At 43.2% G+C, this 72,089-nt stretch overlaps 3 protein-coding genes across 4 annotated transcripts in view; all 3 read left to right on the top strand.

Moving 5' to 3' along the window:
• LOC140065576 (uncharacterized) overlaps nucleotides 1-5,315 on the top strand; it is a 13,299-nt gene extending 7,984 nt beyond the window's left edge. The window contains exons 2-4 of the mRNA XM_072113172.1: nucleotides 3,702-4,045; nucleotides 4,230-4,254; nucleotides 4,563-5,315. Coding sequence (XP_071969273.1) covers nucleotides 3,702-4,045; nucleotides 4,230-4,254; nucleotides 4,563-4,962 — 769 coding nt within the window. The 3' untranslated portion in view covers nucleotides 4,963-5,315. The remainder of the gene's footprint in view (nucleotides 1-3,701; nucleotides 4,046-4,229; nucleotides 4,255-4,562) is intronic.
• Nucleotides 5,316-10,765: 5,450 nt separating this feature from the next.
• Nucleotides 10,766-13,239, top strand: LOC140065575 (uncharacterized). Of its 2 annotated transcripts, none has more exons than XM_072113171.1 (4): nucleotides 10,766-11,089; nucleotides 11,202-11,453; nucleotides 11,921-11,989; nucleotides 12,776-13,239. In XM_072113171.1, exons 1-4 carry the CDS (start codon nucleotides 10,773-10,775, stop codon nucleotides 12,825-12,827), a joined length of 690 nt encoding a protein of 229 aa, XP_071969272.1. In that variant the 5' UTR covers nucleotides 10,766-10,772; the 3' UTR covers nucleotides 12,828-13,239. The 2 variants fall into 2 exon arrangements, with proteins under 2 accessions (XP_071969272.1, XP_071969271.1); XM_072113170.1 differs by having other exon boundaries at nucleotides 11,915-11,989.
• A 12,785-nt stretch (nucleotides 13,240-26,024) lies between these two features.
• LOC140065874 (uncharacterized) lies at nucleotides 26,025-40,359 on the top strand. Its single transcript, XM_072113434.1, has 6 exons — nucleotides 26,025-26,150; nucleotides 30,015-30,085; nucleotides 33,141-36,256; nucleotides 38,684-38,728; nucleotides 39,139-39,402; nucleotides 40,205-40,359. Exons 2-6 carry the CDS (start codon nucleotides 30,021-30,023, stop codon nucleotides 40,357-40,359), a joined length of 3,645 nt encoding a protein of 1,214 aa, XP_071969535.1. The 5' UTR covers nucleotides 26,025-26,150; nucleotides 30,015-30,020.
• The last annotated feature ends 31,730 nt before the right edge of the window (nucleotides 40,360-72,089 follow it).

The raw sequence follows: 72,089 nt of genomic DNA, 5'->3' as shown, positions 1-72,089 counted from the left end.
TAGAGGCCTCCTCTGTGCCCTTAATCCAGTACCTTTAACCCCTAATGTTCTGCGCTGTACCTGCATTGGGCAGCAAACCCCCACTGCTAGAAACGCTTTTAGCCCTTCTGATGCCGTTCTCAACGCATTTTGGTTCCTATTGTAGCTCCTCCGAACGTTATCAGGTGGGTGACGATTGTCTGACATGCAGATTTCTGCAGATTCGTTACTGTGCAAAAATGTCATATACTGCAATATATGCAGTATATAGTAGGAACAATCCGACTTTCTAGGGTTAATGTACCCTAGAGCAGTGATGGCTAACCTATGGCACTGGTGCCAGAGGTGGCACTCAGAGCACTTTCTGTGGGCACCCAGGCCATCACCAGAGATGACTCCAGGTATCTTCTTGCTGTGCACAGAGCTATTTTAAAGTGACAGCTCTACCTGGGACTATTTTCTTCTTTATTGGTGTCCTCAGGTGCTGGTATCAATGAAAACTGTGACCGAGAAGGAAGTATAAATCACATTGCGATAAATAAGCGTGTCTATGTTGTAGTTTGGGCACTCGGTCTTTAAAAGGTTTGCCATCACTGCACTAGAGGGTCTAAAGAATAGTAAAAAAGTTTCAAAAATAAAAAAAACAAAAACCTAAAAGTTCAAATCAGCCCCTTTCCCTATAAATGATATAAAACGTAATAAACAGTAAAAGTCACAGACACAATGGGGGTCATTAATAATGGCCCGATTCGCGTTTTTACGGCGTGTTACCCGAATATTTCCGATTTGCGCAGATTTTTCCTGAATTGCCCCGGGTTTTTGGCGCACGCAATCAGATTGTGGCGCATCGGCGCCGGCGTGCACGCGACGGAAAGCGGGGGGCGTGGCCGAACGAAAACCCGACGGATTCTGAGAAATTGCTGCATTTAAATAAAAAAGTGTCGCTGGACACACGCTTACCTGCACCCAGCAACGGATCGTGAACTCCGGCGGACCTCGGCGGACTTGCCTTAGTGAGTCGCCGGAAGACCCGAATCCACCGCAGAGAACGCGCCGCTGGATTGCGAATGGACCGGGTAAGTGTCGCCGTGTCCCAAAATGCCCGATCTATCAAACTATAAAAACGGTTATTGCCAGAGGTGACCTTCATAACGGAAAATAGCGCCCAAATGTCTAAAAAGCGACTTTTACACCATTTTACATGACATTAAAAGTGATCAAAATGTCGCACCTCAAAATAGTAGCAATGAAAACGTCATCTGATTTCGCAAAACATGACCCCTCCCCCAGCTCCATACACCAAAGCATGAAAAAGTTACGAGCGTCAGAAGATGGCAAAATTTTATTTTTTTGTACACAATCATTTTTAAAAATGTATTAAATCGCAAAAAAACCTGTATAAATTTGGTATCACCGCGATCATACCGAACCAAAAAATAAAGCAGAGGTGTTATTTGGAGCGCACAAAGAAAGTTGTAAAAACTGAGCCCAAAATAACGTGACACAAGCCGTTTTTTTTTTTTTTTTATTTTTTCCACATTTGGATTTTTTTACCAGCTTCTCAGTACACGGCATGGAATAATATGTAATGCAGCAGAGAAGTAAAATTTGTTATGCACAAAATAAGCCCTCACACAGCTCTGTACACAGAAAAACGAAAAAGTTATGGATTTTTGAAGGTGGAGAACAAGAAATGAGCGAAAAAAAACCCTGTGTCCTTAAGGGGTTAAGAGGACAAGCTATCACCTGCATTTTTCCTGGACTCTGAAACTGAGTCTGGAGAGTAAGTTATACGCTGCTACAGAAGGACAAAGTTATTGGGCAGATTTACTTACCCGGTCCATTCGCGATCCAGCGGCGCGTTCTGTGTGGAGGATTCAGGTCTTCCGACAATTCACTAAGGTAGTTCCCCCGACGTCCACCAGGTGTCGCTACTGCGATGAAGTTCCTCGGGGTGCACTGAACTTCACCAAGCTGGGCCGGGTGCAGTTAAGCACGTGTCCAGCGACACTTTTTAAAAAAAAAATGCAGTGGTTTTTCCGATTCCGTTGGGTTTTCATACGGCCACGCCCCCCTTTCCCCCGATTTCCGCCGATGCGCCACAATCCGATCGTGTGTGCCAAAAACTTGGGGCAATTCAGGAAAAATTGGCGCAAAATGGAAAAATTCGGGTAACCCGCCGTAAAAACGTGATTCGGGCCCTCAGTAAATGACCCTCACTGTGCCCATTGCTACCTGCCCTCCCTGGTAGTTGTGCGCTGATACGCAGTCAACAGGTCAGTGCGGACGGCGCCAGGCCCCTTATCTTGCCTCTGCTCCCCCTCCACAGTCCTACTGCTGCCTGACCCACCAACCCTAGCGGAGGTCCTCTGATACGTATCCCTCAGGTCAGGGGGTCCTTCCACACCAGCTTTCCTTTTTTGGACATTGCTGCTTATACACCCTTAATGGCAGCCCAAGTATGATGGAGAACTGACTGAGACCCCTAGGGGACCTTGTTAGCATATATACGGAAACCGATTAAGAGACATTGCTACAAAAAAGCTCCAAGCTATTTGTGCGCAGTTTTCGGGATTTGCGCCGCTGGGACAGGTATTTAACAAGGGATTGTGTCGCACGTGATCAGATTGTGGCTCCCAGGTGTTAGCTTACATCATCGTCCGCGGGGGTCCAGTGGGTCCACTACCCCCGAATCCTGACAAGCTGGTTGGGAAAAATGTATTTATATTACAGGATTGAAGCTAAATTCAGAGCACAACACTTCTTCTTCCCTCTGCATAACTACTGTAGAAGTCTACTAAAGCAGTGACTCAGAGCTGGGGAAAGGGCTGAAAATGTCAGTGCACCAGAGAGCTCCGAATCCACCAATAATCCTGAAACATAAATATTTTTTTTCACAATCTTGCTGCTAATAATAACACACACAAAGGTATGATTACACACAGGGTGCCAGCACCCGGCATACTCAGACAAGTGCCAGGCCCCAAAGCTGCTGGGCAGGCCCACTGGGTGCTGGTACCATAAGCAGCGCTCTATGCACTGCAGGACATTCTTTCCTTCACTGTGCAGAAGACCAGAGGACAGGAGAGCGGGAGCCCTGCCTGGACCTGAGGACTAAGGTGAGTATTACAATTTTTTACTTTCAATTTGGCCACATTTAATCCATTGGGGGATGAGGGGGACCTGCAAAGGGACCCACTAATGCTCTGTCGCACAATTGCCCCTGAAACTTGGAGCCGGCCCTGATTACACAGGGCTACATTCTCACCTTTATGAGTTCACTTGGACCATAGGTAGCTAGGGTGGCTGGTGGGAGAAGGGAAGGGGAGTGAGCACTCTTCATCCCTTCCATCTCCATAGGAAGCTGAGTGGTTGCGCTGCATATATATTGGGCAAGGTCCAAAATGGGACCTGCTCTATGTTTTGCGCTGTCTGGTTTGGTCACAGTGCAGTAAGACCATAACCTTGTGCCATAGACCTCTATGAGGTTATGGACGTGTAAATGTATCCTAAAGCTGGTGAAAGCTTTATCGTATGTAAAGAGTTGCAGGTGATGGAAGGATAGATAGGTCTTCCTTGGATAAGTCATTTTATTCTTTTTTATCCTATAAATTCTTCTTCTCGTTGAAGATCTTGTTGCTGAAGTCCTTATTGTTCATGCAGCAGGCTGTTATGAAGGTTGGCTTGAAGGACTACAAACCTCTTCACCCCTTTTGTTTTAGTGTCCAGAGCACTGCTGCAACCCCCGAAGGTGGAAGGAAACGAAAGAAGAATGGTGAAAAAGTTATGGAGGAGCAAAAAATACCGATCCCTCCCCAAAACGACTCACTAAAGAGAGGAACCCAGACGGATGACCTGCCTTTATCAGAGATGAGGACCGACTTAAATAAGCATTTCAAGCACATCTTCCTGAAAATGTGGGGCTTTCTGTGTGATCTCTTTAAACGCTTGCTCGGAGTTCCTGGTATCACAAAGTTGCTTGTCCAACTGGTCTTCTCCGTCTGCCTCTTTGTCTTCTTCTCAGTTACTATAATCCTCATTGGTACAAGAAACGTTTTTCTACTTGGTAAGTATTTTGACCATCATCCCTTTTCTTGGGTTGTAATATCTATCAATAGGATGATTTGGTATTTTTGGGGACACCCAGGAGACCACACAACCTATAACCAAAATTGGAATGTATAAAGTCAAAAAATGTATAAAATCATAAAAATGTGTTACTTCTTACGGAACTTTATGTTCTGTTTCAGTGAGAATCTCCACCAGACGACAGAAGTGAGTAAAGTTTTCATCAATACAAATTTATTATAATGTTCTTAACCGATTTTCACTTGGTGATCCCTGTGATGTCCCAACACGGGGAGAGATTTATATCACCAATTGTCGAGAGACTCCTCTAGCAAGTATGGAGTAGCCTCATTGTGAGCTTCTACATCTACGTTCTCTTCATCTTCACACTGCCCACATTGCCTCCAGCTTTTTCCGAATTTTTCTATGGGGCTCCATGATTGATGAAGAACATCCTTGTGGGTAATTAATCAAAAAGGAAGTTTCCATATAATTATCTCACCTCTTGTCCCCAGGAACCTTGGTATCAATGACCAGGAGACGGTGAAGGAGTCAACTCAAACTGATGTCCAGGTTTCTTTAGAGATGTTGGGAAATTTTAATAAGCATTTCGAGCAAATCTGTCGGAATATTTGGAAGATTCTTCGTGATCTTTTTATACATTTGCTAAGTGTCTGTAAGAAGCTGGTCATGCTGATGTTCTACTTCTGCCTCCTCGGGTTATGTTTGATCAATCAAATCCTAGTCGTATTAGGATGTGTCTCTCGTTATGGTGAGTGTTTCAAGAGTTTTCTCATCATTGTTGTCATCTTTGATCTAGGTCCAACCGTTATATACATTTGTGAGGCCCACGACTGTACAACCACACAAAAATATTACCTGATGCCCATTCACAAATACCTAAAATTTAGGTAGTAACTTCTGATGACTGATTCTGCCTTGATCTTGGGACCTCTTAACTATGTGAGTCAGGAATTTATCTCCTCCAGTTGTAGACCTTGGGCAGCAGCTAGCTGAGGTTTGCCGGATTATTGGTGATTGAGGCCACAGAGCAAGACTGAAAAGGTAGGACCTAAAAGTAAGGAAGGAGGGATAACGGTTGGCTAGACAACACATCTAGGTGTCAATTCAGCCACCCAATGCATCTACTGCAAATAAAGATTAACTGGGGAGTTTGGAAAAGCCACACAAAATATTATACATAGGATGATTGAGATGCTGTATGCTGACCACCGGTGTATGCTATACAATGCCCTGGTGTCCACCTATCTAGGAGGCCCACCGGTAAATTAATCTGCCCCGGTAGGCCAGACTGAACGTGAATGGCTGCATGTGTTTCACACAAAGCATCAGTTCCGATTCGGTCACTATGGCATACACTGGCTTGGACCCAAGAGTATGGGCTATCACTTAGCACTATCGATAGTGGTCATTGTCTATAAAGACTGGTGTTATATAAATGGAGTAGATAGATACAACAAATTTATGAAGTGAGATAATAGGGTAAGTCAGTCAACCAGGACAATAGATGAAACACAGCCTTGCTTGTTTTTTTCATAAATTATGATAAAATCCATTGCGCCACCAAAGGCCACTCCCATCATAGCTGGTATGAGGTTTCAATAGCCTATGCTATGCTGATTTTAAAAATACCTTTGTCAGCATTCTGAAACATTTCAGTACTTTAGTTAATTTTACATTACCTGGCTCCCTGCCAGCAGTATGTGGTGAGTCCTGGGGGAGGGGCATGCCTGTGTAGGGCTTCTCATGCATTCTTCCTCTACTCCAGACTATCCAACTCCAGTAAGCTAGATGAGTGTGGAGGAGACTGACACAGGCACACACAGGCTGCAGCTGCTTCTTCCACAGGACACTCCCCACGCTGTTGGCAGGGAACCAGATAATGTAAAATAAACTTATAGAGAGCACTGAAATTATTCAAAAGTCTGACAAAGGCATTTTTAAAATCAGCAAATCATAGACTATTGCAACCTGTTAGGAGCAGAAAATAACAAATCTGTTTGACTGGAACAGCAGTGCAGGTACATTTTCAAACACAGTTTTATGGCAAAGAACTGGGAATCAGAAATTCCCACATTAGTTTATTGGACCCCTATATATTGTGACCTAATAACATATGTTTTTTTTAATTGTGCTTATTGCATATTTGTTATCCAGACACCTATTGGCTCTTCATTCACTTTTTGGGTGGTTATACTTAAAAATGTTAATGCTAAGTTAAAAGTTGCATGACCCCAAAAATCTTTTACACTTTGTATAGAAATATGACTGCTGTATGAGTCTTCTTCTTAATATAATCTTAAAGAGAAAGTTATATTTTTTTTATTAATAATGATAAAAGATATTTTAAAATAGAAACATAAACAAACTTAAAAGTCATGTAAAAAATACATTTTTTAATTTATTCATATTAATTTTCCTATGTTTTTCATTTTCAGTAAAAAACATCAACCAACAAGAGACGTAAGTAAAGGTCTTAATAATACAATTTTGTTACCATAAAACCGGCCCATCGTTTTAGCTTTAGTTTCCTCAATGCATCATTATTTCCTCCACCTATTTAACACAAATTTCTCTTGTTCTCCTAGTAATCAGTATCATGCGCCCACAGTATACAATATAGTCACAGGCCCTCCACAGTAGCTTATATAGTCACAGTGCCCACACAGTAGCTTATATAGTCACAGTGCCCACACAGTAGCTTATATAGTCACAGTGCCCACACAGTAGCTTATATAGTCACAGTGCCCACACAGTAGCTTATATAGTCACAGTGTCCACACAGTAGCTTATATAGTCACAGTGCCCACACAGTAGCTTATATAGTCACAATGCCCACACAGTAGCTTATATAGTCACAGTGCCCACACAGTAGCTTATATAGTCACAGTGCCCACACAGTAGCTTATATAGTCACAATGCCTGCACAGTAGCTTATATAGTCACAGTGCCCGCACAGTAGCTTATATAGTCACAGTGCCCGCACAGTAGCTTATATAGTCACAGTGCCCGCACAGTAGCTTATATAGTCACAGTGCCCGCACAGTAGCTTATATAGTAACAGGCTCCCCACAGTAGCTTTTATAGTCACAGGCCCCCCACAGTAGCTACTATAGTCACAGGCCCCCCACAGTAGCTACTATAGTCACAGGCCCCCCACAGTAACTTATATAGTCACAGGCCTTCCACAGTAGCTACTATAGTCACAGGCTCCCCACAGCAACTTATATAGTCACATGCCCTCCACAGTAGCTTATATAGTCATTGGCCCCCACAGTAACTTATATAGTCACAGGCCCTCCACAGTAGCTAATATAGTCATTGGCACCCCACAGCAACTTATATAGTTACAGGCCCTCCACAGTAGCTAATATAGTCATTGGCCCCCCACAGCAACTTATATAGTCACAGGCCCTCCACAGTAGCTAATATAGTCATTGGCCCCCACAGTAACTTATATAGTCACAGGCCCTCCACAGTAGCTAATATAGTCATTGGCACCCCACAGCAACTTATATAGTCACAGGCCCTCGACAGTAGCTAATATAGTCATTGCCCCGTCCACAGTAACTTATATAGTCACAGGCCCTCCACAGTAGCTTATATAGTCACAGGGGCCCCACAGTGGTCAAAATTGTCACATGAACCCCACAGAAGCCAATATAGTAATAGTGCTCACACAGAAGCCACAGAGGCTTTCTTCAGATTTTTGCCCGCTTCTTCTGAATCTTTTTATGGTGGCCCATGGTTGATGTAGATAATCGTTTATGACTAGTTATCTACTGCTGTAGATAAGGAGAAATCTGTTGTATTAATCTTCACCTCTTCTCTCCAGGGACACTGCTATCAGTATTGAGGAAACTAATCAGTTTAGAGAAGTATCTACACACGGAAAGAATGAAAATGAGAGTGCTGGGCGAGCTGTGGAGAAGCCATCCTCCCCGTCTTCTCCAATGAATGGATCCACAATGGAAGGACCCCAAGCAGATGATCAGCATCTATCAGAGATTTTGAGAAACTTTATGAAGAATTGCAAGAACATTAGGCTGAAAATATGGGACCTTCTTCCTAATAGTTTTAACCTTTTGCTTGATGTTATTCAGCTTGTGTTAAACTCAGTAAAACTAGTCACAGACTTATTAGAATGGATCATTTCTTATGGTGAGTATTTGTCCCTGTGTTAGAGTCTGGAGCATTGTAGACATTTATGGCCTGTGTCTCCTTCTGTCCATAGAGACCCTCACAATTGTCTCAAGTACCATCATGTTGGGTGTCCCAATAGTCCTCATTGTTGTCATCTATGGTTTCATCGGTTTCCCCATAAGAAGGGCTGCTATTAAGGATTTAGGAAACAGACAGGAACATTTTGACAACTCCCTCTATCCAAGCTCACACCTTAAAGGGAACCTGTCACCAGGAGACCTATTTTAGCACTCCCCCAGTCCCCACAGAGCATATGGGGCACATACACTGCCAAAGAGTTTTTGTATAAAAAGTAGGTTTTACAGAAAAATGTTATATTAAAAAAATTCTTTATTTATATAGCGCCTACAGGGGCTCACAATCTAATCAACCTACCAGTATGTTTTGGAGTGTGGGAGGAAACCGGTGGACCCGGAGGAAACCCACACAAACACGGAGAGAACATACAAACTCTTTGCAGGTGTTGACCTGGGTGAGACTTGAACCCAGGATTCCAGTGCTGCAAGGCAGAAGTGCTACTCACTCAGCCACCGTGCCACCCATAGTTATATAGTAACTTTCAATGCCATATGCTGTGCGACTAGGCACTTTTCCCCTGGGAGTGGCTAAAGAGGAACAGGGGGCGTTGCTAAGCCGGTTGATTGTCATTTTCATATATTTGAAGGGACACATGGAGAAGCTGTTTCCCAAGGGTGGGGGGGGGACTGCTCCTCTATAGCCACTCCCAGGGGACGAGTGCCTAGTCACACAGCACATGGCATTCAAAGTTACTATATAACATATATCTTTTTCTGTAAATTCTATTTTTTAAACAAAAACTCTTTGGCAGTGTATGTACTATGATCTTTAGGGACTGGGGGGAGTACTAAAAATGTCTCTCCTGGTGACAGGTTCCCTTTAATGTTTACTATCATGCACAATATTCCATATATATCATTCTGGTATACATTAGAAATGTAGTCATTACTTACAGTCACACAAAGATAGACGTGACAGCTACAGTAGCAACTTATTGGTGACGATGGTGTCCTTCAGATCCAGAACTTCATGATGACTTCTCCCAGCCATGAGTTATCACCTAAAGAATCTCCAACATTCACTTGTAGAATTGATTTAGCAAAGTCTGTTGAAAAGTTACTAACCATCTAAGTAAATGCAACTCCGTGTTTTCTTTCAGTACGGCACGTTACAGGCAAAAAGCAAAGCGAAGAAAATATCAAATTTACAAAGTAAGTTCTTGCTAATGCACTGTTGTTACAGCACTTTAAAACAAAGTTTCGAAGCGTGTGCTTTGTAGCTGTTGCTGCATATATTCATCCCATGGACATACTTTACATCAAGAATATAGTAACTATTCAGGGGATTAGGCCAACAGCCATGGCCCTGAAGGTGACCATGGGTGTAACTACAGGGGTAGTAGCCATAACAGCTGCTATGGGACCCGCAATGTCATGGGGCCCAGAATTTAGATTATTGGGTGTGTATATACTGCATGTGTTAGTATAAAGTGTCTGTATTTGCTGTATGTGTGTGTGTATGTGATGTGTACAAGCTCTATATGTGTGTGCATATGTGTTGCATGGATGTATATGGTTTTGTATGTATGTATATACATGCTGTATGTATGTGTATATATGCTGTATGTATGTATGTATGTATGTATGTGTGGTGTGTATATTCTGTATGTAAATATAAATAAATATATGAATGTGTGTATACATGAGTGTATAAATGTGTGTGTGATTGTAACTCACATGTGTTAGCATATAAATATGTGTACTTTTTAAGGGGGAGGGGGGCCCCATACCAAAGTTTGCTATGGGGCCCAGTTTCTCCTCTTTACGCCTTTGAAGATGACATTGGAGTTTTTGCAGATTTTTGCACAAGGTTTGATTACTATTTGTGACATCACACTAAAATTCCAAAGGAAATTAAAGACTGTGCTTTGTACACAATGGGGCAGATTTACTTACCCGGTCCATTTGCGATCCAGCGGCGCGTTCTCTGCGGTGGATTCGGGTCTTCCGGCGATTCAACTAAGGTAGTTCTCCCGATGTCCACCAGGTGTCGCTTCTGCGCTGAAGTCCGCTGAGGTCCGCCGGAGTTCACGATCCATTGCTGGGTGAAGGTAAGCGCGTGTCCAGCGACACTTTTTTAAAAAAAAATGTGGCGGTTTTTCCGAATCCGTCGGGTTTTCGTTCGGCCGCACCCCTTGATTTACGTCACGTGCATGCCGGCGCCAATGCGCCACAATCCGATCGCATGCGCCAAAATCCCGGGGCAATTCAGGAAAAATCTGCGCAAATCGGAAAATATTCAGGTAACACGTCGGGAAAATGCGAATCGTGCCCTTAATAAATGACCCCAAATATGTCAACATCTACATTGCATAGATAATGTCCTTCTATGGCTTTTTTCATGATATTCCCACTGTTCTTTTCTGAATATATACTAATATATATTAGTAATTTGATCCATCTTTTTATAGAGCAGAATTCAGCATGTCTCCATGTTACCCAGAAAACTCTTCAAGCCAAGATGAAGTGGAGCCTCAGGAGTCAGATGAACAAGAGAATTCATTGCCTAGAGTAGATCCAGGTGGAAAGAGAGAACATCAGAAGAAGAAAGAGAAGGTCAGAAGGAAAAGGAGAACATCCAGAGAAAGTCTTTCCCTCCCACATCAAGTGTCCTCATCGCTCAAAGTGGATCTGCAAGGGAAAGGAGAACTGGCAGAGATGTCCAAATGGACATCTGGACCTGAAGTCCCCCGCCATGGTCCACAGTCATCATCATCTGAACAATCTGTGGCTATCGAAGGGTATAAGACTTCTTTTAATTCTCTTCCTTCTTCATTCTATTCTCAACTTATCCTTCTTCTTTGTAAGCTTCTGATTTTACTTTACTATATTAATGTGACCTTTTGTTTAAAGAAGACGAAGCAGCGATTCTCCAACTAACACAGAAGACTCTTCGAGCAAAGATGAACTGCAGCCAGAAGATTGTGACCCACCAGCGACTCCATCACCCACAGTGGATCAGGGGTGGGGAGAAGAAGAAGAACCACCAGTGCCATCCACATCAAGCCCATCAAGAATTTCTGATACTCACCAAAGGACATCTAATCCTAGAGTCTCCCCTCCTGACCCACAGCCAACACCTCTACAGTCGACTGAGACCAATAGGTATAAACCATCAATAAACTGGACTCAAATTCCAATTTACCGAACAATTTTTTCCTACTCTATATTTTTCCTACTCTAATCTGGCTTCTTCCTTTGCTTTTTTCCTTCCTCATTTCTTGATATTCCTTGCTTTTTGTAGCCTGACCGAAGGATTGCCGTCCCCTACTTTGTAGCACTTTTTCCCGCACCTGCCTAAGATTTTTTCACAGGAATAAATAAAAGGCAAACTAAAAGTCTCAGGCTCCCGACAGAGTGAATGAAAAACAAAGATGTTTTTTTGTGGCAGAATTTTTGAAGAGTGAATACATTGTAACAAGTCACTTTGTGCTAAAGTTTTAACAATTTACAATGATAATTCTCTGTAAAAATGGTGGATATAGAGCTTCTTGTGGCCCCTAGCTTAAATGTATGTTTTTTAAGCTTTTTAGTGTGATCATACAAAAATTGGTTATTTTTCTTAGTTCCAGGACACATCTTCATGAGGTCAAGGTATTCTTTGCAGACAACAAGAATGATAAAGAATCTTTGAAATACATGTAAGTGTCAAGTAAGAATGTTGTGACATCATCTATTGTCAGTAGTGATGTAATGGTGGGTCAGTGTTATCTATATAGAGGTCATTGTACAGGGAGAGGAGGAGATAAGTTGTGACATCATCTATTGTCAGTAGTGATGTAATGATGGGTCAGTGATATCTATATAGAGGTCATTGTACAGGGAGGGGGAGGAGATAAGCTGTGACATCATCTATTGTCAGTAGTGATGTAATGATGGGTCAGTGTCATCTATATAGAGGTCATTGTACAGGGAGGGGGAGGAGATAAGCTGTGACATCATCTATTGTCAGTAGTGATATAATGATGGGTCAGTGTTATCTATATAGAGGTCATTGTACAGGAAGGGGGAGGGGATAAACTGTGACATCATCTATTGTCAGTAGTGATGTAATGATGGGTCAGTGTTATGTATATAGAGGTCATTGTACTAGGAGGGGGAGGAGATAAGCTTTGACATCATCTATTGTCAGTAGTGATGTAATGATGGGTCAGTGTTATCTATATAGAGGTCATTGTACAGGGAGGGGGAGGGGATAAGCTGTGACATCATCTGATGTCAGTAATGAGATATGTGATGTATGAGTGTTCTGGTGTAGGCATCTAAATCGGGAAAGAATTGGCAATGATTGGATAACCTTTACCCATACACATGTTTGGCACCTCAAAGTAACAACCTTTCCTTGATGCCATACATGGACAGTGTAGTATGCTATAACTTGCTGTATTATATTTAGATCATTGAAAAAAAAAATCCTTTCTTCCTAGGGCTGCTGGAGGCAAGTCAGAAGACCTTCAGTCTGTCATTACTCAAGTATAGAAGAAGGACTCCTCCAAACAGCATTCATGTCTTCATCTCTTCATCATCTATCTAGAGTATATTAGATATTTTTTGTTTCCTGATTTAGGAATTACAAACAATATTTTAGATTGCTATGCTAAACTATACTATATAATAGTAGCTTATAGGCTTTAGGCTTTATGTAGTGCTATTTTTAGGACTCAAGTAAATATTTAGTCTGAACCAGGATGAGAAAGTTTATGAATGCACCAGATGATCATAGTGGCTAATGCCGGATGATGTGTGGTGCACCGTCTAATACAGATGGTAACAGCGTCCAGTTGACCCCCAGCAACTCTACAATATCAGCCCATCTCAATGTCATTTCTATTAAAAGAGGATTCAGGGGCTTTTTTTTTCAAATGCAGTTGACATGGAAGAATTTATTTTTAGGGACTAATGTAGTCCTTCTAGTATCCTCTTTTTCTACCGACCATTTTCCTTTTATCGTTTTTGATGGAATTCAACTTAAATCGACAAAGTTGATGGCTCTCATAGATGTGTGTAGACAGGGTGGTAAGAATGGGTAATGCCAATATGGACATAGAATTAAGATAAGCTTTTGGGATTGCCCAAGACTATGGACCCATTTGGTGCTGTAGTAACTTGGTGGGGATCCTTGGGCAGACCAATCAAGATTGCACACCATGAAATCTTAAGATGACATGACTGGTGCCTATAATCAAGTCCACATTCATAGCACCTTGATACCAAAAGAACAGAAGTGCTGATGGGGCGGCAGTGGATGCTGCCCTTCTGACCCTCCAGGCTATATCTGTCCAGATGCCTGAAAAGAGGGTGGAGTGGACCTGTCAATGTTCTGAACTTGCAGGAACAAACTCTCCAGACTGAAAAGTCAGAATGGAGATACTGTAGAAACAAGTCGGCTCGTTTTATGCAGTCGTTTGTAGTATTGCTGCCAATAACCTTGTATCCAGTGATGACTTACTTCATTGACTCATTGACCGACTTATAACTCAGTTCAGCTAATATGCACTATACTTTCTTCTGATTGGTTTGCCACAAGGTTCGTGAAGAGCCACATTATGTAAAACTGTGTAGTTGCTTCTCCTTTGTTCATTTGGCCATCTACCCATTTTGGAGACTGTAGATTCACTTAATATAGTTGTCAGAGGTTGGGGAACACAATCATCACTTGATTTTTCTCTCTGGTTCCGAGATGACTTGAGGAAATTTTGAATTTCAAAATTCAGAAGACTATGGGGCACATGCCTCATAGTTTTTCGGGTGCCACTTTTTCACGTTTCCTGAAGTTGGCAATGTATCTTAGGTTTTTCCCCTTTGTGATACATGTGATGAGTTGCCTGTTTAGTCTCACTTTTGCGCCTTTTTGTGGTGTGCAACTTTTTAGTGCCAAATAGTAGCTCCCAAAAGTAAGTCTGGGTCTAGCATGTTCTGTTTTGGGACTCATTAGGTCCAAGAATGGGACAATTTCAGATCCTAAAAGTCTCACAAGTTGAACAAACATCTAGGCTACGAAGATAAATTGGGCCACTGCATTACATCCTTGAGGCAGATAACTTTGGTACACTGTGTGATTCTGCAACTAAAAAGTCTCAAACTGTGAAAAGTCTCACACAAAGTTGCACTAAAAAGAAGGAAAAAAAGCAATAGGAGTGATAAATGTTCCCCTATAGATGAGAAAGGCAAACCATGGATTAGATGCCGGTCTACAGAGTTGTACTTATTTGGGAACAGCCCTCGGTTCTTACCCTCGTTTCTGCCTCTGGAGCCAATTACATTGATCACTCCAAATTCAGTTAAAGGGGTTTTCCACTTTTAGGAAATATTTGATATGGTTTGTGTAAGGAAAAGTTATACAGTGTTTCCAATATACTTTCTGTATCAATTCCTCGCCGTTTTCTAGATCTCTGCTTGCTGTCCTGCTATAGGAAGCTTCTTATTTTACTTCCAACAGATAGAAATCTGTCAATGCTGATTTGATGTAATACACGTGCACCTGTGTGACATCACATGACCACAGACAGATTTCTATCCACTGGAAGTAAAAATAGAAGCTTTTATAGCAGGACAGCAAGCAGAGATCTAGAAAACCGTGAGGAATTGATACAGAAAGTATATTGGAAACTTGTAGGACTTTTCATTACAAAAACCATATCAAATATTTGCTGAAAGAAGACAATCCCTTTAAGTGTGAAGTCTAACTGGACCCATACAAGACATTGTAAAAAGTAGTTCAATAATGTTACATCCCCCAGTCCTGTGTTTTATCCCTAATTGAGGTCCTAATGGAAAGACTGGGAAATAAATGCATTTATCATCATGGAAAATGACTGATCTCATTTTATGCCTCCTCAGTCCACACTCTAATTACTAGAAAAGTGGATCTGTTTGGTAGCCACAAAAAAGTGGATCTGCTCTGTTTTTTGGGGCCCCAGGTAAAGTTCTTTCTGGAGGACCTCCTATACTTTTAGGATATTGTAGTATAGTCTGCTGGTTTTCTTTATCTCTTTTGTGTAAACCTTCTGGCAGATATCTCAGCCTCCTCCCCGGGTCATGGTGCAGGGGAATATTTCCAGACGTTGTTTAGATCCTGCAGATAATGTTTTTATGAACTTTCACCTCTGTCTTTAGGAAGCCAAGTAATACAGTTACTGTACGGGAATCAGTCCATTACTAAATAAAATGTATATGAAGCAAAATCTCTTTGGGTTTATTTCAGTAAAGGCAGAAGTTCTCCACTGAGGTTCTGACCAGCCACAGGTGGATATCCCGGTGCGCCCTAACTCATGACAGACTACACTCACTATACGTCATGCATAGCAGCTAAAAATAACACATCTGTTACAGGTGCTCCTGTGACCCATGTACCGGGTAGCAGGAGCACCCGCGCACCTTCTTGTTCCCCAGCTCGACTGTGGCAGGTGGACTTACCTGACCGTGATCCAGTGATGTCTCCTGCAGTCCAGCACGGCCTCCTAGGATGTGCATGCGCCGGTTCCTGCAATTTAAAGAGTCAGCATGGTGCCAATTGATGCTGGTCCCCCCTTGTTCTATTTATAGCCGACCTCTTCCAGCAAACCCCGCCGGATCTTTGTGCTCTATGCCTGTGTGATTCCCATGGTCCCCGACTCTGATCCCGTGCTGCCCGTCCTGACCTCCTGTCCAACAACGACCAAATTTCTGATCAATGATTCTGTACTTTGCCTTGGCCACCACCGCGAGCAAAGTCGCGCCTGTGGAGCGACCTGGTCGTATCCTGGTGCAGAAAGACCAACCCGACGGGCTCTGATGAAAACCGGTTGCCACTTAGATTACACTCCGGTTTACGCCATCGCTTGCAGAGTGCGGGAGACAAGCCGAGGACCTGGAGGAAACCCACGCAAACACGGAGAGAACATAAAACTCTTTGCAGGTGTTAACCTAAATGTGACTTGAACCTAGGACCCCAGCGCTGCAAGGCTGTAGTGCTAACCACTGAACCACCGTAATGTAGTGCAATTAACAGAAGAATTGATGGCACTCTGCGATGGAAGCATCAAAAAGGCTTCTATAAATGCACGTGTAACAAGATGAAGAGACTTTAACTATAAAACTTCTTTATCTAGTACACACCATAGGACAGAAGAGGAGCAGCTCACACACAACAGAATGTTTGACGCTTATTGGAGTGGGATCACAGAAAGAATGAGACCACTGCCAGCAGCATTCAAGTTGTAAAATAATTATAATGAGCCATGAGGGCTCTGTGGGCGTTACCAGAGCCTTTCTGTGTTGTATACTCACAGGCTATTACACTTACCCCCTCCCACTTTGTGAGACTATATTAAGCATAAGGAAGGGGGAAGTGCTATGGGAACAGAGGGGGGAATCTAACAGTGTAAAAGTCTGTGTGCAGCATGGAGGGGCTCTGGTAACACATCCTCAGAGACCTTCTGGCTAAGCATAATTATGCAAGTTGATTTTAGAAGGAAGGAGGCCATGGATGATTAATATTAGAAGATACCATAGTCACGGTGCCTGGATCTATGAGTAATGTCCCTGCTTTATCATGATGGATTTTGATGAGAATATTTAATATTGTTTACAGAGCTGTAGTTGCAAGGGTGAACCTGTCAGCAGATTACTGACAGGGCTCCGAAGACTATAACTGACCAAAATAAGGACTAGGAATAAGGACATTATGGAAAGAAATGTGTCAGCCATGTTTTAGTAATCTGTGAATAAATAAAATAGTAGTAATCAGGGTGCACTTGCTGTGACTCCTTAAAAGATCATCTACCTCCAGGATGAAGTATTGTAAGCCAAGCACACTGGCATATGGGTGTGTGCCCCCTCTGAGAGGATCTGCTCTTCTTTTTAAGAGTAAAATGCTTTAAAAACTTTGCAAATACTGCAAATTCTATTAAAAGGGAACCTGTCATCAGCAACTAATCTAATAAAACACTGCTAGTATATTGTCAGGTTGCGTGGAAGTTCTAGTTTTTGTTTCTTTCATGGCTCAGGTTGGTGGCATCATCCAGAAAATCAACTTTGAAGTGAGATGTAAATTCGTTTTATAAAGTCAAGGAGGCGGAAAGTTTAACACTGAAGTCAAGGTGGGAGCTCTGAACGCCTCCTCCTCTGTGATTGACATCATTCATCGGACTTCAGAAGATCTGGTTAGTGATGTCTCTGGATGCAGGACCATCAATTACATTGAAGGGGCTTTCTGAGGAAGAGAGAGCTTGACTTCAGTGTTATAATCTCCGCCTCCGTGACTTTATAAAACCAATTTACATCTCACTTCATAGATGATTTTCTGGATGATGCAACCACACTGGGTCGTGAAAGAAACATGAACTGAAATGTAATCAGCTGCTTGGCAACATCCTGGTAGTGGTTTATTTCTGCTGAAAGGGTCCCCTTTAAAATCTATGGAGCCCCTTAGGCTTATTTGCATAAATTTAATTTTTTTTTTTGTAAAAACAAGGGCTAAAAGAAGAGCAGAGCCTGCCAGAAGGGACACCTTCCAGTACGTCAGTGCTTGGTGTACAATCCTTCTTCCTGGTGGTGGATGCCCTTTAAGGCCGATGCATGTTTTGGGAGTAAAGGCTAAGTTGAAGGTTGAGTAAAATGGAACCTACATCTTGATTAAAGTACTGCTTTACAGTAAGAATTGAGTCTCTTCAGTTCCCCCACAGGGAAAATGGAGTGTTATGATACATTTGTCAACTTTTAAAGTGATGGGGGAGGAAAAAATAGTTTGGGACCCCTACTTTGGGGTGAAGGATTAACTTCAAAAACTCCTCCGGCATTTATGATTCTCAGCAAAGGTAAGTCTTTATTGGAGCGTTAAAATCCACATACACAACACACATAAATAGGACTGACGCGTTTCGAGCTATCCGCTCTTAATCATAGTCATGAGGATTTTTTGAAGCTACTTCTGCGTTGCGCTGCTCCGGTGAGCTCGCTGTGCACACGTTCTCTGGATCACAAGGTGATTTGAGATGGTTACTGAGTGTATACTCTACTAGGGGTTAAGGGGCGGAGGATGGGGCAGGGTTTTGGGTGCTAACAGAAGGTGTAGTTGAGGTGCTGGGAGCATAGCTAAAACCCTAATAAATGCCTCTATAAATGTAGACCCTCGGCCTAGGACTTAGTGACCCATGGCCCAGTATTTGGGGAGCACTCTATTGAATGTTTGTGTTCTAGAAAAGGGGAAAATAACCGCCCAATTCATTTTATCAGGATGTGGTCTCCAAATTGTCACATATACGACCTGTGAGTCATTCTGTAACAATACTATATGAACTGGAAAGAAAAAAGAGGAATGTGCCGTATGACAATACAAGAGTAAACCTTTATTCAATACAAAACAAAGCAAATCTCCTGGCATAGGGATGATAGAAGACATAAAAACATTTAAAAATGTACCAAGTACATATCAAACCATATAGTGGGTACTGCCAGGTAAGGCAGTCCAACAAACCATTTCCTCCACCGACAAAAAGGAGGTATAAGAACCACCCTTGATGGTATATAGGTCAGATAATATCTAAGTAGGCACACAATACAAGCTCTAATATAGATAATACAGTAGTAGAAATATCACAATGGTCTTAAAAGCAATGTGCTATCCCTATTGTATCTAGAGGTAAGTCAAGAAGAGCGTATATGTGAAGTCTCCATACATTACAAGTCAGTAAGACAGGTCAGGAGGCTGTGTGGGACAAAGTCCCATGCTGTCCACAGTCAGGGACAAATGGAGGAAGTCTCCATTTGGGGACGGAACGCGTGGGGGGCCCTCCCTTTCCAATCCACCGACCGAACCACCCTGACTGTGGACAGCATGGGACTTTGTCCCACACAGCCTCCTGACCTGTCTTACTGACTTGTAATGTATGGACACTTCACATATACGCTCTTCTTGACTTACCTCTAGATACAATAGGGATAGCACATTGCTTTTAAGACCATTGTGATATTTTTACTACTGTATTATCTATATTAGAGCTTGTATTGTGTGCCTACTAAGATATTATCTGACCTATATACCATCAAGGGTGGTTCTTATACCTCCTTTTTGTCGGTGGAGGAAATAGTTTGTTGGACTGCCTTACCTGGCAGTACCCACTATATGGTTTGATATGTACTTGGTACATTTTTCAATGTTTTTATGTCTTCTATCATCCCTATGCTGGGAGATTTGCTTTGTTTTGTATTGAATAAAGGTTTACTCTTGTATTGTCATACGGCACATTCCTCTTTTTTCTTTCCAGTTCATATATTGCTATATATGTGCCGATAGACATTGTATAAAGTTTAGGTTGTGCTAGGTCCCCTACATATTTTCATGCTCTGTAACAATACTAATCACTGAGCTAAGAAGAAGACAATAATGAAAGAACAATTTCTATTTTCTAACCTTAATCACAATCTCAATCCTGGAAGTAAACAGGAAGGGCTGGACAATTTCTGCCCCGAGGCGAGTTACCGCTTCAGAGATTATAGGTGTGTGCAAAAAGTATTTTTATCTTCTCTGTTATCTTAACAGGGACTTATATGGGAGTCGTCTGAACGTTGTACACATCTTCATGCGCTTCAACAATATGATGGCTACAGGCATGAGAGCTAAGAGTAGGTCTGCAGTCATTACAATGGGGCACATTTACTAAGGGTCTGCGGACCGCGATTCTGTCAGGTTTCCCGAATATTGGGGCAGATTTACTTACCCGGTCCATTCGCGATCCAGCGGCGTGTTCTCTGCGGTGGATTCGGGTCTGGCCGGGATTCATTAAGGCAGTTCCTCCGACGTCCACCAGGTGGCACTGCTGCGCTGAAGTTCCCCGGAACGCACTATTACACACCGAGGCGGGCTGAGTGAAGGTAAGTGCAAGCTCCGCGACACATTTTTTAAAAAAATGCCGGATTTTTTTCCGAATCCGTCGGGTTTTCGTTCGGCCACGCCCTCCGATTTCCATGCCACCACCGATACGCCACAATCCGATCGCATGCGCCAAAATCCCGGGGCAATTCAGGGGAAATTGACGCAAATCGGAAATATTCGGGTAACACGTCGGGAAAACGCAAATCGGGCCCTTAGTAAATGACCCCCATTTTCTTTTTGCGCTGAATTGCCTTGGGTTTTTGGCGAACGGGATCGGATTGTGGCGCATCGGCGCCAGCTTGAATGTGACAGAAATCGGGTCGTGCCATTGGACAACCCGACTGATTCGGACAAACTGCAGAATTTAAAAACGAAATTGTGTTGCAATCGTGGCAAACCCGAATCCTCGTTGGACAACGCACAGCGGGGATTGCGACGGGACAGGTTAGAGCCTGGACTCTGGGGGATTCTCTGGGACTGAAGGACTGAAATATATTTTTTTAGACAAGTTTGTTGCTTACAGTTTTTTCTAAAGTTTCCTTAAATAAGGATGAAGTGTAAAAAGAATTTCAATTTCAATTTCTGAAGTGGCCAAGCCTCCAGTCTCCAGACCTGAACCCAATCAAAAATCTTTGGATGGAGTAGAAACTAAATTTTGCCCAGCGACAACCCCAAAACCTGAATGATCATGAGAAGATCTCTATGGAAGAATGGGACACTTCTAACTGTATTGTCATGAACCGTAGTTGAAAGTTCACCACTAAGGACTGTACAGTCTGAAATTTAACTCTTGGGTTTCATTTGCCATTTCTCGGAGCATTGCACAATATGATGACTTTGCTGGAACTTTCACTCCTGGGAAGGTCATACAACTACCCTGAATGTTTTCAACTTGGGATCAATTTTTTTCACTGCTCAAATTGATAAGAAGCAATAACTGTAATAGCAAACCCCTCAGGGACCAATCGATTGACCATCAGCAAGTGTGATCAGGCTGAGCCCCACCTACAGATGTTAGCATTGCATTTATTCCAGATTAGCAAACTGCCTGAACTTCTGCTTCTATAGAGATGGTCACACTTGCTGATGATCAATTAATCAAAGACATTTGATTAGAAGCACCTGGCCGCTAATTATCCAATGGAAGTATACTTAATAGGTCTCGCTGAAAAAGAAAATGTACAACTGTTCTGCATTTGGAAAATAAACAGAGAAAAGGATCAGGACTGAGTTCAAACTTATATCTATGATATCCCAGAGATGAAGGAGATTTGGTTCCCTACACCTCCCCCCCCCCCCCATTATACATTAGTTTCCCATTTTCTTATACTACACCATATTGCAACAATATGTTTACCTATCACAGGACTCTGGTCTGTAAAGAGATTGTTGCCTCCTGAACCCTCAAGAGTTTTAAATTATCCAACATTTAGTGTATAAAAATAGTAAAATAATAAAATTAGTTACATTGAAATTTGAACATCACTAAACCTCAAAGGTTGCGGCACATTGGGGCAGATTTACTTACCCGGTCCATTCGCGATCCAGCGGCGCGTTCTCTGCGGTGGATTCGGGTCCGGCCGGGATTTACTAAGGCAGTTCCTCCGACATCCACCAGGTGGCGCTGCTGCGCTGAATAGCATCAGAACGCACTGAAATACACCGGCCTATTCCTGGTGAAGGTAAGTGCAAGCTCCGGGACACTTTGTTTTTTAAATGCGGCGGTTTTTCCGAATCCGTCGGGTTTTCGTTCGGCCACGCCCCCCGATTTCCGTCGCGTGCATGCCAGCGCCGATGCGCCACAATCCAATCGCGTGCGCCAAAATCCCGGGGCCATTCAGGGGAAATCGGCGCAAATCGGAAATATTCGGGTAACACGTCGGGAAACCCTTAGTAAATGACCCCCATTATGTAGTATTGTTGTACGCTCTTAGTTAATCCAGTGGGTTTTAAGGATGTGACACAGTTGCACATATTATTTTCTTAGTACTTTGCTTCATGCTGTTGCAACAGAAATTTGGTGCAGCGCAGTAATAAATTTGTCACACACCCCACCGCACCCATTTAGTTTTAGGTGCACAGTGTCGGACAAAACGCAGCAAGGACACAAAAGTGGAACGCAAACGTAACAAAATAGATGTGCATGCTCCAAAAACATTTTTTTTTCATGCAAACTTGGTGCAGACACAATAATACAGTGTGGCAGATTTACTTACCCGGCCCATTCGCGATCCAGTGGCGCGTTCTCTGCGGTGGATTTGGGTCTTCCGGCGATTCACTAAAGTAGTTCCTCCAACGTCCACCAGGTGGCGCTGCTGCGCTGAAGTTCCCCGAGGCCCGCCGGAATGCCCTGAAGTTCACCGGCCTATTCCTGGTGAAGGTAAGCGCGAGTCCCGCAACACTATTTTTTTTTAAAATGCGGCGGTTTTTCCGAATCCGTCGGGTTTTCGTTCGGCCACGACCCCCAATTTCTGTTGCGCGCATGCCGGCGCCGATGGGCCACAATCCGATCTCGTGCACCAAAATCCCGGGGCAATACAGGGAAAATCGGCGCAAATCGGAAATATTCGGGTAACACGTCGGGAAAATGCGAATCGGGTGCCGATTTGAATCTGAATGTACAAGCTACTTACCTACTCTGTTATGTACTGACAGATAGATGGACAGAGACACCGGCAGATGCAGAGACGTGCAAGTTACCTTTTCCTCTACGCCTAGTGGTTTTTTCAGGATTACTACGCTGCAAGCAATATACACTCATCTAGACAAATTAATTATCTAATTATTTGGAAAAATGCCATCCTCGCTCCTCCCTGAAGAAATTCTGCCTTCAAAGTAATTTCTCTGTCCTAGTAGCTCACATATATACTGTAATACTACCCCCGCATACTCACATATATACTGTAATACTACCCCCCCCCCCCCCGCATACTCACATATATACTGTATCACTGTCATAAATTCCATGTCATAAAGTAATTTCACACAAAAATATCTCCCAGCTACGTCTTGTGACTAACACTTATAATTACATCAAGAAAGAACTCCAGGTGTCAGCTTTCATTTTGTGCAAACACACACTGAGACAATAAAGATTTGTTAGCAGTGATGACGAATCATGTTGAGCCTCGAGGTGCAGAACAAATCATAATAACAATCATTCATGTTTGCGATCAAAAACACCGCCCTGCAGTGCACACGTCGTCCTCCTGCTCAGGGGAAAGATGGAAATCTGGTGGAGTTCAGCTTCTGGGGGGAGAGCAGAGGGGCTTCCAGTTTTTACTACTTGATTGCAAGGACAGGAGCAAGAAAAAATATTGAAGTACTTACCTTTCTCTGGCTCCTGCTTCCATGTCCTAAAGTCTCAGTGTACCCATGACTGCTTGGGTCAGTGGACCATTAGGTCAGTGGACCTGTGACTGCTTAGGTAAGTGGACCTGTGACTACTTAGGTCAGTGGACCTGTGACTACTTAGGTCAGTGGAACCATTTTTTCCTGCAGGACACTGATTGGCCACAGGATTCATGTGACTGTGGACATTTTCTGTCCAATCAGACAAGTTAACATTAAACTCATCGGAAGGTCCAATAAATGTCACTAGTGAATTTTATTTGCTTATTGTTATGTGAATTTTTGGTAAAGGAGGGAGATTTTTTTCCAGTAGTTTTTAAGGCCCACCAGGGCGTCTGGCGCCAAGATGGTGGGGGTGACATTGAAGTTCTGTGGTCAAGTTCAACCGCAATATTTAGAGTGTTAACCAACACCAATCACGGATGGTGTCTGCTGTATAAACCAGAAGATAGACGCCCTGTAACAGCCGTGTTACAGGGTTAGCTACCTCATACCTACCTGTGCATTAAAAGGTTAACCTTCTGGCAACTGCACATACTACACGGAACTGCCAAGAAGTTAAGGCTTCATGGAAAAGGCTTACATGTGGTATCCTCTCAATTCAGGGTAAATGTCTGCTGTATTATACATCAGGCATCTGCTATTAACTGCCATAGCAATGGTGGCCGTAAAGACGGCAATGAACCTCTCAGGTGCTGTGGTCAATGCTGACTGTGGCACCTAAAGCGCAGAGACCCATGGGCTCCACCAAATTGCCACCCTGAAGTCATTGTAGGTCGCAGATCAGCTGCCATGACAGCCTGGAGCGCCCGAGAGGCTCCTATGGCTGTCACTTGGCATTTCCTATTGCAGTTTGCCAGAAGCAGGCTGTAATAGAGCACCATTATATTCACAATATACTGGAATACAAAAGTATTGCAGCGTGTTGCATGAGCGAACTGCCCACCTAAGGTTTAAACATCATTTAAACCTGAAAATTTTTTAAATATCAAAAATTAAAGAAAAAGTGATCATTTTATTCAACCCCTTTTCCCTAGAACCCATCTTTTATATAAAGCTGGATGTATGTATGTGTGTGTGTATGTAAGTATGTATGTCCGCTAAAGGAATCTGCACCGTCGCGTTTACAATCACCAAATTTTGCACAGTCGCTCTCTGTGACTCAGGGAACCTCATTTTACCCCGCACTTTCCAAAACTCACTTACTACCCATCATATACAGGAGCCATTGTCTGCTGCTGCTGTGGCAGTTGGAAGCTGAGCTGTGATTGGCTGCTGCTCTGCCACAGGTCATTAATATGAGCTCTGAGCTGCAATTGGCTACAACAGTCAATGGGGGTCATTTACTAAGGGCCCGATTCGCGTTTTCCCGACGTGTTACCCGAATATTTCCGATTTGCGCCGCTTGTACATGAATTGCCCCGGGTTTTTGGCGCACGCGATCGGATTGTGGCGCATCGGGGCCGGCATGCGCGCGACAGAAATCGGGGGGCGTGGCCGAACGAAAGCCCGACGTATTCAGAAAAACCGCCGCATTTAAAAACCGAAAATGTGTCGCTTGGGGAGCGCTCACCTTCACCTTCTATGGGATGGTGCATTCCGGGGCGTTAAGATTATTTTCGGCGCTGCAGCGCCACCTGGTGGACGGCGGAGGAACTACCATCTTAAATCCCAGCCGGACCCGAATCCTGTGCAGAGAACGCGCCGCTGGATCGCGAATGGGCCGGGTAAGTAAATGTGCCCCAATGAGTATAAGATGCTTTTGAGACTGAGATAGGGGGAGATTATCAGAAATTTCGGAGGTTAAACTGTTCCAGTTGCCCATGGAAACTAATCAGAAATCAGCTGTAATTTTATAAACAGCTGTGCAAAAATGAAACTTAATCTCTGAGACTGCCGACCACACAGACAGTCACTGAAAGAGACTGCCGGCCACACAGACAGACAGTCACTGAAAGAGACTGCCAGCTACAGACAGACAGTCACTGTAAGAGATTGCCGGCCACACAGACAGTCACTGAAAGAGACTGCCGGCCACACAGACAGTCACTGAAAGAGACTTCCAGCGACAGACCATCACTGAAAGAGACTGCCGGCAACAGACAGTCACTGAAAGAGACTGCCAGCAACAGACAGACAGTCACTGAAAGAGACTGCCAGTGACAGACCGTCACTGAATGAGACTGCCGGCCACACAGATAGTCACTAATAGAGACTGCCAGCCACACATACAGTCATTGAAAGACACTGCCGGCCATACAGACGGTCAGAGACAGTCTATAGATACATATAAAATATTTTTTGTTAACCCATTCTATTTTGTTGTAGCGTGAGCTATTGGAGCTTTGTTATGTGCGCTGAAGTGCCCTTTAATTGTCTTTAACCCATGAATTTTTGAATAAAGATTATTTACTATTATCTACATCCTGTCTTCTTAAGATGTATCACATGGTTTCCAGAGCTCTGGGAGGTGTCGCTCTGCTGCTCTGCTGTACACATGACTTGAAGGACTGAGCTCAGGAGGAGAGGACGTGTATGGGGAGGCTCATGTAACTCCACGTCTTCCAGCGTTGCCTCAGAAGGGGTTAATCTTCCAGGTATTTTCTGTATTTTCTTCACTTGTCTATTATCCACAATTTTTTCGTACGTTGCTGTACTCGCGCCCCATTGTGCATTTTCCAGATTTGTTTTCATTAGTTCATTTTGTCTCACTATGGAAGGAAGTGCATGGACAAAGTTCTCCACATTCTGAATATATGTTAGTCTCTGGGGGGATTTATCAAGACTGGGGGGATTTGGTTCAAGATTTAAATCTTAAAGGGGTTGCACAAAGTTTGCAAGTTGTCCCTGAGGGGATAACAAGCTGTTGTGTGAGGACTTGACTGCTGGACCCCCACCGATTATGAGAGCAGGACCTCCAGAATACTTGCTCGTCCTTCCGCTACATTCAATAGTATGGGAGTGTCAGAATAAATAAATAAATGAACAATAATAATAAGTAATCAGAATCAGAGATCCCTTTGTATCGTAGGTGACAGGAGTGTGAAAGTGATTGATTTGTAGGGGCAGGTTGAGTCATCGAAATTGTAACCACAAGACAACGAGTATTGTTATCCTATAAGTTGCAAAAAAGTCCTGAGTACACCAGCCGGTGCTGCCTCACACCGGTCTCAGGCAGTTGTCCCATCTCTGATGTGATTTCCTGTAAAGTTTTTTTTATTGTTAAAAAAATATGACGATACCATTGTTTCTGTGATTACAAGGTTATACTCTGCAGATACTGCATGAGCACGGTGCACAGCGGCATTATAAACCAGGGGAATGGGAACTCAAGCCTTACACAGGCTGAAGAGATTGGCATGCTGCAGATTCTAGTGGTAGCTGTATATACATATCTATATTATTATATATATATATATATATATATATATATATATATATATATACAGTACAGACAAAAAGTTTGGACTCTCATTCAAAAAGTTTTCTGTATTTTCATGACTATAAGAATTGTAAATTCACACTGAAGGCATCAGAACCATAAATTAACACATGTGGCATTATATACGTAACTAAAAAGTGTGAAACAACTGAAAATCTGTCTTATATTTCAGGTTCCTTTTGCTGTGATTACTACTTTGCACACTCTTGGCTTCTCTTGATGAGATACAAGAGGTAGTCACCTGAAAAGGTTTTCACATCACATGTGCCCTGTCAGGTTTAATGTGGGATTAGTGGGATTTCTTGCCTTATAAATGGGGTTGGGAGCATCAGTTGTGCAGAAGTCAGGTGGATACACAGCTGATCGTCCTACTGAATAGACTTGTAGAATATGTATTGTGGCTGGAAAAAAGCAGCTAAGTAATGACGAGGGGCCATCATTACTTTCAGTCCAAAAAATTGGGAAAACTTTGAAAGTGCCCCCAAGTGCAGTAGCAAAAACCATCAAGCACTACAAAGAAACTGGCTGACATGAGGACTGCCCCAGGAAAGGAAAACCTCTGCTGCGGAGGGTAAGAGTCACCTCTGCTGCGGAGAGTAAGAGTCACCTCTGCTGCGGAGGGTAAGAGTCACCTCTGCTGCGGAGGATTAGAGTCACCTCTGCTGCGGAGGATAAGTTCATCCGAGTCACCGGCCTCAGAAATCGCAGGTAACAGCAGCTCAGATTAGAGACCAGTAATAACAACAAGAGGGGTGTAGCACAACCAAATATTAATAGAGCCAATGCACGATTAATTAACCGAAAACACAACAAGAAAAAGAATGCATTCAAAAGGCTCAGGTATGATGCAAAAGTATAAATACAAGTTTATTCCAAAAATTATTTTGACAAGACAGACAATCAAAGAACAGACATTTAAAATCAATTAAAAATTACTATGTACAGGAATACATACAGTCACCCCGTTTGGTGAACTGTAAACAACCTCCTGACCAACACAGAATGAGTGATGCAAGGCCTACCTGACTATTCAATGAAAAAATAAAGGCTATATTGCTGGATGCCCAAAGAACACAGTATTACCGGAAAAATGTGTGAATGCCGAGAAAGTATACCAACCTAAGGCCCCTTTGAAAAAGTGAAATGATATTGCTACAGAGTAAGCATGTTAACAAAGGGGTAACAAGAGGATGGAGAGTAAGGGTACCCAAGCAAAGGTATCAACGATGAGCCTAAGAGCAGACAGGAGAGGCACAGGTGGTCAGGGGTGGCGGGCTCCCCACGCGTTTCGTCATATCCAAACGACTTCCTCAGGGGTCTGTAGCCCATGAACAGTCAGGCTCACCTTATATGCAGTCCCTGCACCAAATGAAACGCCAATAGTGGCGTCCTCCCGCAATGACGGCGCAAGACCGGAAGTGGGTATGAGTCACCGGAAGTGACGTCTGTAGTGACGGCGCAAACCGGAAGTAGATATGGTTAACCGGAATTTATTGCTGGATGCCCAAAGCATGTTAACAAAGGGGTAACAAGAGGATGGAGACTGTTCATGGGCTACAGACCCCTGAGGAAGTCGTTTGGATACGACGAAACGCGTGGGGAGCCCGCCACCCCTGACCACCTGTGCCTCTCCTGTCTGCTCTTAGGCTCATCGTTGATACCTTTGCTTGGGTACCCTTACTCTCCATCCTCTTGTTACCCCTTTGTTAACATGCTTACTCTGTAGCAATATCATTTCACTTTTTCAAAGGGGCCTTAGGTTGGTATACTTTCTCGGCATTCACACATTTTTCCGGTAATACTGTGTTCTTTGGGCATCCAGCAATATAGCCTTTATTTTTTCATTGAATAGTCAGGTAGGCCTTGCATCACTCATTCTGTGTTGGTCAGGAGGTTGTTTACAGTTCACCAAACGGGGTGACTGTATGTATTCCTGTACATAGTAATTTTTAATTGATTTTAAATGTCTGTTCTTTGATTGTCTGTCTTGTCAAAATAATTTTTGGAATAAACTTGTATTTATACTTTTGCATCATACCTGAGCCTTTTGAATGCATTCTTTTTCTTGTTGTGTTTTCAGATTAGAGACCAGGTCACTGCCGCACAGAGGTCTAGCAGCAGACACATCTCTACAACAACTGGTAAGAGGAGACTGTGTGCAGTAGCCTTCATGGTAAAATAGCTGAGGTCCACTGCTGAGGACCGGCAACAAGCAGAAGAGACTTGTTTGGGCTAAAGAACACAAGGAATGGACATCAGACCAGTGGAAATCTGTGCTTTGGTCTCATGAGTCCAAATCTGAGATCTTTGGTCCCAACCCCTATGCCTTTGTGTGACGCAGAAAAGGTGAACAAATGGACTCTTCTTGCCTGGTGTGATGGTTTCGGGGTGTTTTGCTCGTGACACTGTTGGGGATTATACTGGACCAGCATGGTTACCACAGCATCTTGCAGCCGCTGCTATTCCATCCGATTTGCATTTAGTTGGACCATCATCTATTTTTAAAAGGACAATTACCCCAAACACATCTCTAGGCTATGAAAGGGCTATTTGACCAAGTAGGAGAGTGATGGGGGCTATGCCAGATGACCTGGCCTCCACAATTACCAGACCTGAACCCAATCAAGACGGCTTGGGCTGAGCTGCAGAGTGAAGGCAAAAGGGCCAACAGCTAAGCATCTCTGGGAACTCCTTCAAGACTGTTGGAAGACCATTTCAGGTGGCTACCTCTTGAAGCTCATCAAGAGAAGGCCAAAAGTGTGCAAAGCAGTAATCACAGCAGAAGGAACCTGGAATATAAGACAGATTTTCAGTTGTTTCACACTTTTTTGTTAACTATATAATTCCACATGTGTTACTTCATAGTTTTGATGTCTTCAGTGTGAATCCAAATTTTTTATAGTCATGAAAATACAGAAAATTCTTTGAATGAGAAGGTGTGTCCAAACTTTTGGTCTGTACTGTATATATAATATATCATGTATTTTAATAAATCAATAGCATTATGTTTTTCTTATAGGTGAAAATGATGATGTCTGATGATATTGGCACAGCAAGACAACAGACAAACAGCAATAACAGCAATCCTGGGTAATTAAAACCGAATTTTTACTTATTAGGAAAAGTAAAGTATTCTCATCAATGTGTTCTCTAATGCGAGGTTCATATCTCATCTTTTCTATGTGCTTAGTGTATGTGCCTGGAAAACTCCCAACATATACAGTGGGGCTTATTTACTAAGGGTCCCGCGGGCGCATTTCCGATGGGTTTTCTGTCTTTTTTGCAGCACCGGGAAAGGGATTTAGAAGGGGATTGTGTTGCAAGCGCATTTTGGCGCAAACCCCGTTGGCTTTCATGCAACACAAATCGGGTAGGGGGGGGGTCTTGTCGGAAATAGGGAGCATGATCGTCAGACACTCAGGAACTCCTGTGGCCGGGTAAGTAAATGTTGCCAAGTTTCATGGCCATGAATAAGGTGCAAAAACCGAAACGCGGAGGCTTTTTTAGCCATCTTTTTCATGTTTGTTCTTCCAATGTGCTGTGCTCTACAAGTTTTTAAATGATCTAAATACATTTTTGGATTTTACCTAAATATACCTATATACCGGTTTCCTGTGTCCAGCTGGAGGTTCTTTCTTCTATTGATATAATTTTTTGATAAGAGAAAACACAAGGGAAATAGTATTAAAGGATGTTTTGCATTGGGAATTAGATGGTATCCACCTCATGCAAAGCCAATGGAATGGGGTTTATCGAAATATGTTTTTATGTTCGTTAAATATGAATCACAGAATGATCCAATTCAACTTCACCCACAGGTTATATTACACTCCAATGGTGCTTAAGAAAATGAGAATATACGAGGAGTTGAGATGCCCTCGTTGTGATGATCTGAACACAGACTTTATTCACTTGTGCTGGGCATGCCCAAGAATTAACACCTTCTGGCAGGGACTACACAAAAAATTGAGTCTCGACAGGGGCTCCAAATAGCTCTTTCTATTAAGAAGTTCATTTTAAATGATTTACAAAAGGGAAATATGACTGGGTTGTCGAAATCCCAAAAGCTCATTATCTGCAGAATGTCGCTTATAGCTAAAGTATTGATAGCCAGAAATTGGAAAAGCCTTACCCTCCGACTCCCACACAATGGGAGGCTGTACTGTATAGAATAAAAGCATTTGAAAACCAGAACAGGATAGCTCAATGGGAGGAGACATGGGAAAATGAAAGTGTAAAATGTAGAAGTTTTTTTTTTCTTTTTTTCCCACGGGCAGGAAGGGCCGGGTTGGATGGGTGGGTTAGGCTAAAAATAGCTACTTTGGGGCACATTTATCAGGACCTCTGCGCACCGCCAGTGGCGCAGAGGCCCTGAAATAATCGCAAATGCTAGCTTATTGCTAGCTTTTGCGATTATTTTCCCCAATCCGCCACCTTCACGCCAGTGGGGCGTGAAGGGGCGTGAAGGGGGGGCGCGGCCGGCCGAGCGGGGGGCGCGGCCGGACGGGAGTGGGCCGGCGCGGGGAGTTACTGTCCCCGCGCCTGCGCACTCGCTGCTGCCGGCGTTTTTCCTACGCAGGGCCTGGCGTAGGAAAAACGCTGCGCAACTGGCAGCCCGATACATGAAGAGGCAGAAGCCTTTTCATGTATCGGGCTGCGAATTTACAGCGGCGTGGCTATCATACGCTGGCGCACGAGCACCAGCGTATGATAAATATCCCCCTTTATGTCTATGTATAACACCAATGGTATATCTCTGCTGAATGTCAGTGGACATGAAGTGTAAAAGATTCTTATTTACATGTATGTAATTGTGGTGGAAAATTAAAATAAAAATTGAATTAAAAAAAAAAAAAAATCAGCTACTCCACGCCCCAGTAGCCTCTTAAGAAAATGTGCATATTAAGGAATTAAAAGTTATTAAAAGATTCAGGGGACATGAGGATTAGCCCTCAAAAGGGCTATTCTCATGTCCAATAGATGCACCTGCCACCTGATCTACCTGAATAGGTAGATCCATGGTGGTAGGCTTCCTTTAAGAGAAATCTACCATCAAAACCCATCATGATAAACCAGGGACACTTACTCATAGATCCAGGTACTGTGACTGTAGTAATCTTCTTATATTTGTTATCCATGGCCTCCTCCCTTCTAAGATCATCATTATGCTAATGAGCCAAAAGGGCTCCGGGGCATGTTATCAGAACCCCTCTGTTATAGCTACACAGGCTGTTCGACGCACCATCCCCCTGCTCCCTCTGTACTTCGGTAATGTCCTAGAGTTGGACCATTACAAAATATGGTTTCTGGAGTTCCTGCCCAAGAGATGTAGAGAGACTTTTATCCCTTACATAAGAAACATCTTACTACTACACTACAACTAAGTGGCTAAAATAGGACACTACAGTGAGTTACTATATTTGAATGTATTATTTATGTTAAAAGTATTCCAGGCTAATGATTTTTTTTATAGAACTTCACTTCACTCCCCCTAGATTAGGTAGGTGCTCAAGTAGAATAACCAATCCATAAAAATATCATGAAAAACCGCTGCTCTCGCTGTCTCCACAGCAGTCAGCTCCACTTTCTTTTCCATGTACTTCCCTGCCTCAGTGTCTGATGAAGGTCTTGATTAGACCGAAACGTTACATTTGTAAAATTTGGAGTGCTTAGTCTTTTTAATGTCCAGACTAGTGATTGGCTGGTAACTCAGGATATCTATACAGACCTATAAATATATGGAGCATTGGTTTCTTCTTGGACTTCTGGATTGGTCCCTGTTTTCAGATTGTGGTAGAGATTGCACATTGCTACTGTCGTGCTGCTGATGCAGAAGAGCCCACTTGGCTCCATAGGAGATTCCTTCCAGTGAAGCTGACCACTGGCACACCTTGACACTCTTGCAAATCAGCGTCGCTCATTATTGCCGGACAGCCATCCAATCTACTGCCCTGCTAGTCTCCAAAAGCAAACCTGCTGATTTTGAAGCTTAGGAATATAATGAACCATGAGTTGTTAGGAATCTCTGCTCCTCTCTAACGACAATTATTCACACTATTTACTCAAAGTATCTACTGTACAGTTTCAAAACATATACCGTGATTCTGTTTTCTAACCTCTTTTTCTGTCTGAATTTGTTTTCTAGATATGATACAGATACACATCTGAGCATTCAAGACTCTCAGGGAGGGATATTCATCCCCATAATTGAACCGAAACTCAAAGTTTGTAAGGAAGAGGACACATTTTCTCCAAAATGTATGACTTCTACACCTGTGTCAGAGTACAATACTGAGTACAACAGACCTGATCACCAGCTCTGTGCAGGCAATAGACAAGACAGGTTAGATAGCTCAAATAAATATGGACCTATAGACAAAATAGGGACCCTAGGGGGCAATAGTTCAGAGCACAACCCTTCCAATGATCTTCAAGAACTTGTTACACCTGAGAATGATCCCTCCTTGGTCTATATGTCAGTGGAGACTACTAAAGATTATAGACTTGATTACCAGCCTTATACAGACACGGGACAAGAAATCATGGACACTTCATGCATTAGCCCCACGCACATTGCTTCTAAAGACCAAATAGGCTCTAATTCGAAGGACATCTATTCTGATGATCTTCAACAACAGAACAATGTCAAAGGTGTCATGGATACAGGGGAACTTGAGTATATTACCCTTGTAGTCCCTGTTTTAGAAGATGTTTCAGAAAATCATTGCCTTGATCACCAGCTCTATACCAGCAATGGACAAGATTACATGGACATCTCATGCACCAGCCCTGACAATAATTTATCAAAAGGCCAAAGAGGGAGCTATGAGGACACTACTACAAAGGACAACACTTACAAAAATTTTCAACTACAAATTATGATTCAAGACTCCAGTAGGCTAGCTGAGATAACTACCATGTCATGTGCTGTTATGGATGATCCTTCCATGGTCCCGATGGGCAGTACTAAAGATTATGAACCTGAAGATCAGCTCTATATAGGCAATGGACTAGACAACATCGATCTCTCAAGCACAACCCCTGACAGCACTGGCTTTGAGCACAAAAATGGACCCTATAAGGGTGACAGTTTGAAGGACAAAGCTTCCAAAGATCTTCAGCAACATGACAATGTTCAAGATGACATAGGACTGGATGAGAAATCAACCATGACTTCTACACCTGTGACAGAAAATAATAATGAGTATTATAGACTTGATCATCAGCTTTGTAGAGGACAAGACAACTTAGATGTCTTAGGCACAAACCCAAACATATATGTACCTGTAGACAAAAGAGAGACCTTAGAAGGCAATAGTTCAGAGAACAACCCTTCAAATGATCTTCAAGAACGTAGCAGTGTTACACCTGAGAATGATGTCTCCATGGTCTGTTTGTCAGAGGAGAGTACTGAAGATTATGGACCTGATTACCAGCCTTATACTGACACGGGACAAGATAACATGGACACTTCATGCATTATCCCCAGGCACATTTCTCCTAAAGACCAAATGGACATCTCTTCCAATCTTCAGCAACAGAACAATGTCAAACGTTTCATGGATGTGGATAAAAAAAATACAGGGAATCTCGAGAATATTCCCCCTTTAGTTCCTATTTCAGAGGATGCCCCAGGAGATGATGGCTTTGATCACCAGTTCTATGCCAGCAATGGACAAGATAAAATGGATATCGCATGCACCAGCCATGAGAACAAAACATCTAAAATCCAAAAAGGGACCTTTGAGACCACTTGTACAAAGGACAAAACTTCCAAAAATCTTCAACAACAAATTATGATTCAAGACTCCAGGAGGATGGATGAGATGACTACCATGTCATGTGCACTTAAGGATGATCCTTCCATGGTCACTGTGGGCAGTACTGAAGATTATGAGCTCTATACAGGCAATGTACTATACAACATGGTTGTCTTAAACACTAGCACTAGCAACAGCCATGCATTTGAACACAACATTGAAGCCTTTCAGAGCAATAGTATGAAGGCCAATGCTTCCAAGGATTTCCAACAACATGACAATGCCGAAGATGACAAAGGACTGAAATATACCATGACTTCTGTACATGTGTCAGAGAACAATAAGGATTATTATGGACCTGATCATCAGCTTTGCACAGAAAATGGACAAGACAACATAAATGTCTTAGACACTATCCCAAACAAATATGTACCTGAAAACAGAATGAAGACCCAGGAGGACACCCTCTCAGAGGGCAACCCTTCCAATGATCTTCAAGAACATATCAATTTTCAAGATATCATAGGGATAGGAGGAAAAACGACTATACTTTCTACACTTGAGGCTGATGTACCCATGGTCGATATGTCAGAGGAAAGTACTAAAGATTGTAGACCTGATCGACAGACTACTAGCAATAGCCAAGACAACATGGATATCTTTGGCACCAGCCCCAACAACAATTCAGAGAACAACCATCTTATTCACAGTCTCAACAGTAATGCATCTAAAGAAAACATGGGGACCTCCGAGGGTGTTGGTTCTAAGGACAACACTGGCAATGATCTTCAACAACAGATCAATGTTCAAGATTTTGTGGGGAAGAATGATGAAACTAGTAAGTCTGATGCCCCCTTAATCCATGAGTCAAATAAGATGAATGAAGATTATGGATCTGATCACCAGCTCTACATCAGAAATGTACAGGTTGACATCTCATGCACCAGCAACAAGCAGCAAGGAACCTCGTCATGCACTACCACACAAATCAGAGAAACTGATGGAAAAAATCTAAACGGTGTAGTGTTTGCCAAGGAAATTGCTTCTGCAAGACTTATACAAGAAAGAGATGCCACAGAAGTCACCATAATCAACAAAACTCCGAAGGTCACCAATATAGAGGATGAAAGAAGAAGCAAAGCCAAAGTAAGAAGGAAAAATCACAAATTCAGATCTAATAACATCTCAATAAACCCTCATCCAGAAGATAAAACTTCCTCAGATCCTGGAGGAATGGAAAGCCATGGACTCAACAGTCAACCTCAAACTCAGGCCATTAAGGATAGTCCTAAAGTCTTGGCTACCAAAGGTCCACAAGATTGTAGTATTTCAGATGGTAGACAATTCAATAACTATGTTGCCTTACTTTATGGAGTACTTTATGCAGTACTTTATACAGTACTTTATGCAGTACTTTATACAGGGACCAGAATAAACAAGTCATGGAAGAAGACATTTCCCTTCGTTATTACGTATCTGTTATGTTCAATGACGGTGCAAGGTAAGTACAGCACAAATAACACAAGTTTTACAATAATGTATTGGATGGTAATAATGGATTGCATAGAAATAAAGTAGGGGGTAGCAGCTAAACTACAGCATCCCACTGCAATAGTAATAAAATTAAATGTACATCTTGTATTATGTATTATTTAAAGTGTATAAGTTAACAACAAAACTGTATGTACTGTTACATGGTACCAAAATAACACTGTAGCATCCAGTCCACATACAACTATATTGTGTTTAAAAAATCTGTAATATCCACTTAGTCCCTTAAAGTTTCCAAAGTTGCCATTATTTACATGCCACTGATGCTGCACGCTGCCATTTTGGGGAAGATTGACACTCCCCAATGACTTTGCTGGTGGCCTTTAAACAGTTAACACCTATGATCCCTGCACCAATCACCAGTGTTACAGGGGGCGTAGCTGTATCCCACACAGGAATTTCGGTCCATCAAATTTAAAGGGAACCTGTCACTAGGAACATCATTTTCACTAAATATAGGTTACAAAGGCCCCTTACACCTGTATCACAAATCTGTCTTTCTGCATTCTATAAGCATTTGCATTACAATATAATTGTGTGTTGTAACTTACCTTGCACCCTGACAGAATCCTCTGTGTAGTCCCAGGGGGTGGGCTTTGGTTGTGATGCATTTCAAAAAACAACATGTGACTTGTCTGTGCTGAAGACTCCTCGGCTCTCAGCCCCCACCTTTGTGCTCCTGTACAGCTCCTCCCTCCCCCACTGAAGTCAGCTCCCCAGGCTGTAAACTCTTTTCTTGAGAAAAAGCATTCCCAACATTTTTCCACATACATCTGGCATAAACTACACCAGCTAATAGGATGTGTAACGGTAGACAGCCTAAGAATTTGACAGATTTATCTTTCAACATCAACCACTGATAGTTCCTCCAAATTTTAAAGGACATCTACCACCAGGATGAAGGATTTTACACCAAGCACACTGACATACTGGTGTGCGCCCCCTCTGGCAGCATCTGCTCTTCTTTTTGCTTCTTATTCCCTTGTTTTTACAAAAAAGACTCTTAAAATTATACAAATCTCCTTCAGGGGTTCCTGAGGCTTAATTACATAATTTTTAAAATCTTTTTTTATAAACGCAAGGGCATGGGATGCTTAAAGAAGAGCAGATCCTGCCAGAGGGGACACACACCAGTATGTCAGTGTGCGTGGTGTACAAACCTTGGTCCTGGTGGTAAATTATACTCTTCTTACTCTTAGTGAACTTGCATTGTTGACCTTTTAGACATTGGGGCTCATTTACTAAGGGTCCGCGGACCACATTTTTTTCGGGTTTCCTGACAATTTCCACTTTGCACCGCATTTAACAGGGTTATTTGTCGCATGCGATCGGATATTGGCGCAATCGCGCTGGCTTTCATGCAACACAAGTCGGGGGGCCGACCATCGGACGATGCGACTGATTCGGACTAAGCGCGGGGTTTAACATTTAAATTGTGTCACAAGACATACACTCACATGCACCAGGAAGAAGATGGCAAACCTCGGCGGGCCTTAGCGGGGAAGCGACAGATGCAGGAAAGTGGGCGCACGAGCTACGTGAATCGTGCCACAACGCAGGATCGTTGGACAGTCCGGATCGGGGACAGCGCAGGACAGTTAGGTAAATGTGCCCCAATGTTGGACAAACCGCAGGCCATGTCTTTTAAACCGATGAGCAACTCTCCAAACTGATGTTGCTTTAATTTTCCAGGAAATTGTGAAATAGCCCCCTCAGGTCAAAACATAGGGGTTTTTTTTATAAAAAAAAAAGATCCGGTCTCCATTTTTTTGGATTCAGGGGTTTGTATGAAATCTATGAATTAATGAATACATTTGCTCATCTCTAAGGCTACATTCACATGGACGTCGGGGGACGTATATACGGCTGCCATATATACATTGTATATATACGTCCCCCATTGACTGGCAATGGGCGCATGGAGCGGTACCAAGTGGTATGATACTGTTCCATACCCAGGGAAAAGATAGTACATGTCCTATCCTCCCCCGTATTTCGGGGCCATGCGCCATGGATCTGTATGGAGAGGGGCGTGCAGCGCTCACCCCCTTGTCCAATCACGTGCGCCGACGTGTGTCCGCCATGCTACGGTACAGCGTACAAACATTCAAGTGAATTTGCCCTAAGAAGGAGAAGAAAAAAACAGGTTCTGTCCATGTTCAGCCCCATTCACAAAATCTTCTGATTCCAATGTTCTATTATTGTTCTATATAACCCTATATATTAATACAGTGTATAAATATAATAATATGATTTATAAAAAGTGGTAAACATTTATAATTCCAGCAATAGGTTTTCATATATTTATATGTTTGTAGGAGACAAGAGACAGAAAACTATAAAATTAATATACTCAAAAATGTATTTATTTTTGTAGCTGCATCACTCAAGGGATCTGAAGAAACAGCCGGAGGGAATATCAGTAAGTTCATTTTTCGTCATTTTAGTTTGTTCAAACACATAAACAATATAAAAAACAAATCCTTTTTGGATTGAATTCAGGATTTGGATATACTCCCAGTATATGTACTGAGTATTTTTTGGATCTGTAATATAAAAAACTAATGCACAGTGGATGCACAGTGGAAGGGTTCGGGGATAATACACGATGGGGGGCATTCATGGAAAAACTTGGTGGGAAAGGGTTAAATCTGTGGGCAACCCCTTTAACTTGTAGACTAGACATGATAACGGAGTCCATAAGTGCTCCATGTATTACTTGGTAGGTTACTACTTACTCCTACACACTCATTATGGGGTAATAGGATACAACTTACCTGCACTGATACATTGTAACAAACTCATAAACTGTCCATCACTTTTTATCTGCAGCTTGGAAACAATGTTCAATGCATTTGGAGGAGGAAACCCTGTGGAAGCAATTCCTGCTCATTATTAATAGTGATAACAGGGCAGAGTCTTGTGGCATAAACGTGACGATGACGCACACTAAGAATTGTTCCCAATCCGGAATTCTGGCCAAAGTTTATAATGAGACGGACTTGTTTTTTTTCACAAAGAATCTCGCTCCAGCGCACTGGATGGTGGAGTATGGAAATGATGCACAAGGAAAATCCCTGCCAGCCACATGTACAGGTGAGAAGGGGTTATTTTCCATATATACCCATAACCTCTTACCTTTCTGGAAGCAGCACAGAGGATTTTAATGTGGGATCTGAAAAAGGGTTAAGTGGGGGTTCACAGAGATAGTGGAAAGAGCAGACTCACAGCAGCACAGAGTATTTCAGGTGCCGGAAGGTGTGGAGATCTAGTGTAAGGTTACAGAGGGACAGCACCAGCAGCACAGAGGATTTAAATATACGGTGGGTACAGAAAGTATTCAGACCACTATAAATGTTTCGCTCTTTGTTTCATAACAGCCAATTGGTAAGATCTCTGCACCCCCCCCCCCCCCCCCCATCTATTAAACAAGAAAAACTGAAATCTCCCCTGGTGATGATTATTTGGCCAAGTCTGAGGTCCAGAGCACTCTGGAAGATGTTCTCATCCAGGATATCTCTGTACTTGGCCACATTCATCTTTCCTTCCATTACCTCCAGTGGTCCTGTGCCCCCCCCCCCCCATAGCCTGATGCTGCCGCCACCATGTGTCACTGCTGGGATTAGCAGTGCCTGGTTTTCTCCACCGCTTACAATTAACACCAAAAGGTTCTATTTTCATCTCATCAGAGCAGAGAATCTTATTCCTCATAGTCCGGATCCTTCATATGTCTTACACTAAGAAGAAGCTTCCAGACTCTGCCATAAAGCCCCGACTGCTGGAGGCTGCAGTGATAGGTGACTCCCATCTCCCTGCTTCATCTCTGGGGCTCAGCCACAACGCTCCCGGAGTTCTTCTTTACCTTTCTCACCAAGGCTTGTCTTCCATGATTGTTTAGTTTCCCTGGACAGTCAGGTCGAGGAAGAAATGTGGTCCAAGCCTGAGCTGCACAGGCGCATGCGCAGACGGCTGGATCGTTTGACGACGTCTGCCAAGATTGTGAGAAGGAGGAGAAAAGATGCTACCGGGGTGGGGAGTAGCCGCCCCGTGTAACCTCAGATGCGGCTACTCCATGCCGCACAGCCGCATAACAAAATTTGCATATAAGTCTAATAAAAGTTACCAAAAAAGTGCAGGGACGTGAGGATTAGCCCTTAAAAGGGCTATCCTCATGTCCTATTGATCCACCTACCACTCAATCTACCTGTATAGGTAGATTTGTGGTGGTAGGTTCCCTTTAAGGATTATGGAGGTCACTGTGCTCTAAGGAACATTGAGTGCTGCAGAAATTCTTTTGAAATCTTGGCCAGATCTGTGATTTGCCCCAATTCTGTCTCTGAGTTCCTTGGGGAGACCAGGGAGGGGTGACCGGAACATGGCTAGCTGAATAGTAATCATTCAGGAAAGTTGTCCACACTTCATAAGTATTGGTATAAATGTTGCTTTATTGATGACACGTTTCGGAGACGTACCGTCTTCTTCAGATCAATGCGTGTAGCAAGTGTGTCTGAGAGAGGAGTTCCTTGGCCTCAAGATCACTGTGAGTTATTTACTGTAGTGGAAGGGGCAAGGTTCCTCAGCAGCACAGAGGATGTCAGGAGAGGGATGTACAGATATTGATGTAGGTCACATTGAACATTGAGAATATTTTCAGTAAATGATTTTGTGGGAAATGAGTCAATGACATCTACACAGTGGGAGGAGCCTGGAACCCCCAGCGCAGAGTATTTCAGGAGCCGACTGTGCTCCTTTTCTATCAGCGATCTGTGATGATGTTAGCAGTGAGGATGCCATTGGACATTAGTTTTTATTTTTATGTACTTATTTTTTTTCATAGAATTTCTGAATGATTCATCGGTCCAGGACATAATTCACAAACCAAATGGAAATGGCAACAAACCACCAAGTCATCTAAAGGATGAAGACAAGAGCCTTACCGTGGAGGTTATAGTAGGCTCTGTTCTTGCTGGTGCTTTATTTGGCTGTGGACTTGTATTTGGGTTATTGTACGGGTTCTGCCCAACATTTAAGAGGTAATGTCTACATTTTACATTTCATGAACTTATATTGGATGATGAGACAGTATTGTAGCACTAGGAGAAGTGTATTGTATCATTATTATTACCATTGCTGGAAACTCTGCTTCCTTGATGGTGTCTTATATGGATTCTTCAAGGGAAGGATATAGCAACTGTGACATGTGGGGTGCCAAAAAGTGCCTGTACCCCACCCAGGGCAGGAAACTGAACCGGCATGAAGCCTCATTCGGTCAATGGCTTCGCGAAAAAAAAAAAAAACATTACGTCTTGGTTCATATACAGAGGTTGTATATCTCACAGGGGTATTTGAAGGCTTATCCCACATTACGAAACACTAGCGCATTGGGTTTTTATGAAGAGATGGAAACCAAATTTACAATATTTTAGAAGCATCTTTTGTGTTGTCCTGGGAAAGGGTAGAATAAAATATTTCTAAAGATGTGGGAGGCACACTCACTTATGTTAGATATTGTATATATGAGTAAGAGGAAGGAACCTCACTGTGTCAATGTCAATGGGAATGTGCCAATGATTGGACCTCATTCTTTTTTGTTTATTCCTTTTGACAGGTGGGTCCAAAAATTTGCACCTTCGTGTAGAGGATGCAGTAACATCAACCCTGACACCAACACCAATTTTGACCCCAATCCAAACCCCAACTATGCTGCCGTGTCATTGAATGAGATTCCACCAATTAATCAAAACCATATTGGATGTTCTCCACAATAGATTCTGTGGAATACTTGGTTCTTCGTTGCTCTTTGCCTTCTGCTTCTTCTTATCGCAGATTTTGTACCTTTGTGACCTTGACTTTAAAGCTGATCTACCAGATGGGACTGATCTTGTCATGACAAGCTGACCTATGTCAGGTTAAGCTTCGGTGAAAGCTGATGTTCTTCTATACTCTTAATACTCACCCAGGGGAAAAGGACATATTTGAAAAAAAATTCATCCTTTTGTCAGTCATTCAGCATTAGATATTGACTTATTTTTCACTTTCGGTAGTTGTAACAGTATGTGAAGTAGATGGGTTGGGTTGTGCATGATGGAACAATTACTTGTCGCCTTTAAAGCTAGAAAATGAAGGAGTATTCCAAAATGTGTTACCTACAGAATAAGGCAGAACTTACTGATGGATAGAAATCTCACCATTGGGTCTCCCATCGATCACAAGAATGAGAACTCCATTCATTCTCTATGAAGCTATTGAATACAAAGCTCCCATACAAGTGAGTAGAGTTGGTGTCCATGTGTGACCTGTTGTACTATTCATCTGAGGATACAAGGGATCCTGATTCCCATAATCGCTAGAGGTCCCAGTGGTTGGACCTCCACTGATTATCAATTTTTCCAGTGGATAGACTGATAGATAATTTAAAAGTACAGAAATATCACTTTATGGAAAGCCTTGTAGACTTTTGCCCTGGCACTAGCAACCATGTAATATTTTGGGGGATATTTATCATGACTGGTCGCATTGTGCACCAGTCGTTATTTTGCCCCTGCCAGCACACCATCCACCCGATATACTAAGAGGCTCCCTTTACTTGGAATAATGGACGCTCAGTTGTACGACTGTTTGAATTCTATTCCACGCCCGGGCCTGGAGTAGAATACTGCTATGGCCTGCAACATTCCCCATCTCACACAATTCCTCCCATTGGGGGGCATTCTTTATTTTTGACACTAGGTGTTGTTTTTTGGCACCCAATTTTGGCAGTCATTTGCCCTGTTGTATTGTAGCTTATCCTTAATGTATTTGGAATATTGTAAGAAGAACAAACGACCATTAGAAATGACAAGCCACCTTCATGTAGGGTTTAGAAGTTGGTTGACGTGCTTTTTGTTGGTCTGATTTTACACCAAAAAAGTGTCAGGAAACTAGAAGTTCAGAAAAAGTGTTGGGATTGAGTTGCTGTGCCAAAATTGAACGCCAAAAAAAAAATAGATGAGTGTCGGAAAAGCTGCTAAATTGTGGCACCGACACATCATAAATATGGTGCACAAGGCGCAGCAACAAAAAAAAAAAAAAGTCTGCCAAAAAAATGGCACAAAACATATAATAAATGCCCTCCATTGTGTTCTACAGAGCTCTAAATATTGAACAGTTCCAGTGCATAGAGGGGACCTCAGACAACCCCTCATTCATGGTTGGACCTTGGGTCTACTAGATGATTCCCTTTGCACTTGGTTGTATTATGGATCTGTATTACACGGATACATGGTACAGTACCTATTGATAACCATGGGATCATACCACCACGAGGACCACCATGAGGACCACCATGCAGCTATATGGATGCACTCCATATAGCAAAATGGGATTTTTTTATACTGCAATTTTTTTTTTTTTGCAAATGTCATGAATTTCCAGTCAATGGAGGTGGTCACCCCACTTATCAGCTGTTTGAAGAGATTGGTTGCCAAGCATAGTGGCTGTGCTTGGTATTGCAGCTCAGTCCCATTCTTTAAAAGGGAACCTATCACCAGGATCACATATTTTCACCTGCCATTTTCCCATAGACTTTTTAAACTATTTTTCAATCAGACTTTTAATTACCATTACTGCTTCTACTCGCTTGTAAAAGTATTTAAAAAAAACACCTGGCTCCTTGCCAGCACACTGCTTGGAGTCACAGGGGCTCCTGATACGAGGTTGTGAGTCCTGCTCTGCTACCTCTTCCTTCTCCCTTCTCCCTCCTGCAGATGTGAGCTGAGGTCAACTCAGGGCTGCATGAGAAAGAGGGAAGAAGGGAGGAAGAAAGAAGAGCTAGCAGAGCCGAGAGGATAATGATGATGATTGAAGCCTTTTAACAGGTGACCATCACTCAATGCAGTTTGTTGGCAGTGAGCCACATATATTTTAACTAATTTAAAAGTGAGTGGAAGCAGTAATGTTAATGATAAAATCATATTGGGAATTGGCATCTAAAGGTCTAAGGGATATTGTCATATCATGTAAAGTGTGATCCTGATGACAGGTTCCCTTTTAATAAGACTAAGCAGCAAACAGGTCATGTGACTGGTGAATGTGACATCACAGGCCTGGGATGAGTTGCTCATCTGAACTACCATTTTGAGCTGCTGATTGGTGGGGGTCCTAGGTGTGGAACCACATCTAATATTGATTAACTAAGTCCTGAAAATGTTATCCCCAAAACATTTTTTATTAATGTTTCATTCATACTTAAAGTACAACTGTAAAAAAACTTTTTCCTAACTCTGCACTAAGCAAAAATAAGCAATTCTCTAAATTACTAGAATAAGCTATCTGCAGGTGTTTAACTGCTAGCAGAGGTTTTACCTTGCCCCCCAGGCTAATTTCCATTTGCCATGCTTTATGGTTGCCATGAAAAACTGTTTAGTACAGTTAGAGACAACAAGAGGCTTGTTGAGATGGTCTGTAGGGCCTGTAGTGATGTCACAATTGTGCGACTCATCACATGCTTTAGGCCGGCCAATTACAAATGAGCTGCCCTGCATCATTTGAAAGTACTTAGTTTGATGCAAAGGACCTGTAATGATGTCACAAGCATGTAACTCATCACATGCTTCAGATCGGCCAATTAAAAACATGCTCTCCTCTTCTGGCTTCATTGCCCTGAGCTGATGTCACAACCAGGAAGTGCCCACCCACATCAGGAATAGCTGAATATGAATCTAATTTTATATAAACCCGGCTAGAAAGGAGCCAGCAGCATGATACAGTTATCGATGGAATTGTTAGCAAAGTCTCTCTTCAGCTGTTCTAAAACTACTTTTTGTCAGTAACTTTGGAGTTACACTTGAAATCTTTTTTTTTTTCATGTTTTTGTTCCACCAAATATCCTAGATGAATCCCACTGATTGGTAATAGGGTTCATGGAGTTCCCATGTACTTTCCATAAAATACAATAAAATCTCTGATGGAAGCGTGAACAGAACACAATATTTCATGAACAATATACCAACATGGCAAAAAATTGTTATTTTTAAAAAAAAATGTATATATGTTTTTAATGGCCCATATGATATAATATATAATGTAAGTAACTACAAATACCATGTATGTATCAATAGGCAGTAAATGTGCTGGAGTCCTGGGTTCTGGACTGACCAGGGGTAATATCGGCATGGAGCTGTGTTCCTCAAGGTTCTTCACTTTCCTCCATTAGTTCAAAAATACTTTCATCTAAAAATGTCTCCAATTTGAGAACAAAGGTGAAGCCTCAAGTCCCACTGGGGTGTAGGACTTGTGTGAGTGATTGTAACCTGTGTATAACACAACAGTGTATTTTGGAGATATATCTGGGAAAAGCATCATGTAATGTGATTGTAACGCTTCTCCTTATGTGTAATAAATAGCTGAGATAAAACATCAGTATCTTTCATTGATTTCCTAAATTGATTCACATTATTTGCAGGCCATATGTGCTCCCCGGAGACTTCAAAGTGAAGCTATGCCTCCAGTGCTGCCCTAAATAAGGCAGTACCTCTACGGCAATACCACATTTCAGGAAAGCTTGTGCTCCCGCTATCTACAGTTTGGAGTCTCTGTCTTTTTGGAAGAGACCTACAGGTTTGGCTTTTATCCCATGTCCTATTTTTAGACTGCCTGAAAGTCTAACGTTGATGGAGGAAGGGGATAAGTATTTGGAGATAACACTGAGGCATAGGGGCAGATTTATCAAGCAGTCTGAAAGTCAGAATATTTCCAGTTGCCCATGGCAACCAATCACAGCTCAGCTTTCATTTCACCAGTGTTCATGAATATTTTAAAGGGAAGCTGTGATTGGTTGCCATGGGCAATTGGAAATATTCTGACTTTCAGACTGCTTGATAAATCTTCCCCATAGTGTTCTGTTCCACAGCCTAAAAAACGTATTTGCATATTCCTTACACGGTTTCTTGTAGTCTCATTGGCCCACAATTGTTAAAGCCCCTGAGGACTTTGCATGTTCTTTTCAGTGCAAACTGCTTGCACAGGTATTTATAAAATGTCAGCGCCATATTTGTGCCGCGGCTGCACTATACCCAAAATTTTGGCATTGAAGGGGGCGTTCCGGTGCTCAGTCGGTCCGTGCGTGACATTTAACATGCAAAGTCTCACAGAAATGTTACAAGTACACCAAAAAAAAAAAGTGGTGCACTCTGTCGGGGCAGTGCAGGAGGCGCCAGACTCATGGAGAATGTGCAACAATCCTGAATCTGGCGCCCCCTTCCCAATACACAGGTAACTGCACATAGCACAGACTGCACTGTTTTTGATAAATGTGGACTACTGTGCTACTGATGTATGTAAAAATTGTTGAAAATTGCGGGGAATCAGTGTTATGTCTAAGACAAGGCCTAAGGGTGTGGCATGACACCGGGATGATCCAAGTTCTAAGAATTTGCACTGAATTTAACACAATGGGGGTCATTTACTAAGGGCCCGATTCGCGTTTTCCCGATGTGTTACCTGAATATTTTCGATTTGCGCCGATTTCCCCTGAATTGCCCCGGGATTGTGGCGCACGCGATCGGATTGTGGTGCATCGGCGCTGGCATGCACGCGACGGAAATGGGGGGCGTGGCCGAACGAAAACTGACGGATTCGGAAAAACCGCCGCATTTAAAAAAAAAAATCTGTCACGGAGCTTGCACTTACCTTCACTCAGCCCGGCTCGGTGAACTCCAGTGCGTTCCGATGCTCTTCAGCGCAGCAGCGCCACCTGGTGGACGGCGGAGGAGCTACCTTAATGAATCCCAGCCGGACCCGAATCCAGCGCAGAGAACGCGCCACTGTATCGCGAATGGGCCGGGTAAGTAAATCTGCCCCAGTGAGGGGATTTATAAAGAACGTCATCTTAGGAATTCCGCCTTTTGGTAGAAGACGCACTAGATTTATAAATAGGCCCCAACCTCTTTTTAATTCTGTCCATAGGTCCCAGTCCCTGAGCTAGAAGTCAAGTCAAGAAGTAAGAAATCTCTAAGTCCGGGGATTTCTGGCCAGACTTGATCCCACAACATCTTTCAAAAGTCATAAGCACAGAATATAAAATGTTGGAGTAGGGCAAGTGTCAAAAAGTTGTTTCCCAAGAAAACTGGAAGGAAAACTTTCATAAATTCCCCTTCAATGTGTTTCTCCTTCAGGTTCTTCTTTCCTGCTAGATAAAATATCTGTGTGTGACTATGTGTTTTTGTTCCAGTATTTGGTCCATGCTGGTTGCTAAGTCCCAGTCCCTTCCTGACACATTCAGGCTACACCGTCACATTACAGCAATATGGCAGCTCATAGGTTTCACCACCACCAATGTTCAGTGGATCCAGTTACCTGTTTAGTTCTGATCAGGCCCCAGGTTTTGGACCCCATCCCTTATCCTATTGCATCACCAATCCCATATTGATGACCTATATCTGAGATGGGTCATCAGAACCAAAAACACAAGTTTCTTTTTGAGTTATTTCACACAACAATGTCACCTGGAGGTTAGTGATATATACAATGGTTACCGGAATCTATTGTTTTACTTTATAAAACAGTGTAACATTAAAACTTTAACATACTATGAGAACAGGAATATAGGACAGGTAAGAGGCAGGAGAGCTACAGCACATATGATATATATAAAGGAGTGCACCAGTCCAGCGATTCCTTTGAGCCGATCCCTTCCTCTGTACACATGACCACAGTGGCCAATCACTGGTTAGTCACTCCCAGTGAGTATAACAGGGATTTTATACCAGACAACCCTTTTAGTGGCCATTGATACAAACGCACATGAAATTCTCTGTAACTTATAGGGGACCTTTGACCACAACCATTTAAAGGATCATGCACATTATCTGGTGCAGTCTGTAGATACCGGCCCAGCCTCAGGGACTGCACACATATCAAAATATGATATAATGTCTAGTGCTGGACTTCAGCGCCAGCACTGTATTAACTGTTACAGTGCCAACACTGCAGTGTGGCCCGCAGACAAGAAGTTATTGCCCCATACTTCTATGTAGTACATGGACTTACGTCCTTTGCAAAGTGTGCAGTCCGCGGGGCTCGATTTGCCTTATGGACCCCAATACACAGACAATATACACGTTCCTGAACATGAGCCCTAAGATAACTATATATACAGGTATCCATTGGTCAGCACTGCTCCAGTGTACATGAAACAACCCAAATTGTACTGAACAGATTCTCATGTCAGATGCTGGAACCTGACCCGACCCACCTGACAGTAGAGATCCCAAAATAATGGGGCACATTTACTTACCTGTCCGCTGGAGTTCACAGAAAGTGCATTGTCCGTGTATAATGCACTGTGTCGCGATTCACTAGAATCATGCGCCCGATATCCTGCATGTGTCGCTTCCCCGCTCAGGTCCCTGGAGTTCACCTTCTTCTTCCTGGTGCATGTAAGTACTTGATCTTGCGACACAATTTGAATCTTAAATCCCGCGCTCAGTCCGGATCAGTCAGATTGTCCGAATGCACGCCCCACGTTTTCTGTCGCATGAAAGCCGCGCAGCTACGCCACAATCCGATCATGTATGACACAATCCCAGTGCAGACACCTGTTACATACCTGTCAAAGCTGCACAAATCCCGAAACCGTCGAACAGTCCAACGAAAATGCGATCCGCGACCCTTAGTAAATAAGCCCCAATGAAAGTAGCAATAAAACAGGGATATATTAAATACTATACAGGCAGTCCCCGGGTTACATACAAGATAGGGTCTGTAGGTTTGTTCTTAAGTTGAATTTGTATGTAAGTCGGAACTGTATAGTTTATAATTGTAATCCCAGCCAGAACTTTTTTGGGTCTCTATGACTATTGGATTTTAAAAATGTTGGGTTGTCATAAGAACCAGGATTAACAGTAAATCTTCATTGCAGACACATGTGATAACTGTTACAGCTGATTATTGTAGCCTAGGACTAAAGTACAATAAATTACCAATATCCAGAGGTCTAGGGGTTGTCTGTAATTCGAGTGTTCTTAAGTAGGGGACCGCCTGTACATACTTCCAGAAGCCCTATAAAATGGCAGATATATCATTTTTTAAGGAACATAACAATGATTCTTTGTTAATTTGGAGGATAATCTGGAATTCTTCAGTATAATTAAGAAAAATACCAATTGGCACCGCAATGGGTACAGATGTGGCCCCTGCACTGACAACCTTGCTTAGAGGGACTTTTGAGATTATTGTATATAATTACAGGCACAAAAAAATTGGCAAGATTGTAAATATTTTTTTTTAAATCAGTGGCCAGTTGTAAAAATGGCTTAGACTTTTCTAATAAAATATAATTGTAGCATTTGCCCTGTGGTTTTATGCCTCTTTATTTCTTCACAAAGAGTTCCTCTTCAACATGGCAGAAAATGCTCCCCCACCCATCTGGTGCAGAATTCTTGGCAAATATTAGAAGAAATGGTCAATGTGGTCAGGACAACCGGTAGCCACATCATAGCGTGGTTCATTTTTTCTTATATTTTTTCAATATTTAAAATCTCAAGAATACTCATCATTATGCTGCAATTTTAACACTTTAGCAAACCCCATGGAGGGGAGAGGTCTCGTGAAAAAGAAAAAAATAACACTTTCCTGATGGTATTTTTAAGTTTCTGGTGCTGCCAGTCTAACCAGGTGAGTGTAATGTTGTGGTAGGAACCCGTATGATGTAGAAGGAACTGACACCGGATCACTGGACTGCAGACTCAGAGACAACTTTATTCCATGCTTCTGTTCTGTCTGTAACAACTGCCCCAGACCAGACTGCTCCTCCTCCTCAGTACATCACTGTTACTAGGCAGAACATGCAAAACACATTGGCAGTAAACATATTAGCAGAACACGTATGACAACATCACATCCCTCCCCTCCTTACAAAAATTATAAAAAAAACACAAACATGGCACTTATATTGACCGTAAATCCAACAGTTCAATTCCGTTAGGATAGCGTTGAGCTTGGCCACTGTAAGGGCTGCTTTGAGAGTTTTCTGAGTCAGATGTTGGTGGAGTTGTTGAAACAGGAACCGATCTCAACTCCGGCGATGGACTATGGAGCACACTTGTGTCTGGAATAAAATCATCTTCGTCCAGCTCTGGACTGGCTACTCCTGGATCATATCCTTCAAGCTTTTTGAAATGGGACACGTTCCTTGTAACCTGATGACCATGATGTTGCGCGGTGATCATGGTACCTTTGACCTGAGTCACTTGAAAGGGTTCAGGATAATATGGGGAGGACAGTTTGTCACTTGGTCTCAACCTCTTAACTAGGACCCAATCTCCCACATTTATTACTAGCTTTTTGTAGCGATCCTTGCCTCTATCAGCACATCTCTTCATCCTTTCTTTTGATAAGGAATCCTTGAGAGCCATTGGGGACTCAATGGGAGCTGAAGGGCCATTTGGGAGTTTGATACGCAAAGTCCTGTTAACTCCTTAATGACGCAGCCGTTTTTTAAGTTACTGCTCAGACCTTTTTCTTAAAATTTGATCAGTTTCTCTTCCTGTGGTAATAACTTTTCAACACTTTAAGCTATCCTTGTGATTTTCAGATGGTTTTCTCGTGAGATATTGTAGTTTATGGTAGTATTATCATTTCGGTGATCAGTTTCTTTTTTGGGGGGTAAAAATTCAATAATTTAGGAAACATTTTTTAAAAAATGACATATTTCAAATTTCAAATGTTATACTTTTTAGACAAAAAGTCATACCACAATTTTTTTTTGTAGAAACCTTTTGCCATTGGTCTTATTCTTATTTCCATAATTTGTTTTACATTTCCATTTTTTTTACGGATCTGAGAAGGTTTCAAGTTTTAGTAGCAACTTCTCAGATTTTCAAGAGATTTGAAAAATGCTACATTTTTTGTGACCAATTCATTTTGGAAGTGCTCTATAAAGGCGTGTGTACTATATACCCCCACAAGTAACACCATTTTATGAACCTAACATCTCAAACTATTCAAATCAGCATTTGAGAAGTCTGTTAACCCTTTAAATCTTTCTCTGGAAGCAAACAAAAATGGATTGAAAATTTTGAAATTTCAATTTTTGAATAAGATTATTTTCATTTAGCCCTAAAATGGACAAATTCTGAAGGAATTTGAGGAAAATGTACATCTGAAAATTTTTGCCTTGCTTCTTCTGAGTACGGTAATACCAGACACGTGGATGTCAACTGCTCTTTAGTCGTACAGCGATGTCCAGAACAAAGTATGGACAAACATTGACATTACAATCAGGTTACTCCAGCCTGATCACGTGCAACAGTTCAAAAATATGGTCTGTCCGAGCTTATAGAATATAAACAATATAGAAAATAGTAGAGAGCAGACAATAAATACAATGCTCAAACCAGACAATAATAAAGGATATCACATGAAGCAAATAATAATGGAGAAACCCCACCCAGAGCAGACGTATAATACTGGAGACCCCCAGACATGTAAAAACAGACACTACTACAGGAGACCTTCAGAGCAGGAACTAGTAAAGGAGATCAACAGAACAAACACTAAATCTGGAAACCTAAGAGAAAACTATAATACTGGTGATGGACAAGGGAAGTATAATACCCATACTGTTCATCTTTTGTGTCCTGTGGCACACTGCTACTACTGTGTGACCCATCTGGCCTGAAACTTTTTGTATGAGCCGCCATCAGGACCCATAACAGAGTGGAACTCGGAGCAGGAGTGGACCAGGGAGTAGTGAGGACTGGTCTGCTGTTCACTACTCACTTCACTTCTCTAGCTCTTGGCGTCGCTCTTCTCTGGGTCCTGATACAGCTTGGCAGGCCTGGCGGTAACCCATGGCAAACTGGGCAATTGCCCAGAGCCCCACGACCTCAAGAGGGCCCCTGGGCATCTGCAGTATGCAGGGTTGAGCTGGCATTTCTATTGGAGGGGCTTCTGTCCACTCGAGTGTCTTGACTACAGGCTGCACTCGATGACGACATGACGCAGCCGGGAGCTTTCCTGGCACACGTCACACTCTGACCCCGGTGCGCGGCCACATCATGACGTTATCGTGCGGCGCGCATCCCTTCCCATCTGGAGGCACAATCAGCCGAACCTAAAAGACAGGACAAGGCAGGGGAGTACAATTTTGTTTTCTTTTGCAACATAGAGAGGGGACCCAGCGTTTATAATGAGGGGCCCATTATCTAAATTAATGAAGGGGGTAGTATTTACAATTCATGGGGAGGGGACGCAGTGTATATAATAAGGGGGCCGTCTATTGAAATTCATAAAGGGTGGGGGCACTGTACGTAATGGAGGGGGTAATTATCTAAATTAATGAATGGGGGTAGTATAAACAATTCATGAATGGGGGTAGTATATACAATTCATGAATGGGGGGGAAGTGTATATAATGAGGGGGGCCCATTATCTAAATTAATGAAGGGTCGGGGCAGTGTATATAATAGCGGGGGGGGGGGGTAATTATGTAATTCATGAAGTGGGACAGTATATATAATGAAGGGGGGCATTATCTAAATACATGAAATGGGGCATTATATACAATTCAGAAAGGGGGAAGTGTATATAATGGGGGGCATTATCTAAATTCATGAAGGGGGTAGTATATAAAGCTATGAGGGGGCACATTATGTAAATATATTGGGGGTAGTGTATATAATGAGGGGGCCCAGTATGGAAATTCATTAAGTGGGCACTGTATGTAATTCACAAGGCGGCACAGAGTATATATAGTTCATGTGGGTGCTTAGTGTGTATAATTCGTTAAATTTTGCAGTGAAGCATTGGTGTAGCTGACAAATTATTTTTTTCTCGGTCAACTGGGTGTGGGTTGCAACCCGCGGCCCGCTGACCAGGTTCTGATCTAAAGTACTTATTGATTTTTGCGGGCAGCTGAGTGTGGACCAGAACCTGAGGCTCTACAGGTCACATGTGTGAGGGGTTGTGCACACCTGAGAGAGGTGTCCAGAATCAGTTCTCATGACCCATGGTCAAAGGGGGTGAGACCATCAAGGGGTAATGGTGGCAGCCAGGGGCACTGCCCTCTTTGCTAGGTACAACATTGAGAACTCCACACAAACAGAGAGTTTCGTTTCGCTCTACAACGATTGTAAACTGTTACTGAACCTTGCTCCGAGTCACTTATCTCCATTGAGTTGTGCAGTGCTGTAGAGTAATTTAGCGTGACAGACATTCAGCTCCAGATTATACTCTCAGTTGTTGGTTTTGGTTTTCCTTTTCAGTATCATCTTACGCTTTGGCGTCTTTTCTAACGGAACATGAAACATTTTACTTTTCATGTTTTCAAACACTGACGACTCATAATAGCGGTGGAGTCTTTCACTATTCATGTCATTGTGATTGCTCATTTTAAGAAAGGTTAAACGTTGCAAGATAGTATACAATGTACATGTAGCCAGGATGACTCAACCCACAGCAGGTCCATTTGTTAGTCCACAAAGGCAACAAGAAGTGCCAAAGACAGGAAAACCAGTGAAGTGAAGGTTGAGCAAAAATATCATCTCCACCCAGGCTTTTCAATAATGGATGCAGTATGGAGGGTACTACAAAGAATAAAGGGCAAATATTACAACCTTTTCATGTGCAAAACTGGCATAGACGTCCTTCAACAGAATACAGGTGAGGGACACATGGAAAGCCGGAGAAAGTAAGTATAAGTTTATATTTTTTTTACAGGCCCCCACCTGCATATATTTTTTAAAGCATTCGGACAACCCCTTAAATTCCAACTTCAGGCACAAACATTAAAGGAAATCCATCATTTGTTTTTATTCATTGTAAACCAAAAATACCTTGAGAATGCTGTATTGACACGGATGCAGAAACATATCTTGTTTAATCCCTGAACCAAGTGGTTTTGCTGAAAAAACAATTATAAAATTCAGGACCTTGGGAAAGCTGGGTGCAGGCTGGCTGCTGTTGCTTAAACACATTGGGGCACATTTACTTACCCGGTCCTGTGATCCCCAATCCGGACCCTTCCGACGAGGATGATGTCCGGCCGATTCAACAAGATCGTGCGCCCAATACACTGCATGTGTCGCTTCCCCGCTGAGGTCCAACAGAGTTCACCTTCTTCTTCCTGGTGCATGTAAGTGCATGTCTTGCGACACACTTTGAATTTTAAATCCCGCGCTCAGTCCGAATAAGTCGGGTGGTCCGATGGCCACGCCCCCCGATTTGTGTCGCATGAAAGTCGGCACGATTGCATGAAAATCAGATCGTGTGTGCCAAAAACCCCTGCTCAATGCGTAGCAAATCAGAAATAGTCGGGAAACCCGATGGAAATGCGCCATGTGGACCCTTAGTAAATGTGCCCCAGCTTCCTAAACTGTCTAATTATCATAATTTTATTATGTTTTTTCAGCAAAACCACTCAAGAGATTAAACAAGATATGTTTCTGCTTCAGTGTAGCTACAGCATTCTCAAGGTATGTTTGCTTCATAATGCATGAAAACAAATGGCAGATTTCCTTTAACTTACTTAGGCTTTTTCGGAAAAAAATTGGAATAATCTTTATTTATACAGTGCCATCAAATTCTGCAGCGCAAATCAGTGGACATCGAGCTTGGAGAAGGTGACCACCATCCTGTCACTGGATGTCGTGAACGCATATAACAGAGTGGAGTGGGGTTACCTATGGGAGGCGATGTGAAGGTTCAACTTTGGTCAAAATTAAATTAAATGAGTTAAAATCAAGTACAAGGCATCGGTGGCTCGGATGACTTCGATTCAGGGGAGCCTGGCATGGAGTGGTCAAATTGGCGTAGATGTACAGGATGGTGCATCACATTGTCAGCCCTACTACAGTAGCTCCTGCTCCTTCCTGCTTTGAATCTGAATGTACAAGCTACCTACCTACTGTAATTATTATGTACTGACAGATAGATGGAGAGAGACACCGGCAGATGTTACCGACACAACTCTTCATCCGCACCTAGTGGTTTGCCAAACGACTGTCAAGTGCTCTGCCAAGTAACAAGGCTACAAGCACATTACACGAGATTAGGCAAATGAGTTATGTAAATATTTGGAAAAATATAAACGTATAAGAAAGACAATTGGCAGTTACTTTACCATGGAAATCATGACTGAGGGGCCTACAGCTTGAATCTGAAGAAATTCTGCCTTCAAAGTCATTTCTCTGTCCTAGTAGCTAATGTATATTCATTATTAAAGTGTGCATTGATTGGGCTTCAAGACTCTGTACCACCCAAATGGACTCTATATAAGGAGAAGTTATTCCTGCCTGACCTATATCTAGGGCCTCTCATATACGCAAACCTGCACTTTATTTGCATATTCCTTACCCAGAATTCCCAGTGGAGCTGGCATAGCCACACTCTGTATGCCTGAAATGGTGGCCTGCAAAAGCAATTTATATAAGGAGAAGATATTCCTTCCTGACCTACAGATAGGACCTCTTACCTAGTCAAACCACTTCCCTACTTTACAATTTATTTGCATATTCGTTACCCAGGATCTCCAGTGGAGCAGGCATGCTCTTTCAGAGAAGTGGGTCCAAAATCCTTCCCCAGAGCTGCCTGTAGGGACTGCCAGTAAGATGGCGTTTGTGACGTTATCTTACTGGCAGAGTGTCAGCCTATGCATGTGCATATGCATGTTTTTCAATAAAAAATAAAGTAATACATTAATAAAAATGCCCTTAAGCCCCATAACATATAAAGCGACACATAACACTAAGTAAAAAAGTCTAAATCATAACACAAACCCCACATATATAGTATCACCGCGTCTTTAACGACCCTTAGAATAAAACTAGATAATTATTGAACCCGCACAATGAACGCTGTTAAAAAAAACTGTTATAAACCCTCCAAAAATTATGATTTCTACCTATTGAATCCCACAAAAAATGCAATAAAAAGTGATCAAAAAACATATGTACTCCAGAATGATACTGGTGCAAAGTAAAACATGTCCCGCAAAAAACGAACCATCAACCAGCTCCATAGCCAAAAAAGCAAAAATGTTATGCCACATTAGAGTTTTATTTGACAAATTAAGTAAAATGTAAGAAAAAATATTCATGTCTGGTATCCCCGTAATCGTATCGACCCATAGAATAAAGATAACAGGATTATTAGGCTATACGGGGAACACCAAAAAAAAGAGTTAAAAATCCAGTACAGAATTTTCTACTTCTGCCCTCAAAAAAAAGTTCCTACATTTTCAACAATAGGTGATACCAACCCCAAAATGGTAACACTGGAAAAAGCATCTCATCCCGCAAAACAAATGGCATCACATGGCCCCAATAACGGAAAAGCTAAAATTTTATAGCCTACAAAAGGGGGCAATGAGAAAACTAAAATCCTGGCAGCTGCAGGACGCTCCTTCCCTTCTGCGCCTCGCTGTGCCCCCATAACACAAGTAAGAGCAACCTGTGAGGGGTCTCTGTACTTGGGAGGAATTCGATAATATATTTTTAGATTGTTTTTTTCTTTTTATCTTTTGGAAATATGTAAATTTTAGGGCTAAATGAACGTATAACCGGTACATTTTGACCATTCTAAATTTCACCTCCATTTTGATGTAATTACTATGAAGATCTCAAGGGGTTAACAATCTTCGTAAAAGCTTTTTCTGATAGCTTGAGGGGTGCAGATTTGAAAATGTGTTGGTTATATAGGGGGGTTTTGATGTTAAATATGTAAAATTTCATTCAAAACTGTATTTATCCGCAAAAGAGTAAATTCTGAAAATCCAGAAGAGCGCTATTCGATTTGTAAGCCGCGCAACATCAAAATATATTATCCAGACATTTAAAAAATGATGAAAATGTAAAGTAGACAAATGGGAAATGTTATTCGGCAACTTATTTCGCAATGATTTCGAAATAAACGCAAAACTTATCAACCAAAATTTAGCACTAAAATGAAGCACAACATGTGGGGAAAAAACTGTCTCAGAATCGCAGTAACAGTGTTCAAAAGTTATAACCATATAAAGCGACGCAGGTCAGAATCCAAAAAATGGGGCTGAGCCTTAAAGAGAACCCGTCAGGCAAAATAACCCCTTAAACTAAATATATTTTCATAAAACTTCCATTAGAATTCATTGCCTCTATCCCTTCATTGTCTCTCTACATGCCTGTAAACCTAAGAAATGAGGTCCTAAAGCTGTATGCAAATGACCTGTGAAATGTCCAGTGAGTCATTAGCATATTCGAGGTATCCAGCTTATTCATGAGTGGGAGGCACAGCCACACCCCCCAATGCTTGACTGACAGTTTGTATAAAACGTGAGGTATAATCATGTAATGGCTCCTCTATGTGCTTCCTGGAGTTGGTGCCCCCTGTAGCCTCTGTGTGTATGAGATACTCCCATACACATGACTGACAGTCTGTATAATGATGTGCGGTATAATGGTGTAATGGCTCCTCCATGTGCTTCCTGGTGCTGGCGGCCTCTGCATCCTGTGTGTATGAGATATTCCTATACACATGACTGACAGCCTATATAATGGTGTGCGGAATAATGGTGTAATGGCTCCTCCATGTGCTTCCTGGTGCTGGGACCCCCGGCATCCTGTGTGTATGAGATACTCCTATACACATGCCTGACAGCCTGTATAATGATGTGAGGTATAATGGTTCCTCCATGTGGTTCCTGGTGCTGGCGCCCCCTGCATCCTGTGTGTATGAGATATTCCTATACACATGACTAACAGCCTATATAATGGTGTGCGGTAAAATGGTGTAATGGCTCCTCCATGTGCTTTCTGGTGCTGGCACCCCCTGTAGTCTGTGTGTGTATGAGATACTCCTATACACATGGCTGACATCCTGTATAATGATGTGAGGTATCATGGTGTAATGGCTCCTCCATGTGCTTCCTGGTGCTGGCGCCCCCTGCATCTTGTGTGTATGAGATACTCCTATACACATGACTGACAGCCTGTATAATGATGTGAGGTATCATGGTGTAATGGCTCCTCCATGTGCTTCCTGGTGCTGGCGCCCCCTGCATCTTGTGTGTATGAGATACTCCTATACACATGACTGACAGCCTGTATAATTGTGTCAGGTATAATGAAAAGCAAGAAAATTTTTAAACCAACTCAAGGATGTGTATCCAAGGTTCACTGAAAATTCAAAATCTCTACCAGCATGGCAGTGAACATATAAAACTCATAAACTTTAATTCGTTTGGTTAAAAATGTCACCCATCCGTGAGTGACGAATCAAACAACCTGGAAAAAATACATATTCAGACACCTATGTATAATGGTGTCCTGTATCCGTGATAAATGCAAAGAGGAAAAGAAAAAACACACAAAACAGGTAGACTAAGATCCACCAGCAGGAAAGGTCATGTGGTCTATACACTGGCAATATGAAACGTGCTATGGTCTTACCCACTCAGCCGCTTTGTACCAGTTGATGGAAATGTTTCCCGCTGGTCCGACCATTATGCTGTGTGGTCACCTGTACGTAGAAGGCCGGGAGCCTCAGGATAGGTCCAAGCACATACCTGAGTGTAGCAGGAGGAACAGTTGGATGATGAACAACACCTCCCACTGTCCCTCTCACCCCAGGCGTGCAAGCTCCCGCCCTTACAAGGGCAGTACCAAACTGTACCCTGTTCTAATCACCCAGCATCCCCCCTCCCTGACGCGTTTCCTCCTTACTAGGATCCATCAGAGGGATTTCTGGCAGAAAATGCTTTTTTGGAAATAGTAACAACAGGACAACCTATAGTGACAAGATGTCCCTTGGGTGTAATACAGTGGGTATACCCAAGTGTAGAGTAACCCTCCCGCTGTCCAGTACGGAGACCCGGACTAATGATCCCTAGCTGGTCTAATGGGGATGTGAGGTATAATGGTATAATGGCTCCTCCATGTGCTTTCTGGTGCTTGCGCCCCCTGCTGCCTGTGTGTGTATAGGAGAGATACAACAGCTCCAGGCAGCCATGTTATAGCAGAACATGTCAGGTACTTGTGTAGCTGATGTCTGTGTCTGTCACCTGTATATTAGGAGGATGCAGCATGTCAGCAGATGCAGCACACACACTAGCAATGCTTTACTATACATTACACACAGACATGAGCAGGGGGAGGAGAGGGGAGGGGTAACAGCAGTGACATCACTGCCTCTGACCATGTGACCAGCCTCATTTACATAATAAAGAAATTATGATTTTACAATGAATAATGTATGAAATAACTAGATAAAGGCTGGGATGGATCCTTGTGATCTGCTCCAACAGGTAGAGGTGACAGGACTAGTGGCAGAGACCTGATGACAGGTGTCCTTTAAGCTACAAGATGGCTGTGTCCTTAAGGGGTTAAAGAAACAAAGTGATGACTTTTAGCACGAGGAAATAGAGTGCTCCCAATAGTGTGTTTTTTTACAGTATTCACACTACAGAGGTTATGTGAGTTTTTTTTTATTATTATGCTCATGGCGATATCAAACATATGGTTTTTTTTTTTCAAATTTTTTAAATTGTATTTAGTTTCTTTTCTAGTCCTCCAGAGGGAAATCACATTGGAATCTTTTGATACTAAGAATATTCTAAGTTTGTCCGTGCATTATACACAACAGCAGCTTTATCTATCTAGGCGATCAACCAGGATGTGTCTGGCTGCCATGACAACTAACAAAATAAACCATAAACAAAAAACGTCCCCCTAGCGAGGTCAATCCTACGGTGACTCATAGCTCCTGTACTGAGTATATATATACATATATAATGAGATATATGTGATGCAACAGCGAGCGAGACTACAACATTTTAAATGGTATTGGAAATATATATGTATTATATGTACAGTATATATTGTATATACATTATATGTGTATTATATGTATATGTGCAGTATACATTGTATATACATTTATTATATATATGTATTATATGTTCCTAGGACATTACTAAAAGTAAGAGAATGAGGAAGTAATATCCTACTCTGTACCGTATTTTTCGGACTATAAGGCACACAAAAAATCCTTTGATTTTCTCAGAAATCAAAGGTGCGCCTTATAGTCCAGTGCGCCTTATATATGAACCGTACTTACAAACAACAGCTGCCTTGAGCTGTGCACAGGTCTGCCCCCTGCTGGTCATTCATCCATAATCAGGTGCGCCTTATAATCCGGTGCGCCTTATATATGAACCTAGATGTTTTAGCATGCATTTATTGATGGTGCGCCTTATAATCTGGTGCGCCTTATAGTCCGAAAAATACGGTATATCCTGCATTGCTACGTGTTTGGTGACCAGACTCAGGTGTGGCCGTGTCCTCCGCTTCCTCACATTATACTGGTCCAGTCTCTTCTAACTGTAGTCATCATGACATTGCTGAGGCACTGTTGCTTGACCCTTTACTTGGATTAGGGTCTCAAATCGACCTGACCGGTCCTCTTTAAAACCCTTCCCATATTGAAGGGCAGCATTTTGCTTCTCAAGGGCCATTGCTGATGTCTTTCCTCTCTTCTATAGAGGTGGACACCATTGTGTCTGTATAATCCATCATTCTATTACCACCAGAAAGTGGCCACATAGTGACAGATACTTAGTTTAATACATCTGCTATGCAGGTCAGATGACTCATCTCTGGTGATGCGTTCTCTGAAGCGAGTCAATATTCATCATCTCCAATGGATCCAGATCACCATGATGACATCTCTACCCCATAACCTGTTTCTGTAGAGATTGCATCACGCTCCACCCTTACCTATAACCATCTTCTACACAAATGTTCCATCCAGGCATCTATTTCCAGTACAGACGGTTCCCAATTTACAGACGACCCCTAGTTACAGACCCCTCTGCCCCCTCTGACCTCTGGTGACCTCTCTGGATGTTACTTTAGTCCCAGACTGTAATGATCAGCTGTAAGGTGTCCGTAATGAAGCTTTATGGGTAATCCACGGTCCCATTATAGCACAAATGTTGAAAAATCTACTTGTTACTGGGACAAAACATTTTCCGTCTGATGTTACAATTATAAAATATACTTGTTCCGATAACTTAAGAAGAAACCTATAGATTCTATCCTCTACATAACCCGGGGACTGCCTGTATTATTCTGTGTGTCTGTATTAGTGTAAAATGTAACCCTATACATTGCGCAACTATTGTTTATCCATATATACAGTGTAACGGTCAGGATTCAGGGGTATTGGACCCACTGGACCATCACGAGTGATGATGTAAGCCGACACCTGGGAGCGGAGTCTAAGTAGCACCCGGTTTTCACCAGAGCCCGCCGCAAAGTGGCTTGGACTTGCTGCGGCGTGATACCACCAGGTCGGGCCCCAGACCGAGGCGAGGTGCAGAATCGGCAGGCAGAATCGGAGTCGTGGTCAGGCAGAATGTCAGCACAGGCGGCACGGGATCGGAGTCATGGCAGAATGTCAGCACAGGCGGCACGGGATCGATGTCGGGGACGTAGCAGAAGGTCAAGACAGGCGGCAGAGAATCAAGAACAGGAACATAGCAGGTCACAACAGATAATACACAGGACATGAGAAATTCTTTTTCAATGGCAAAGAGGCACAAATATCCGGCAGGGGTCACAGGAAGAGGCCGGCTATTTATAGGTCAGTGGCCGGCCAGCGCCAATTAGCAGCACGCCGGCCCTTTATATCTGATGCACGATGCACACGTCAAACCACAGGAGCCGCCGCTGGAGTGTGGACAGGTAAGTCAGCCTGCTGCGGCCGTACTGGGGGACATGGAGCTGCACGGGTGCGCCTGTGACCTGGGACATTGGTAGCAGGAGCACCAAGTCTATGTACATTAGTACAACATTGGCTCAGTACTCATGTGAGCAAACTTCTTTCATCATTCCCAGCAATGCCCGGATATCTCTGCAGCGTTCTCTGAGTTTGATTGGCAGGACTTTTAGACCAATAAAAATGAAGTGAGAGGTTTTATTACAATAGCCATAGAGGGGGGGAGGGGAGCTCCTGCGCGCAGACGTATTAGTGACCTTTTCCTCTGTCTGGGTGTTTTGCCAATGAAGCTGCAAAATGACGATAGATCAGACAAAACTGCTACAACTTGAGTACATAACAAAGACCATTATGCGTAGCAGGTTAAGTATTCTGATATGATGTGGAAATAACTGATCCCTGGATGTTGCTTTATAATGGAAATCTGTAATGAGACGCTTCCAATCTGAATCCATACAAGATTTTTCTGACAATAAAATCTGTGTGTATGATAATTCACCTCTATATATTATAGACATGTTGTATAATGTTACAAAATGACAAACCCGTGACGGGCAGATGATTGCTCTGCACTTTCAAGCAGTTTTCATCAGAATTCTGTTGTAATTAACAACATTTATTAAGGATTCTTCTAGTTTCTAGGCACAAGTCCAAATAAGTAAGACTAAAGGGACCTGGAAAAAGGATTGTGGCTTCACCAGGAAAAATCTGTGTGGGAACATTTAGGGGCCATTTAATGGGGTGCAAATATTGAAAGTATGACAATGCAGTCTTACAGCAAACCTGTCACTAGGAATGTAATTGTTTGCTGATGACAGGTTCCATTGACCTTTGCTGTGCTGATTTTAAAAAACGCCTTTGTCTGCATTTGGAATATTACTTTACTTTGTAAAACTTTATTTCACATCACCACGTACCCTTCAGCAGCATGTGGCAAGTCCAGGGGGAGTAGCGGCAGCCTGTGTCTCAGTCTCCTCTACTCCACACTCATCGGGCTCCTGTCCCATCTTCCTGCCATGTGCATTGAGCAATCAGGAGGGAGCAGAAATATGTGGAAGGTTGTATGAGGAGACTGAGACACAGACACGCAGGTTGCTGCTGCAGCTGGTCTGGGGAAGGTGGAAGATTACGTGGATCCCATCTCCTGGTCTCCCGGTTTCACTGCAGCTCTGGAGTGGTGCCCATCCCCAAGACCATCGGAGATATCTTTAGAAGGGGGTGTGGTCATCATGTAGAGGCGGGATTAAGAAAACTATCGACTCCCATCGTTCATGCGAAGGAGCCGGCTCTTTGTGCCGGCTTGGTCATGAATGACCCATTTCTAATCAGAACTACATCTACCCCAATAAACATAGGGGGTCATTTACTAAGGGCTCGATTTGCGTTTTCCCAACGTGTTACCCGAATATTTGCGATTTGCGCCGATTTTCCCGGTATTGCCCCGGGATTTTGGTGCACGCGACCGGATTATGGTGCATCGGCGCTGGCATGCACGTGACGGAAATCGGGGGGCGTGGACGAACGAAAACCCGATGGATTTGGAAAAACCGCAGCATTCAAAAAAAAAAAATGACGCGGGGCTCGCGCTTACCTTCACCAGGTATAGGCTCGTGAACTCCAGCGGACCTCGGGGAACTTTAGCGCAGCAGCGACATCTGGTGGACGGCGGAGGAACTGCCTTAGTGAATCGCCGGAAGACCCGAATCCACCGCAGAGAACGCGCCACTGGATCGCGAATGGGCAGGGTAAGTAAATCTGCCCCATTGTGTAAAACAGATCAACTCTCTACACAACAATATCTTTCTGCCCCACAAATTTATAGTTTATTTAATGGCATCAGCACAGCAAATATTCCCCTGATCCCCAACACAGTTACTGTACCCCAAACATAATTATAATTGGCTCTCAGTAACTTACTACTTTCCCATCAAATAATTGCAGTTCCTCGAGGGGTTGTGGTTTTTAGTGCGGCTTTTTCTAAATTAGTCACTTCCCAGCTGTACATCAGGGAAAGTCCACTGGTTCGTTGCTACTGAAATGTAGAAAATAAAAAGAAGAAGCCACCCCGGTAACCCCTGCTGTACTCCTTCTAGGGGATAAACCAGCAAGGGTGAAAAATAAAGTTCATTGATTGAATCAGTTTATAGCGTTGGCAACTAGAATCCATATAGCGCCAAAATGGAAAACGCCGGATCTGCAGTAAAAAACAGAGTAAACCTACTGATGTTGTTCGAGAGGATAGAGGTGACCAGGACAGACACACTAGGGAACATTTACTTACCCGTCCTGACGCATTCCCCAAAAGTGTATTGTCCATGGAAAATGCACTGTGCTGCGATTCACTAAGACCGTGCGCCCGATATCCTGCATGTGTCGCTTCTCCGCTCAGGTCCCCGGAGTTCACCTTCTTCTTCCCGGTGCATGTAAGTGCTTGGGCTTGCGACACAATTTGAAAGTTAAATCCTGTGCTCAGTCCAAATCAGTGGGATTGTCCAATGGCCCCTCCCCCGATTTCCGTCGCATGAAAGCAGCGCAGCCGCGCCACAATCCCCAGTTTATTACCTGTCCCAGCCGCACAAATCCCGAAAACATCAGAAAATCTGACGATAGTGCGTCAGCGGACCCTTAGTAAATAAACTTTTACTTGTATTTGAACATATTTTGAACCCATGGATCCCTGCACAGGGTTCACCTACTCTGGAGAGGGCTCTGACTTTGTCCCCTTAAGAACATTGATAGATCACACATGGCTCACCAATACCCATGCTTGTTACCACTCTCACCTCCTCTTACTCCATTTTCAAGTTAATCCAACCCCTCCCCAACCCTTTGCCCTTCCCCAGTCACTTTATAAGTTTGTTTAATACAGTCACTGGGGGTCATTTACTAAGGGCCCGAATCACGTTTTTACGTCGGGTTACCAGAATTTAACATTTTTGCTCCGATTTTCCCTGAATTGCCCCTGGATTTTGGCGCACGCGATCGGATTGTGGTGCATCGACGCCGGCATGCACGCAACGGAAATCCGGGGGCTTGGCTGTCAGAAAACCCATCGGATTCGGAGAAACCGCCGTATTTAAAAGGAAAATGTGTCGCTTGACACGCACTTACCTGCACCTAGCCTGGCTTGGTGAACTTCAGTGAACTCCGACCTAGTGGACATCGGGGGAACTGCCTTAGTGAATCGCCGGGAGACTTGAATCCTCCGCAGAGAACGCACCGCTGGATCGCAAATGGACCGGATAAGTAAATCTGCCCCACTGTCTTTGCTTCTCTGTAAAATAACTTTAGTGATATCCCCCTGTGAGCCCCGTTCACACTTGTGCTAAAGTGAATTTTTTTCTTTCCCTTTTTCAGTTAAGTTACAGAACCGGAATAAGATCCTCGACTACAGATACACGAATATACAGTATAAAGACCCCAGACCCAATCTTAATATAAATGAAGACCCATTGTCGGACTACAGAAGAAAGAACCTGGACCCTCCCGAATTACAGATCCCAGTCTCAGACTTTAATCTGTAACCAGACTCACCCCCCAGAATGAATCCAGATCCTAGACAAGAGCTCAAAGTAGAAACACAACCCAGGACTGACCCGACACTGCTGTGTACAGAACCTTGAATAACCCAGAACACAACCTTAGAATGAGGCCCCAGACCAAATACCAATGACTACAGGTAACAGACAAATCCCAAGACCCAGAAACCAAGACCCCGGAACAGCTAAACAAATGCAGAGCATAGACGGGACCCATAAATAATCCAGACCAGGATATGTATTCAGTTATTTTTGTAGTTTTGCATATAGATTGTATATTTGGACATTAGTAATGTAGAAGCCTGGAGACGCCCAGATATTACCACATATCACAAGAATAAGAGAACACTCCATAATATTACCGGTAATTGCTGTAACATGATATGAGGAGATGTCTGGTGAGATGTCACTGGCATCTACATTCCTGTTGCATCTCAGGATAGAACCGGCTCCCAGAACTTCCTGGTTGGGTGTGGAATCATCAAAGGCACAAGCTCAAAAATACATGTTTGTACCTCACACCCCGAGAAAAGAATATCTACAGAATATAATGGGCGGGGGGTTCATGAATGTGTCTCAGGCACATATGGCATTTTTTGGCGCACAGGCTAATTGCCTCTTTCTTTTAAACATGCCCCCTTTCACGGGGCAACACCGTGAAACAAGTCAAAAAAGTCGAGCAAGTCAAAAAGGCACAATAAAGAATTCCTCCCAATGACTCTGTAACTGTTAATGTTCCTTCTCTCATTAGAACCATACAGCCCCCCCCCCACACACACACATACTGTAATACTACCCCCCCACATACTGCAATACTGCCCCCACACACATACTGCAATACTGCCCCCCCACACACATACTGCAATACTGCCCCCCACACACATACTGCAATACCTTCCCCCCACACACACACACATACTGCAATACTACCCCCACACATACTGCAATACTACCCCCCCACACATACTGCAATACTGCCCCCCACACACATACTGCAATACTGCCCCCCACACACATACTGCAATACCACCCCCCCACACACATACTGCAATACTACCCCCCCCCCCCACACATACTGCAATACTACCCCCCCACACACATACTGCAATACTGCCCCCCACACACATACTGCAATACCACCCCCCCCACACACACATACTGTAATACCACCCCCCCACACACATACTGCAATACCACCCCCCCACACACATACTGCAATACTGCCCCCCCACACACACATACTGCAATACTGCCCCCACACACATACTGCAATACCACCCCCCCACACACATACTGCAATACTACCCCCCCCACACACATACTGCAATACTACCCCCCCACACACATACTGCAATACTGCCCCCCACACACATACTGCAATACCACCCCCCCCCACACACACATACTGTAATACCACCCCCCCACACACATACTGCAATATTGCCCCCCCACACACATACTGCAATACTACCCCCACACACATACTGCAATACTACCCCCCCACACACACATACTGCAATACTGCCCCCCACACACATACTGCAATACTACCCCCCCACACACATACTGCAATACTACCCCCACACACATACTGCAATACCCCCCCCCACACACATACTGTAATACTACCCCCCCACACACATACTGCAATACTGCCCCCCACACACATACTGCAATACCACCCCCCCCACACACACATACTGCAATACTGCCCCCCACACACATACTGCAATACTGCCCCCCACACACATACTGCAATACTGCCCCCCCCACACATACTGCAATACTGCCCCCCACACAAATACTGCAATACTACCCCCCACACACATACTGCAATACTACCCCCCACACACATACTGCAATACTACCCCCCCACACACACACACATACTGCAATACTGCCCCCACACACATACTGCAATACCACCACCCCCCACACACACACATACTGCAATACCACCCCCCCCCACACACACACATACTGCAATACCACCCCCCCCCACACACACACACATACTGCAATACTACCCCCACACACATACTGCAATACTACCCCCCCACACACATACTGCAATACTACCCCCCACACACACATACTGCAATACTGCCCCCCACACACATACTGCAATACTGCCCCCCACACACATACTGCAATACCACCCCCCACACACACACACATACTGCAATACTACCCCCACACACATACTGCAATACTACCCCCACACACATACTGCAATACTACCCCCCACACACATACTGCAATACTGCCCCCCACACACATACTGCAATACCACCCCCCCACACACACACATACTGCAATACTACCCCCACACACATACTGCAATACTACCCCCCCCACACACATACTGCAATACTACCCCCCCACACACATACTGCAATACCACCACCCCCACACACACACATACTGCAATACCACCCCCCCCCACACACACATACTGCAATACTACCCCCACACACATACTGCAATACTACCCCCCCACACACACATACTGCAATACTACCCCCACACACATACTGCAATACTACCCCCCCACACACATACTGCAATACTGCCCCCCACACACACACATACTGCAATACCACCACCCCCACACACATACTGCAATACTGCCCCCCCCACACACATACTGCAATACTGCCCCCCACACACATACTGCAATACTGCCCCCCACACACATACTGCAATACTGCCCCCCACACACATACTGCAATACCACCCCCCCACACACATACTGTAATACTGCCCCCCACACACATACTGCAATACCACCCCCCCCACACACATACTGCAATACTACCCCACACACACATACTGTAATACTGCCCCCCACACACATACTGTAATACTGCCCCCCACACACATACTGTAATACTGCCCCCCACCTTACAGCTGATAATTGCAGTCTGGGACCATAGTAATAGCATCCAGAGAGTTTCACCAGAGCTCACACTGGGCGGAGGGGTCTGTCTGTAACTAGGGGTCGTCTGTAAATCGGGTGTCCTTAAGTAGGGGACCGCTTGTACTTATATTGCCCTCAGCACACACACTGTAATACTGTCCCCCCCCACGCACATAAAATGTGATACTACCCCCACACATACAGTTGTACTGCCCCCAGCACACATGTACTGTACCCCCCCCCCCCACACACACACACATGCAACTTTCATGTCATGAAGTAATTTCACACAAATACATCTCCCAGTTACATCTTGTGACTGACACTTATAATAAAATTTAAGTATAATAATTACATCTAGAATGAAGGTGTCACGATTTGTTAGCGGTAACGACTTATTATGTCCAGCCGCGAGGCGTAAAACCACTCCCCATACCAATCATTCATAACGTCAGAGATTTATACCGCCATATAGTGCACAAGTAATAATCCTGGGCAGTCGCCTCCTTTATTGGGGGTAAGTAACACAAATCTTGCTCCTATTATTACTGGAAAGCTAATTGGTGGCCAGAACAGGGGCAGCCAATCCGGTGCAGGAGTATGAGAGGACCCCTGACTGCTGCAGGGCAGGCAGGTAGGTATGTAGGTAGGTATATATGGTATGTGTAATGCAGGGAGGGAAAAAGCTTAGACTCAAACACTTTAAGGAGCTGGTCCTGAGGGGGTTAAAGTGGTGGAATGTTTGTATCTCTTGCATAATGTCACAGTAACAGAATATTAACCATGTGTATGACAAGCTGCTGCAACATGTAGGCGTCACATAGCACCACTGGGTACACGCCTGCCAACTGCCCCCTACATGGAGGTGGAGCTTAGATACAACCCCTCCCCACCAGACATAAGAGGGGGCGGGCTTTCTCCTGAGCACTTTATCAATGGTTACAGAAGAGAGCGGACGTGATTGGGAAACCTCTGCCTTGTGTAACTGCGCTTCTTCCAGTAGCCCCCCCATCCAGCAGGGATTAACCCCCTCTTCTCTTGTCTGATCCGCCTTTTTCGGTACGTTGCTGTATTTGTTTTATATTTAGCCTTTTCCCTATTCAGATGTAGCAGAGCCGAGTGTGTCTCTTCCTATCGCTATGTAGGATATTGCATCAGCACAGCTACTTGCAGAAGGAACTAGTTGTAGTCTGAGACTTTGGGGGAGATTTATGTAGACTGCGGCAGTATCCGGTGCAAGAGTTAACCCTTAAAGGAGTGCTTGTCCCTCTAGTACACACAGGGGCCCACAGTGTCAGGGGGGCCCGGCCACCCACCTGCCACACTAGAGAATGCAGGATGTGCACATTAGGGCACATTTACTTACCCGGTGCTGTCACGATCCCTGATTCGGATGGTCCCACGAAGATAAAGTCCGACGCGATTCACCAACATCATGCGCCCGATATCCTGCATGTGCCACTTCCCCGCTCAGGTCCACTGGAGTTCACATCTTCTTCCCGGTTCATGTGAGTACATTGTCTTGCGGCACAATTTTAAATGTTAAATCCTGCGCGTTGTCTGAATCCGTCGGATCGCCTGACGGCCCGCCCCCTGATTTGTGTCGCATGGAAGCCGGCGCCGATGCTCCAAAATCCGACCACGTGCGCCAAAAACCCCTGTTAAATGCAGCGCAACTCAGAAATTGTCGGGAGACCAGACCAAAATGCGCTCCGCGGACCCTTAGTAAATGAGCCCCATTGTGTTAAATACCTGTACAAGTCGTTTTAGCCTAGAAGAACGTGCACAGTCCAACTAAAGCCCCTAGCAAATGAGCCCCAATATGTATATAACAGTGCACGTCTCTCACAGCACACAGTAATGCCCGGGGAGGGGAGGGCAGGACCAGGAGTCTCTCGTCTCAATGCCGTCTGCAGCTACTGGGCGGCATGAACTCATATCAGTGACCTCTGACACCCCCAGGGTAAGAAGACTGCCTGACAGTGACTATATATGTGTGTATGACTGTATACATGTATTGTGTACTGTATGTGCATATGATGTGTGTAGGCTGTACGTGTGAATATTCTGTATGAGTGTATGTATATGGTCTTTGGGTATGTGTATATGTTGTATATACTGTATGTGTGTATATGTTGTATATACTGTATGTTTGTATGTGTGTATATGTTTTTATGTATATGCATGTATGTTTATATATATATATATACTGTATATTTGTGTATGTGTTATGTGCTATACAGTATGTGCATATTTGTTGTGTAAATACTGTATGTGTGTATGTATGGATTTGTACATACTTTTTACATATCCTATGAGTGTGTATATATTTATTTGAGTGTATAAATGTGTGTATATGTGTATGTATGAGTGTATATGTGTACACATGTGTGTATGAGTGTATACGTGTATGTATGTGTGTAACAGTTGTAGGACAGCGGCTGGAAAGGTAATAGATGGTGTATATATTCCTTTCAGGTTACTGCCATACCTGTGGTAAAGGGTTAATGCACTGACCAGAGACTGCACAGCCCTAATTACCAGGTGCAGCTGGGAGAAGGGGTTTTATCCCAGCGCTGCATCCTGGGCTGGAGCTCTGTGTGAGAGACATTGCTCTGGAAGGCTTGCCAGCCGTGTGTCACTAGCCGCTGTGAACACGCTGTTTTGCTAGAGAGGGACTTACCGATGTACAGGTAGCGCTCAGACGAGCCCGTTTTTGTTTCCCCGCTTTGTTTTATTTTATTTGCCTGTAAAGCTGCATTGTTCTGGCTGCCAATAAAAGCCGCAAGGAAACCGCATTTCTTCCGTCAAGCCTGTCTGTGTCTCTGGACTTTATCACATTAAAACTCACCCCGCTACACAGTGTATAAATGTGTGTACATGTGTATAACAGTGTATACATGACTGTGTATCTGTATGTATGTGTGTAATGGTGTATAAATAACTGTATACGTGTATGTGTAACAGAGTATACATGTGTGTATGACTGTATACATGTATGTCTGTGTGTAACAGTTTATAAATGTGTATATATGTATATTTGTATCAATTTGTGTATGTGTAACTGTGTGTATGTGTAACAGTGTGTACATGTGTGTAACAGTGTGTACATGTGTGTAACAGTGTGTACATGTGTGTAGGAATGCATATAAGTATATAAATGTGTGTGATTGTATGTACAAATATGTCTATATTGTTTTAAGGTAAGTGGGCCACATGCTGCAGTCTGCTATGGGCCCAGCCCTTCCGAATTACACCCACGCCTGGAACCATGCTTTTTGTGTCTATAAAGTGCACAACTAAACATACAGGCAGCTAAAAATAGGCAGAGCCTGGATCTTTATCTGCAGCTTGGATTTTCAACTATGTTGGGAATCAAGTTTCTAGGTGCTACAGAACCAAAGAATGGGCTTTCTTAAAGGGAACCTGTCACCAGGAACCTCAGGGACCTAAAGACCGATTGTAAAAGTCCATGACATCTGCAGTGCAAAAATGCCTCTCTGCCTTTTCGAAGTATTTGCATTACAATATAATTGTGTGTTATAACTTACTCTTGCATCCTGACAGAATCCTGGGGTAGTCACAGGGGTTGG

This window comes from Engystomops pustulosus, chromosome 6, assembly GCF_040894005.1.
Source record: "Engystomops pustulosus chromosome 6, aEngPut4.maternal, whole genome shotgun sequence".
In the NCBI taxonomy this organism is placed as follows: domain Eukaryota; kingdom Metazoa; phylum Chordata; class Amphibia; order Anura; family Leptodactylidae; genus Engystomops; species Engystomops pustulosus.
The sequence above is the reverse complement of the archived record's forward strand: the minus strand, read 5'-3'. Positions and strand labels throughout refer to the sequence as shown.

Bases quoted from the DNA above. Each gene is read 5' to 3' on its own strand.
- LOC140065575 (XM_072113170.1), top strand. From the start codon at position 10,773: ATGTCTCCATGTTACCCAGAAAACTCTTCAAGCCAAGATGAAGTGGAG. The intron at 11,090-11,201 runs GTATAAGACTTC...TTTTGTTTAAAG, and splicing joins CAATCTGTGGCTATCGAAGG to AAGACGAAGCAGCGATTCTC. The intron at 11,454-11,914 runs GTATAAACCATC...TATTTTTCTTAG, and splicing joins CAGTCGACTGAGACCAATAG to TTCCAGGACACATCTTCATG.
- LOC140065874 (XM_072113434.1), top strand. From the start codon at position 30,021: ATGATGATGTCTGATGATATTGGCACAGCAAGACAACAGACAAACAGC. The intron at 36,257-38,683 runs GTAAGTACAGCA...TTATTTTTGTAG, and splicing joins ATGTTCAATGACGGTGCAAG to CTGCATCACTCAAGGGATCT. The intron at 38,729-39,138 runs GTAAGTTCATTT...TTTTATCTGCAG, and splicing joins AACAGCCGGAGGGAATATCA to CTTGGAAACAATGTTCAATG.